This window comes from Anomaloglossus baeobatrachus, chromosome 9 (assembly GCF_048569485.1).
Source record: "Anomaloglossus baeobatrachus isolate aAnoBae1 chromosome 9, aAnoBae1.hap1, whole genome shotgun sequence".
NCBI lineage: Eukaryota > Metazoa > Chordata > Amphibia > Anura > Aromobatidae > Anomaloglossus > Anomaloglossus baeobatrachus.
In genome coordinates, this window is record NC_134361.1 from 168,262,063 (window position 1) to 168,334,151 (window position 72,089).

At 49.2% G+C, this 72,089-nt stretch overlaps 1 protein-coding gene across 1 annotated transcript; it reads right to left on the reverse strand.

Annotated features, from left to right (window-relative positions):
- Nucleotides 1–5,904: 5,904 nt before the first annotated feature.
- On the reverse strand, nt 5,905–59,903 carry LOC142250608 (adrenodoxin-like). The gene is made up of 4 exons (XM_075322792.1): nt 59,705–59,903; nt 12,048–12,175; nt 11,814–11,943; nt 5,905–6,369 (listed from the first exon to the last, which is right to left on the reverse strand). The coding sequence occupies exons 1-4, from the start codon at nt 59,860–59,862 to the stop codon at nt 6,252–6,254; spliced, it is 534 nt and encodes a 177-aa protein (XP_075178907.1). The 5' UTR covers nt 59,863–59,903; the 3' UTR covers nt 5,905–6,251.
- Nucleotides 59,904–72,089: the final 12,186 nt, after the last annotated feature.

Below are 72,089 nucleotides of genomic sequence, written 5' to 3' on the forward strand. Positions count from 1 at the left end.
GGAGTGTGCAACGCAGGCAGACGTGCTGCAAATGTCTTGGCACTAGTGGGACTATAGCAAAGTCCAATATCCACGTATAGGATGCCACTAGGTTCACTGAGTGTGTGCTAGTATAATGGCTTAGTTATAATTAGTTGGAGTGTGCAACGCAGGCAGATGCGCTCTGCAAATGTCTTGGCACTAGTAGGACTATAGCAAAGTCCAATAGCCACGTATAGGATGCCACTAAAAAACACTTAGTGTGTGCAAGTATAATGGCTTAGTTATAATTAGTTGGAGTGTGCAACGCAGGCAGATGCGCTCTGCAAATGTCTTGGCACTAGTGGGACTATAGCAAAGTCCAATAGCCACGTATAGGATGCCACTAGGTACACTGAGTGTTTGCTAGTAAAATTGCTTAGTTTAAAAAAGTTGTAGTGTGCAATGCAGGCAGACGTGCTCTGCAAATGTCTTTGCACTAGTGGGACTATAGCAAAGTCCAATAGCCACGTATAGGATGCCACTAGGTACACTGAGTGTTTGCTAGTAAAATTGCTTAGTTTAAAAAACTTGGAGTGTGCAATGCAGGCAGATGTGCTCTGCTAATGTCTTTGCACTAGTGGGACTATAGCAAAGTCCAATAGCCACGTATAGGATGCCACTAGGTACACTGAGTGTGTGCTAGTATAATGGCTTAGTTATAATTAGTTGGAGTATGCAACGCAGGCAGACGTGCTGCAAATGTCTTGGCACTAGTGGGACTATAGCAAAGTCCAATAGCCACGTATAGGATGCCACTAGGTACACTGAGTGTGTGCTAGTATAATGGCTTAGTTATAATTAGTTGGAGTGTGCAACGCAGGCAGACGTGCTGCAAATGTCTTGGCACTAGTGGGACTATAGCAAAGTCCAATAGCCACGTATAGGATGCCACTAGGTACACTGAGTGTGTGCTAGTATAATGGCTTAGTTATAATTAGTTGGAGTGTGCAACGCAGGCAGACGTGCTGCAAATGTCTTGGCACTAGTGGGACTATAGCAAAGTCCAATAGCCACGTATAGGATGCCACTAGGTACACTGAGTGTGTGCTAGTATAATGGCTTAGTTATAATTAGTTGGAGTGTGCAACGCAGGCAGACGTGCTGCAAATGTCTTGGCACTAGTGGGACTATAGCAAAGTCCAATATCCACGTATAGGATGCCACTAGGTTCACTGAGTGTGTGCTAGTATAATGGCTTAGTTATAATTAGTTGGAGTGTGCAACGCAGGCAGATGCGCTCTGCAAATGTCTTGGCACTAGTAGGACTATAGCAAAGTCCAATAGCCACGTATAGGATGCCACTAAAAAACACTTAGTGTGTGCAAGTATAATGGCTTAGTTATAATTAGTTGGAGTGTGCAACGCAGGCAGATGCGCTCTGCAAATGTCTTGGCACTAGTGGGACTATAGCAAAGTCCAATAGCCACGTATAGGATGCCACTAGGTACACTGAGTGTTTGCTAGTAAAATTGCTTAGTTTAAAAAAGTTGTAGTGTGCAATGCAGGCAGACGTGCTCTGCAAATGTCTTTGCACTAGTGGGACTATAGCAAAGTCCAATAGCCACGTATAGGATGCCACTAGGTACACTGAGTGTTTGCTAGTAAAATTGCTTAGTTTAAAAAACTTGGAGTGTGCAATGCAGGCAGATGTGCTCTGCTAATGTCTTTGCACTAGTGGGACTATAGCAAAGTCCAATAGCCACGTATAGGATGCCACTAGGTACACTGAGTGTGTGCTAGTATAATGGCTTAGTTATAATTAGTTGGAGTGTGCAACGCAGGCAGACGTGCTGCAAATGTCTTGGCACTAGTGGGACTATAGCAAAGTCCAATAGCCACGTCTAGGATGCCACTAGGTACACTGAGTGTGTGCTAGTATAATGGCTTAGTTATAATTAGTTGGAGTGTGCAACGCAGGCAGACGTGCTGCAAATGTCTTGGCACTAGTGGGACTATAGCAAAGTCCAATAGCCACGTATAGGATGCCACTAGGTACACTGAGTGTGTGCTAGTATAATGGCTTAGTTATAATTAGTTGGAGTGTGCAACGCAGGCAGACGTGCTGCAAATGTCTTGGCACTAGTGGGACTATAGCAAAGTCCAATATCCACGTATAGGATGCCACTAGGTTCACTGAGTGTGTGCTAGTATAATGGCTTAGTTATAATTAGTTGGAGTGTGCAACGCAGGCAGATGCGCTCTGCAAATGTCTTGGCACTAGTAGGACTATAGCAAAGTCCAATAGCCACGTATAGGATGCCACTAAAAAACACTTAGTGTGTGCAAGTATAATGGCTTAGTTATAATTAGTTGGAGTGTGCAACGCAGGCAGATGCGCTCTGCAAATGTCTTGGCACTAGTGGGACTATAGCAAAGTCCAATAGCCACGTATAGGATGCCACTAGGTACACTGAGTGTTTGCTAGTAAAATTGCTTAGTTTAAAAAAGTTGTAGTGTGCAATGCAGGCAGACGTGCTCTGCAAATGTCTTTGCACTAGTGGGACTATAGCAAAGTCCAATAGCCACGTATAGGATGCCACTAGGTACACTGAATGTTTGCTAGTATAATGGCTTACTTAGAATGAGTTGGAGTGTGCAGAGGACAAGAGGGTACAGTGGCAGGATTGTGGTGCTCTGGGTAGAGGAATGGAAGCCTGCCTTTCTATTCCCTCCTAATGGTGAAATGCAGGGAGGAAATCCCTGACCTGGGCTACACAGACGCTGTTGCTGTTTGCAGGACCTGTCACTTATGGCTCTCTGACCCTGCCGCTTTGAGCCCTTAAAAGGACTGCTAGAATGTGCTCTCCCTAAGCTGTCTAACGCTGTGTATGCAGCGCATACAGCTGTATCGGCTATAGGACTCAGGAGGACGGAGCTGCGACACTGATGTCTGACACCAAAGACGCAGAAGGCAGATAATGGCGTTCGTGAAGAAAATGTCCGGTTTTATAATGCAGGGACATGTGACATGCAGATCCTATCACACATGCCGTTGCTTCTCTGGCTCAAAGTCCACTTAGGTGTGTGTGTGTCTGTGATTGGCTGACATGCTGGCCCGCCCCACAAGACGCGCGCGCTTAGGGAAGGAAGACAAGAAAAAAAAAAAAAAAATGGCGATCGCCATTATAGAAACAGCAGTGATCTGAAGGCGCTGTTCACGCACACTATACACTGAAATGTGATAATAGTTTGATTCACAGAGTGACTTACACTATTACAGCAGAAACCAAGCTAGGATTTAGCTGTTTTTTGGCTGCTAGAACCGTTCTCGAACGTTTCTAGAACTATCGAGCTTTTGCAAAAAGCTCGAGTTCTAGTTCGATCTAGAACATGCCCCAAAATCACTCGAGCCGCGAACTGGAGAACCACGAACCACGAACCGCGCTCAACTCTACTGTTGACTTAGAGACAGATACACCTACTTCACTGAGAGTGTTCTGGACTTCAGTTGATGTTGTGAACGGGTTCTTCTTCATCAAAGAAAGTATGCGGCGATCATCCACCACTGTTGTCATCCGTGGACGCCCAGGCCTTTTTGAGTTCCCAAGCTCACCAGTCAATTCCTTTTTTCTCAGAATGTACCCGACTGTTGATTTTGCTACTCCAAGCATGTCTGCTATCTCTCTGATGGATTTTTTCTTTTTTTTCAGCCTCAGGATGTTCTGCTTCACCTCAATTGAGAGTTCCTTAGACCGCATGTTGTCTGGTCACAGCAACAGCTTCCAAATGCAAAACCACACACCTGTAATCAACCCCAGACCTTTTAACTACTTCATTGATTACAGGTTAACGAGGGAGACACCTTCAGAGTTAATTGCAGCCCTTAGAGTCCCTTGTCCAATTACTTTTGGTCCCTTGAAAAAGAGGAGGCTATGCATTACAGACCTATGATTCCTAAACCCTTTCTCCGATTTGGATGTGAAAACTCTCATATTGCAGCTGGGAGTGTGCACTTTCAGCCCATATTATATATATAATTGTATTTCTGAACGTGTTTTTGTAAACAGCTAAAATAACAAAACTTGTGTCACTGTCCAAATATTTCTGGACCTAACTGTATATGCTTGTATTGCATAAACCTCCAACTCTCAATATGTTCTTAACAATGGTAAAGTTATACAGTACATGGACTTGTTGCCAGACATCTCTTTGTACTTACTCCCACTTCTCCACTGTCCCCACAACCTCTCAAAACTGCACCCCTAAAACTGCTGCTACTTTATACTGTGCCCCCTTTCAAAATTTTCCTCATTGCTTCAAAAACTACCCTCACAGGAACACTATTCCTCCTCAAATCTAAAACCACATTCCGCACATTAAATCTTTCGATCCTCTGTAGAGCACTTACAGTTCCCTGCTGTGTCTTTGCCTCCTGCCTTGGCTGCATATTTGAGCGTGGAGCTGATGAGCGCACCTCTGCCCCTTTCCTGGCATTTTAGTGTTCAAATGTACTTGAGAGACGCGAATACAATTGAATACAGTGAGAACCAGCGTCTACAGCTTGTGGGCCACAAGAAATCTTTTTTCGAGCTGCATGTGGCCCACAGGCCATATTTTGTGTACGCCTGGTCTTTTGTTTATTGGGGACTTAAGCCTATATACTCTATGCATAGAGCATTTCTCAAGAAGTTTTTGGAGAAGAAACAGAGCTCGTAACTCTTTAAGAACTTTTCATTTACGCTCACTTTCTACTCAAAAACTCAAAAAAACCTCCATGTGCATATATCCTAAGTGTTGTGCATCAGAGTTATTTAAACACAGGAGAACTGATTTTTGAGGAATGTTTTGTGATATATTTTTGGTCGCTTCCTTTTTCTGCCATTTTGGGGCAACTGATGATTTTTTTGGGCAGGTTTTCTCATGCTTTTTGTGATGTCTTCTTTTTACTATTTTCCATTAATTCTTTTTTCATGCCATTGATTAATGAAGTAACCACTAGCTTTTTTTTTCTTTTTAAAGAAAAACTATGGCAAACTGAGAACAGCCAGTACAAAAAGTATGGCTTGTGCAATACAAACCGTGTACTTAAATGTAATTTAAACAATAAAGCCGATGCACGCAGTGACACTTGAACTAATCACTGGAAGTGACAAGAGCAAGACTACCACCAATCTAATATATAAAGCTGAGTGTATGTGTGTATGTATGTGTGTGTGTATGTCCACTAAAGGAATCCGCACTGTCACATTTACAATCACGAAATTTTGCACAGACACCTCATGTGACCCAGGGAACGTCATAGACTATGTTTTGACAGGAAAATTTAACCCCGTGCTTTACAGTTAGTTTCTAAAATCCTGCCGCCATTAACCTGAATGGAGGTGGGAGATACGGGCTATTAATTGCAACTGTCAGTGGTTGCTATAGGAACAAAATAAACTATTAGTTGAAGCTTATGTGTGAGGTAATAAGATGTCGGTGGAGAGATGGAGAGAGAGACAGAAAAAGACAGACAGAGAGAGACACAGGCAGAGAAAGAGACAGACCTGAAAAGGGACAGACCTGGAAAGAGACAGACAAAGACAGACAGGAAAGAGACAGACGGGGAAAGAGACAGACAGACACACACATAGAGACAGACACAAAAATAGAGACAGACACAGAGATGGAGACAGATATACTGATACAAATACAGACAGAGAGATAGAAACAGACAGACAAGGAAAGAGACAGACAGAGAGACAGACAGTGACACACAGACAGAGACTGGGAGAGAGACAGAGAGACAGTTACTATTCCGGGCAACGCACGGGTACTACAGCTAGTTTATAATAAATGTCCTATTCTAAGGATCACCATCCATTTTTAATACTTGATTAACCCATTTAATTACTCATTATTGCTATAAAAAAAAATAGGAAAACACAAGTTAAGAGTCTTTAGAGTAGTGGTAACATATATGATATTTTATGTAATGCATTCTAAGTCCACACATATAGATTTATCATACACACATAGAATAATATACCCAGCATAATACTGAACTTGTTCCCCAGTCCTTATTGAACATCTGTTACTAAGTTCATTTAATTTACAATTACATTATAATATAACATCTACATTTTTCAAATCTTCCATATAAACTGTATGGAATGGAGATGTAGACACTACGACGATACCACTGGAATCCTTGCCCAAATCAGTTCTAACCAAGTAGAGCATGATGACATCACACAACTGGCACTTTCTCATCACCTAGATGTATGCACTGACAAATATTTGTTTATTAGTTATTGTTTGCTTTGCTTCTCAATTTGGTCTCTTCTTGCATCAGATAAATCTTTTGGCACTCGAACTGTAATTCCATCAATCGCTTTTGTCATGCAAATCTGGCATCCAAGGCGGGACCTATAAAAGAAAAAAGATCTTTGTAGGGGTCTTATGATCAATCATTAACATTAATAAATCGCCTATACAAAGACATTGATAAAATGTTGACTGTGCCAAATTATAAGGCTATGTTCAGATGGAATTTTTTGAATTGTATCCACTCCTAAAAACATCACAAAAATTGTTTGAAAAACGCTAGAAAAACTCATTCGTTTTAATATTAATCCTCTTGGTTCTTCATATGCAGTTTTTCTTCTTCCACTTTAGGTTTTAAGTGCCTGATGCCTGAAAAAAAGAAAGTGTATCTCTGTTTTTTGAATAGGCTCCTGATGGAAAACACTCCAAATTATGTACTATTTAATCAAAAGGCTGCTAAAGCGCTTTGGAAAAAAAAAATAAAAAACAGAAGAAAAAAAGAAAAATGCATCCAAAAACACCCCTAAAAAGGAGTGATTTCTTAAACGGTTTCCGCTTGAATTACTCATAGTTTTTCAATATCTTAATGGTTTCTAAGTATATACGGTATCTGCAGAGATGTTCGAGTTTGGAGTATTTAGAGTGGCACAAGAAAACTTGTGTTACAGGTATGGTTAGGATAATTTACAATGATATATATGCTAAAATTAGTAAATAATTTTTGTTTAGCCTTGCTTATATGTTTAAGGCCAGATAGCATAGAAGCAATTTGAACTGCATGACCCAAATTTAAAGGGTTTGTGTCATGAGGGTGTGGCCCCCCGTGCCAGCAGCCGGGCTGCTCGGATCCGGATCCGCGGTGTCTCGAGGGGTCTCTGGACCCAGGGGTCGTGCGGCCACTCAAATGAAGGGGGTATTTACAGGGGATTGTGTTAGAGTTCGTGACGCCACCCGTGGTATGTGGTAATTTGGAGTACCACTGCTGCAGTTGGGAGTACCCGGGGGTGATGGAATGGGGCAGCCAGGTGTTGTGACCCTCCACGGGTAGGGGGGATGCCCCGGGACTCGGTGATGGTGGCTAGGGAGTGCCGTCAGGTGTGGAGGGGGTCACTTGCATACTCACTCAGTCCATTAAGCTGACACCGACAACTGGATAAACCAAAGTTCTGGACACCACTGCCGCCGAGGGGAGCTAGTTTGAGTCCCGTCCCCAATGGTGTTGCCTGGTGATCCGTGACCTGCCTCCTGGCAATAAGTTTACTTCTCTGTTGGTCCTGGTAGTATGAAACTTGCCGGGTCCCGCTCCCACTATGGCTAAGTGTGTGAGCTTGCTCTCAGGGTTCACGCTTGGGATTTTCTGGACCATTTGAGTGGAAAGTCCTATCCCCCTTATTGCGCTAGTACACAGATTTTGGAGCGGGTGGAGAGCAGATCTTGAAGGCTCCGTTCTCGTTGGGTAAATTGTCAGGTTGCCTGAAGCTACTCCCTGACCTAGGTCCAAGTACCCCGTCGTGCCCTGGTCCCAGCCCGGGGATGGTGCAAGGCCGCCGGCTGTCCTCCTCGACAGTTCCGTGCCCCTTGCCATGATCCCCTGCGACCGGGGGTCCAGCTCCTCTAGGCTCAGACCACCGTCTGCTACCTAGATAGCTTCCTAGGAGCCTGCTCCTGACCTCCTCTCTCCTTCGCTTTCAACACACTTCTCCCCACTCCTGACACTCCTGACCTCCCCTAACCAACCCCCCAAGTGGGCGACCCTATTCCATTTAGGCTGTCCACTCGTGTGCTTGGTGGGTGTGGTGCAGAGTGTACCTAGGATTTAATTAGCTGATGTAGGCAACACCATGTAGTTGGGGACCCATAACCAAGAAGGAGGTGGCTATTGCACGGGAGAGCAGATTATGCAATACCCTGTGACGACCTGATAGTCCAGGGGCGTCACAAATGTCTGATAGATGTGAGACCCAGTGGTTGGATATCTTGTTGATTCAATAAGGAAATGAATAGTGAATGTATGGGCCATGTACATTACTGAAGACCAAACATTGGAGCGTTCAATCAAAAGTATATTCTGGGAAATTCTCCCAACCTATAACTTCAACATAGGATTCGGACACTATGGACAGAGTAAAAAAATAGATGAGAAAGTGAGTGCACAATTTGGGACTTTTTCACAGTATGGCTGCATCCTAAAGGGAATATCAGGAGATTTTGTAGTACAACACTAATATCTTTAAATAGGGCTTAAGGAGACCTTTCAGGATCAATAAGTTTTCTAGCTCTACCTTATCCTGTTATCTTGCTGTAAACTCAGTAGAATCCTGTGTCTCATGCACACTAGTCAAGACAATTTACATATTCACCGCTCCCCCCTCCTATCTCTTTATGTATTCACTATCACTGCTGAGAGGTGGGAGGGAGTATGGGTGAAGGCAGCAGTGCAAATTCAATTCAGATTTACTATCGCTGATGCCAGCACTGAGAGGTGAGAGGGGGAGCAGGACTTATGCAGTTTGTATTTACATATGCCTGACTATTTACTATGTCACACTGAATTCTACCAAGTGTACAAGAAGATAACAGGAAGAGGAAGAGCTATACAAGTTACTGATCCTGAAAGGTCTCCTTAAGCCCTATTTAAAGATAATATTAATATTGTAATACAAATACACCTGACAGATTCCCCTTAACTTTCTGGCTGCAAATGTGGGTCAAAAGCATCAAAGAAATGTTGAGGAATATTTTACAATCTTTTGGTTAGGTTCAATATACAGGAAGGTTACAATTTAAAAGGGTTGGCTGAAATCAAGACTCACCCTATTCAACCAACAGGATTTCTGGACTTCAAGGCAATTATCATGGCAAAAACTTTTGTACAACCACAACCTATTAACTTGCATAACTAACAAGTAGTACATTTGTTTTTAAAGGGATGTTGCATGATGTAGATTAGGATCATTAGATTTTAAAATGTTTTGTGTTTGTTTAACTGTATTTTATTTTGTTAAAAATATAAACCATTTACTACTGAGATAACATTGTAATACTTATCTACATCTGAATGCAATATTAATTAAAGGGGTTGTCAATAACTTAGATAATAGGTCATAAATATGACATTGACGGGAGTTTGATATCCGGTCCCTCCACTGATCAGCTATTTTGTACTTCTGGCAGCAATCAGATATATACAGCAAATTTAAATAAAAAAAACTGACCAGCACCTCCAAACAGAATAAGACAAGTGTGAACTGGTGCAAGCCAACACAAATATTTGATATATAAACAAACAGCAGCACTTTGTATTATGATATCATATGCAAACATTGAATATAGGAATTTGTAACTGTATTACTGCTGTAGAAAATTAGTGAAAAATGAAGGAACTTAGAGCACAAATTGGCCATTTCATGAGAGCCCTCCGGCCACAAGAAGGCGTACCTTTTTAATATGACTCTAACTAAATATGTTTTTAACTAGAGCTGGATCCTGCCTGCCCTTAAATTGTAGGCTTTAAGCCCAGGAAATGCATATTTTGTTAGGGTCCCATCAAAAAGGTATGTCCGGGTACGTCTTGCTGTGGCTGGTGGGCTCTCATGAATTGGCCAAATTCTGCGCTAAATATGTTCGTAATTTACAATATTTTCTATAGCAGTAATGTCCATATATACAGTGATCAGACCCAGAACAGCAGAGTCATGGCAGAGTACACTGTGTAATGGCTGTTCTTGGTATTGCAGCACAACGTCCATTCACTTCAATGGAAGCTAAAGTACAGAACCCAAGAATGACCCCAGCAGGAGTGGCAAACAGCTGATCCTTGGTATATAAGGATAGGTAATCAATATCAAAATCCTTGACCATCTCCTTAAATTGTACCTTTATTAGAGTCCCTAATTTAATAGAAAATTTAACAGTAAAATGTTCTTTTTGAAAGAACATACAATAAATTTCTACAACTCACTGATTCTCCAAAGTTTTAAAATGTTTGGCTGGTCCATGTATGAGTGAAGGAACATTTTATTATGGTATGTTATTATAGTGTCAGCAGCTGGATGGAGAACATGCAGCTGTAGAGGCAGAGCGCCTGTCACGATTGTCTCACTGCATGTTGAAACCAGTGACAGCCTTTGGACTTGAGCCTCTCATCTAGCTCTTTTCATTTAAATGGGTTTCATTAAGTTTGGCACTGCAGTGGTTAAGTGCCGGTTTTTCTACTTCAGGTTTTCCTAAGCAGTTTCTTGCGGAGAGATCAGGTGCACTTACTCAGTAGTCACACCCTTCAGCTTCAATTAGCAGGGTATCCCAGAATTCCCTTCTGAAGATACAAACTCATTTGTGTCCTGGCCGCCGTTGAGGAAAGTTCTGCAAGTCAAGTTCCTTTCAGTTGTTTATGTTCCCCCCTGTTTCTTTGTTCACCTGGTGTGTTGTTAGTGCAGTTTTGAGGTCCAGTGTACCCCACCTGCCCCTCACTAGGCAGGGTTACTATAAGGCCTTTATTGGGTCTCAGGTTCCTGTTCAGTGACAGGTGCGGAGACTGTATAGGGACTGGTGAGAAGAGGAGGGACAGTTAAAGGTGAAGTTAGGAGGTGCCCACCTACCCCTCTCACTAGTTCCTGGGTCTGCCGTTGTTTTTGTGTCCCCTGTGCCACCCTTTTGTGTGTTTTTTGTTGTGCATCAGACAAACATAGGTTTGAATGGTGCTACACCCGGCAAGCATGACAGAGCCATCCGGAAGGCACTGCAGGCCTCCTTGCAATATGCAGGGATGGTTTATTAGAATCTCTACCTCCCTGATTGATGTCCTAAACTGTCCAAAATTTAGGAAGCAAAAACATTGTTTTCTCCCCCTGGAGTAACAATCATATGAACACCAGGTGCATGAGAAGGATCGGAGCTGTTGGGTCTTTGCAGGCACAGATCAACTATATATTAAGCAGAAGTTTCCACTGTAACTAGGAATAATATATTAGTCCCAGTTACAGTGATAATCATCATTAAAATAAATGTATTTATATTTAGAAATATGTAAGGAAAAAGGAGAGAGAAAGGGGAGGAAGGGTGGATCTGATGTAGAGAAGGGAGGGAGGAAGGAAGGAAGGGTCAAAAGAAAGGAAGGAGGGTGGGTGGGATGTGGGGAAGGAAGGAAAGAAGGGCCAATGCTAACCACAGCAAAAAATATCCATATGTACTAAAGAATATATAACAAATATAGTAAGCATAAGAGGAACAGAATTTAAATTGTAATTTTGTGCCACCTTGTCATTTTAAACTAAAATAGCAAAAATGTGAAAAACAAACACATATATTGTGTGTTCTTTTAAAATTGTCCTATGTCACTGAAATTAAAAAAAAAATGAATGTAAAAAAAAGTCATCAAAATATGGCCTCACATATCAGGAGAAATGGAGGCAAAAACTATTTGAGGGATCAAAATTCTAAAAAACAAATGACAACATGCCTGATCACGGCCAAAATGACAGTCTTGCACTGAGCAATAAACATCACAAACTAGTAAGCTTATAATCACTAAATGCATAAGAACTTACGTTTGAGTTAATCCAAAAGCCAAATCCAACATGTCCATCTCCTCATCGGTAACAGAACTGAGCTGGTCAAAGGCCTTCTGATCAAATATGAGGTGACAAGTTGAACAAGCTAAAGTTCCTTCACAAGCACCTAAGAGAACAAATGATGGAAACAGTTTTTGAGCAACTACATCATGGTGTTCTATTGTGAGAAGCCTCAATTATTTAGGTAGCAACGAAACCTCAATTACTTACCAAATCCGTCAATATTTAAATGATGCCGAATAACAACCTCCAGTAAACTCTCCCCTTCTTTAGCTGAGGCTGTCAGGATCTCGCCATCACGGTTGATGAAATTAACTTTTAAGTTTTCTTCTGACGTTCTGTAAAAAAAATTGTAAATTAATTCTTTGGAAGACAATTTGTATCTTATGGATTATGTATTATATATAGTTGAAACCAGGAGTTTACATACACTATCTAAAAACACATATCCATGTTTTTCTCACTATCTAACATGAAATCACAATAAAATAAAACAACAGGTGTGTCTCTAATTAACTCAGATGTTGCCAATAAACCTATCAGAAGCTTCCAAAGACATGACATCATCATATGGGCTGTCCCATATTTTTTATATGCATAGCACTTTTAGTGTATGTAAACTTTTGACTTTGCAGAAAGTAATAAAAATCACAAAAACTGCCATATACTAGAGGATATAGCTAGTGGCACCATATATGCGGATAGCTGGAAGTAATAAAGAAATAGGGAAATGAACAATACTTACAGTGGTCAGGTTATACTCCAGGTTATTCCCCAAACACTACAATCATCACCATTACATTAATTACTCTAGTGAGAGATTAAATGTGTAACAAATGTAATAAGAAGCAAACATCCATTTAGTTGATCGAACCAGCTGGATACATGGCCACCTTGAGGATATCCAGAAATGCTCCAGGGCATAACACTAGAAGTCCCTCAAGTCAGGCACTATCTAGACCCAAGGTCCCATTAACTCCCATCGTTACAAGGGCTGTCCACATCTGACCCTATAACCAATATAGCCCTATGGTTCCCTATGTGCCACTCATTATATCCTCTTGTATATGGCATTTTTTGCATTGATTGAGTGTATAATGTTTCACTTTTTGAGGCTCTTCAGGCAAAATGATGACACATAATGGAAATGTAACTTTTTTTAAAAGTAAAAAAACAAAAATAAAATCAAAACAAAATAGAGAAAACGTTGAAGAAGGGGAAAGAAATGTGGGAGAGACCGGATTTGAAACATTGAATGATTTACATAATGAAGAAAAAGAACATCAGCGCTGTGCTGGTGTGCCGCATGAAGGAAGGAGCATCACAGTTACATTGTATAACCTTAATATGCTGTAATAAGTGATGTAACACTAAACAGTGCAGAACTTGTTGATATACGTGTGACGCCCTGGCAAAACCAGGTGGTCACACACACTAGGCCCCCGAATAACACCGTCCCACACAAGTTTACACACAGCCGATAAAATCCTAGTCACCTCCCCCAGTGTAGGACAGGCACACCAGTGGGCCAGACCAGGTGGATGAGAAACGCCCACCTCGGGGTCTGGAGAACCCGGAGCGGGAAAAGAGTGGAGTCGAGTTAAGTCTGAAGTCAGTAGAGGGTAGTTGAAGTTGAGAGGAGTGGAAGTTCAAGTGCAAGCCAGAGTGGAAAGTCGTCGGGGTTGGAGCCCCGGCATGCTGGCTAGGTGGCAGATGGTGGTCTGTGTCAAACAGGAGACGGGAAGATGGCTGCCAGAGATCCAAGGTGGACCGGAACAGGGTTGGAGCCCGCCGGTGCCGACACCGGAGAACCGACCCGGAAACCGTGCACAGAGGGGGTACTTTGAACCCTGAAGCCAGGACCGGAACCAATGGCCTAGCTAATTAACCAATTGAGGGCAGGATTATAGGTCCTGTCCCAACCAAAGTCCTAAAAGCAGACAACAGCCCACCGCGGGGGATAGGGCATCCGCCAGGGCTCGCTAGATCCCAAGGGCCAGCGTCAGCGGGAACGGCTCCCACCCATAGTTCTGGGAGCTGGCTTCCATGTTCCATACCGGAGAGCCCAAAGAGAACTCACAGCAGTGCAGAGGAAAGTGACAAAGATCATCAGCCCGGGTGTGGGACCAGAATGCACCCGGCTGCGGCAGCCGGTCACCACCACCTTGGTTTACCACTGGACTCGTCTGATTCATTCAATTGTGAGTAAGCTAACATCCCCCCGGTCTAACCAGGTGCGCCGGCCCCTGCAATAACTACCGTCAACACAGAGACACTGGGCTCCGGGGCAACCATTCCTACCCACGGAGGGGTTAACAACCAGCTGCCATCCCATCGCCCCCGGGTGCCCCACAACAGCAGCGGTGGTGCCACACTTCACCACACACTGTGGGTGACGTCACAGACAGTTTACAGCAAATCCCGTACAAATACGTCCCCTTTTATGCGAAGTGCCCGCATGACCCCCGGGTCTGGAAGAATCCCTCGAGCCACACTGCGGATCCAGATCCGAGCAGCCTGGCTGCTGGCACGGGGGCAGCACATACGCAATATATAACTGGTAAAATACTGAAATGCGGGGATCTGTGGAGGAGAAAGAAAGGATTATGAGAACAAGTACTGGACTGTGGACTTGTCCAAATAGTGTATATAAAATCCTTATTTAAGGACTAGAGGTATATGGATAAGAAAAAAATAATGTAAACACCAGAAAAGAACATCACACATTAAATTGAGTCTGTCACCCACAAAATGCCATTTAAACTACCTAAACATTTATATAGGGCACCTAGCTCCAATTAAATTATACTAAACAAGTATATCTTTATAGTTCACTAAAAAACAACTTTTATTTAATATGCAAATTAGGTAACTTTGGTGCACCCTTGGTTACCTAACCTTGGTTACCTATTATGCAAATAGGAGGGTGTGATGGTGCACCAAGGCATAGGACAATGTCTTGGTGCACCATCACACCCTCCTATTTGCATAAAAAAAGCAGGTACCGCACATTGATTTTTTTTCTCTAAAGCCCAGAGTGAATGCTGTGTCTCCAGTCTGCACCTGCGCACTGACACGGGATGATCATGGTGGAGTGCTTATAGGGTCTGTCACGCAGTGACTACTGGGGTTCCACCAGGTACACAGAAACCCCCAGCAAGCACCGCAACACACAGGGTACATATTACAATGGTGGGCCCTTGTGCTAGGGTCATCTCCTAAACTCACCTGAGACTGATCCCTGCACTCCCGGACGTCCTTAGGCCTGTTTCACACGTCAGTGATTCTGGTACGTTTGTGCTTTTTTTTCTACATACCAGAATCACTGACATACGCAGACCCATTATAATGAATGGGTCTGCTCACACATCAGTGATTTTTCACTGACCTTGTCTCCGTGCGGCGTACACGCGTGTCCGTGATTGCCGCACGGAGACGTCCATTTTTTTCTGGCATCACTGATGTCCCACGGACCACGCAGTGGTGTAATCCGTGAAACACAAGCTAGAAAAAAACGTGCATATAAAATAAAAATCATTTTTACTCACCCGGCTCCAGCGACGCTCTCTGCAGCCTGTGCTGCCTGCTGCTTCTAAGCCGGCTCATTACTGTCGTGCATATTAATGAATGCACGACACAGCCAACCCGGAAGCAGCTGCTGCGGGGGTCAGCGCCGGCCGGATGTTGCACCGCGGGACCGTTCAGCACCATGGAGAGCGGGAGCGGGCACAGGTGAGTTAATCTCTATGTGCATTGTGCAATCACGGACCAACGAGAACGGAGCCCGGGTTGCACATAGACAACCCACGTGTGCCGTGAATCACGGCACACAGAGGGACGTGCGTGTTTTACACGTCAGTGAAGAACGTCTGTGTTTATCACAGACGTGTGAAACGGGCCTAATACAGGTTTTTTCACCCTGACGGCGATCATGTGCCTATTCCTGTCTTTCACTGGACTCAGCCCTATATAGTGTGTAGGGCAGCGAAAATGCTAGTAAGTGTAAGTTAAAGACAAAGAGAGGATTAGACAGACAGGGGTAAAATAAACAGCAATCATACAAAACACTCCAAACAACAAGAGGTATTAATAAGGAGCGGACAAGAGGGAAAAAAACAAAAGAACAACACAACTTTCATACAGAAAATGTTCTTTGAATGGGTTCCTGGTCCTCAGCTCACAGGTTCCCTCTAGAGGCAGAATTGCAGAAACTATCACCACTGGTTCCCTGAGCTAGAAGGGAAGTGTTTATAGCAGAGCTAATTAGCAATAGAGAACATTTGACTATTATTCACACTCAGAGTTCCAGGAGACCAGATGATCTGCTTAACACTAGCAGCACTGGGTAAAATAGAATCTGCACAGCCAGCAGTATTAACCTGAGCAAGTGTGTATGAAGCCCTGCACAGTGATCTTCTGCTACCTGAAATAGGAGGGACCACTCTCCATCATGGTACCCCTGTGACAGTGTAAGTACAAATGAACTTGCAGGGCTCTGGATTGTAGGGGAAGAAAAGGGGGCAGTGTTAGTGTTACAATTCTACAAGCTCAGCTCCTAGTAATGGTAAAACTACCAAACAACAAAAGTGTATGATGCCTATTCACTAAGACTGTCTTACTGAACAGGTTAACTGAAGTACAATGCGCTGACTTCATTAACAAGTGCACAACACTTAAAGAGAACCTGACATCTGATACATGGATGCATTGGGCAGCATTTATTGGACATTGGGCAGCATTTATTGGACATTGGGCAGCATTTATCGGGCATTGGCTGTATGAACCCAGCCAGGTATGTTTGATTCTGAAACACTGCAGCATATTAATCATACTTTTAATAGCTGCTGAGGACTGAGCTGCGCTGTACCTGACAGGAGGGTCCCCAGTGACTTCTCTGTGCACACTGCCCTTGACATGGATCTCCATACAGCACACATAGGAAGAGATATGTCAATCTAGGGCAGCAGACAGGAGGAAGCCGCAGGGCACCCACGGCTTCCCCACCTGTCTGACTAGTCTACAGCACGGCTCAGTCCATGGAGGCTATTAAAAGTATGTTTTTCAAAATGGTATGGGCAGTTTGTGTCAGCCGGCAGGTTCCCTATAAAGGGAATATGTCACCAGATTTATGCTACCATGTCTGAGAGCAGCATAATTTAGGCAAAGAGACCCTAATTCCAATGATGTATCACTTAGTTTGATGGGTGCAGTAATTGTGACACAATCACAGGTCTTAGATGTAGCAAGGCTGAGAAAGCTAACCCTGCCCACATGACAACTCTTTCTGTTCCTTTTCTATTAACAACGAGCTGCTTATCCTATAGAGAGTGTGATCTATCTGGCAGGCACGTGCTCTGTTGTCTGGGCAGTGATGATCTCCTTGTGATTAAACAAGCATTGTATGGAAATGTCGCGGGCGGCGGGGCGCTGCGCTCGCTAACGCTCGCGTCCGGCGCTGCTGCTCGGTGGCTCGAGCGGTGGGCCGGACCCGGGGACCTGAGCGGCGCTCCTCTCCCGTGAGTGAAAAGGGGGTGGTTTGTTTGGGGATTTAGTCCGTGACGCCACCCACGGGTTGTGGTGAAGATGGGCACCACCGCTGCTGGTGACGGGGATCCCGGGAGTGATGGTAGGGAGCAGCTGGGATGTTGTTTTCCACCTCCGTGGGTAGGGGTTGGCGGTCCCGGGGCCCGGTGGTGTGACGGGGAGGCAGGGTTGGTGAGGTGCAGGGTTGCAGGGACAGCGCAGCGCGGTGCCGGGTGGCACGTGTGTACTCACTCAGCAACAGATGCACAAAGTCTCCGGTAAACCAATCGGCTGGATGGACGGGTCCCGCAGCCGGCTGCAGTGTCTCTCCCCGGACAGGTGATGGTGGCTGTCTTTCCCTGCACCTTTGTGTACTGTCTTGACTACGATGGGTTCCCAACGGTAGTCCGCTCCCCGGTGTATGAATGCCGGAGGAGCCCGTTTTGCCCGCAGGTGCTGGCCCTTGGGTCTCTAGCCTGTGGCGGTGGGCTGTAAACCCTCACGGTGTGGACGGTTGCCTTCTGACGGGACTTGGGTAGTTAGGAAACCCCTGGGGTTCCTGTCACACTCGGATTTGACCATTGTCGGCGGCTCCAAGCCTGGTCGGGGTCCGATGGCCCTGCCTGTGTGCTTAACTTCACTCCGCTCCCCGGTTCGGTACCGGTGGGCCACCGCCCAACCCCGGTCCTACGGTTCTGCAGAGATCCGTCACTCCTGCAGATGGCCACCACCGTCTGCCAACCTTGCTGTCAGTGCCTGGGCTCCAACCCAGACGCCTGCAGTTTGTGACCTCTCACTTTCACCTCCAAACACTAACTATCTCCACTCCTAAACTGAATTGTCACTTTTCCCGCCTCCAGGCCTGTGAACTCCTCGGTGGGTGGGGCCAACCGCCTGGCTCCGCCCCACCTGGTGTGGACATCAGACCCTGGAGGGAGGCAACAAGGATTTTGTGTCTGACTAATGTAACTGTCTGGGGGTGGGGGGGGTGTGTGTGTTCTGTTTGTGGCTGCCTGGCTAGTCCAGGGCACCACATTTCCCCTTGGTAAAATGCAGACCGTCCGTGGGCTGCCCGTCCATCACCGGTTTTATTTTTCAAACTGTAAAGATATAAATAACATGGTAAAACGATAAAATATAAGCATACTTTAGGTCCTCTTCAACGTTACACACACATAAACATTTTTAATAACAGACGGACGGATGTCTTCCGCTCTCCCACCCAAGCAACCTAGCCCTGATGCTGCCCCTAAGAAGTGGGCAGCACCCCTTTACCCCAGTCCAGGTTCAGGCTGCCCGAGCGGGAACGGGTACGGTAACTCGCACCCGACTTTCACTTGAAGGGACCCCACGTCCAAGGGGGACCCCTGACCCCCGGAGGATCGCCACCGGTTTCGGTAGTGGCGGGCCTGGGCCATCACTTTCCTCCAGGCCCATCCTCCAAATCAGCCTCTCCGGAGGCGGCAACGGTATCCATCCCACAACATTATTTACAGACCCACAAGTTCGTGGGTAGCAAGCTAGTTCTCGGCCATGTTCATGAGGAGTTTGTCATGTGGGTATGGGTAGTTAACTGACAACAGGGACAACTCCCGTCCCAACGGGGACGGTTCTTTTCTCGGACGGTAATCTGGTGATTTTTTCGGATTGATTAATTTTCATTCACTCACTTATTTACACAATCAACAGGTTGCACCCCTAAATGTCGCTTTCCCTATACCTAAGCGGGGGCCTACCTAGGTTGGAGCGTGTGGACCTTCGGGGCCCAATGTCAGTAGTAACAGGCGAGGGGACAGAGGAGACAACCGGTTCCTCCTCCCGTATATCGTGTGGGGCAGGCGGCAACCTAGGGGGACTAGGTACAGGTGCAGCCCTGGGCACTGGTTCACTGGCGGTTACTTCCGTCTCCTTTTCCTCCACGGGTTGTGGGAACATTATCACCGGAATAATCACCGCGCCGTTCTGCGCAGGCCAGTTCGCTGGGAAATCACCCATCACTGTGTGGATCATCTCTTTTTCTTTCTCCCCGGTTGGTCTGGGGGCCGAGACTTTAGCTGCCACCCTCAATGGAGGTGGGCACCTCTTCAGGTGGCCCCTGGAAATTGTGGCCGAAGTCTTCTCCTGGTCACGACTAATCTGGTAGGCCTTCTCATTCTCCCATTCAGTGGGTTGTACGACATACGGGGTTTTCTCCCACTGGTCATCAAGCTTATGGGTCCTTCTTTTCCGTTTTAGCACTACATCCCCAGGCCTAAAATGACCAGCTGGAGCCCGCCTGTTGAAGCACTGTTCTTGCTGTTCCCGGCTCCGACACAGGTTCCTTTCTACGTACTCCTGGACCTGTCGGTACTGCGCTCTCCGCCGGGTGTCCCAGTCAGCAGTCGAAGGAAGGTCCTCTGGAGCTTCCAAGTCCATTTCCAGGTCCACCGGAACCGGTCGGGCTCTCATCAGATACGCTGGTGTGCATTTGGTAGAGCTACAGGGAATGTTATTGTACATGTCTACCAGGTCAGGCAGCTTTTCTGGCCACAGGTTCCGCTCTTCTAACAGTAGCATCTTAAGGAGATCCAGGACCAGATGGTTCATCTTCTCACACATGCCATTAGTCTGGGCATGGTATGGCGTGGTCCGAATCTTCTTGCAGCCGTATAACTGGCAGAATTCTTGAAACACTTCCGCTTCGAAAGCCGGGCCCTGATCGGTAAGCACCCTCTCTGGGTACCCGTGCGGTCGGCAAAAGTAGGCCTGGAATGCTCTAGCTGCGGTACGGCTTGTCAGATCTTTGACTGGGACAACCACCATGAATCTTGAATAGTGATCTACGATGGTCAGGGCGTAGGTGTACCCAGTTCGGCTAGGGGTGAGCTTGACGTGGTCCAGGGCGACCAACTCCAGTGGTTGATGGGTAATGATTGGTCGTAGAGGGGCCTTCTGGCTGGCTTCGTCCCTTCTCAGTGCACAGGGACCACACTCTCGGCACCAAGCCTCTACAGACTCCCGCATCCCACTCCAATAGAACCGCTCTCTCAACAGCATCTCCAGTTTCTTCCAGCCAAAGTGCCCGGCACCGTCATGGTAAGGTTGTAGAACTGCGGGCACGTTAGCCTGAGGAACCACCAGCTGTCGAACCTTCTCATGAGTCTTTGGGTTGATCAGTTCCCGATACAGTTTCCCCTGGCACAGGTGCAGCCGGGCTCGTTCCTTCCACAGCCGTTGGGCCTCAGGAGGAGCGGCAGGGTCCATTCCAGCAGAGCCTCATTCAATCAGGGTCTTGACCAATTGGACGGCAGGCGCTTGGTCTTCAGCTTCTCGCCATCCCTGACTGGGTAGTGGGTCCAAGCTCACCTGTTGCTGCTTGACATGCAACTTCTCGACTGGTGGCTGGTGGAACGCGGGTAACTCGATTTCTTCGAGGTTATCATCTTCTGACCCCTCATCCGGCAGGTGGGGCATCCGGGATAGCGCGTCCGCGTTGGTGTTCTTGTGGCCGGCTCGGTACTTGATAGTGAAGTCATAGTTAGACAGCCTGGCCACCCACCGCTGCTCCAACGCACCCAGCTTGGCCGTGTCCAGATGGGTTAACGGATTATTGTCCGTATAGGCGGTGAACTTTGCTGCTGCGAGGTAATGGCGGAACCGCTCGGTAATGGCCCACATCAGCGCCAGGAACTCAAGCTTGAAGGAGCTGTAATTCTCAGGGTTCCGTTCTGTGGGCCGGAGTTTTCTGCTGGCGTAGGCGATCACCTTTTCTCTTACGTTCTGCACCTGGGACAGGACCGCTCCCAAGCCTACATTACTGGCATCGGTGTAGAGGATGAATGGGAGGCTATAGTCGGGGTACGCCAGGATTTCTTCCTCGGTCAAGGCCGTCTTCAGTTGGCGGAAGGATTCTTCATGCTTCTCTTCCCACACCAATGGGGATCCTAGGGCTCTGCCGCCTTTGGTCCGTCCCACGAGGAGTTCTTGCATAGCTGCAGCCATCTTCGTGTATCCCTTAATTAAGCAGCGATAGTAGCCCACCAGGCCCAGGAACTGTCTCACCTCTCTCACCGTGGTCGGCCTCGGCCAGTCCTGAATAACCGTGATCTTCTCGGGATCTGGGGCAACACCTTCGGCGCTCACCACATGTCCGAGGTACTGTACTCTAGGCTTCAGTAGATGGCACTTGGAGGGCTTTAGCTTCATCCCGTATTTGGCAAGGGACGCGAACACTTCGGCCAGGTGCTCCAGGTTGGCCTCGTACATCTGGGAGTATACGATCACGTCATCCAGATCTAGCAAGACGGTTTCGAAATTGAGATGTGCCAGGCAACACTCCATGAGCCGTTGGAAGGTTCCAGGGGCATTGCACAGCCCAAACGGCATGCTGTTGAACTCGCAGAGTCCCATGGGCGTAGCGAATGCAGTCTTCTCACGGTCCTCTGGTGCGACCGCCACCTGCCAGTATCCGCTGGTAAGGTCAAGGGTAGAGAAGAAGTTAGCAGTTCTCAGTGCAGCTAGCGACTCTTCGATACGGGGGAGAGGATAGGCATCCTTATGCGTTATCTGGTTGATCTTCCGGTAATCCACACACATCCTCATGGTGCCGTCCTTCTTCTTCACCAGCACCAGTGGGGCTGCCCAGGGACTACAACTATCCCGAATGACCCCTGTCTCCTTCATGTTCCTCAACATGTCTTTGGCACATTGATAGTGTGCTTGCGGGATGGGCCTATACCTTTCTTTGATAGGTGGATGTAGGCCTGTAGGGATATGATGCTGAACCCCTTTAATTCTTCCAAAATCTAATGGGTGCTTGCTGAAAACCTGTCCATACTCCTGTACTACCCTGTGTACCCCCTCTTTGTGATGCATGGGTGTGGCTTCAGTGCCTATATGTAGTTCCTGGCACCACTCCTCTAACTGTTCGGGGGGTATGTGGTTACTGTCAGGGGGTGCTGAGGTAGGCGGGGCGGCTTCGTGAATGATGTGAGGGTCTAGGGTAAGCAACTTGGCAAGTGTGGCATAACGGGGAAGCCTAACTTCTTCCTCCCCACAATTCAGCACTCTCACAGGCACTCTCCCCTTTTTGACGTCAACCACCCCTCTGGCCGCTATCACTGTGGGCCAGTGTTCAGAAGGCATGGGTTCCACCATTGCCGGGTAGTCGCGCCCCTGGGGGCCTACTGCTGCCCTGCACCAGATCATCATCTCGCTTCTGGGGGGCACTACCAAGGGGGCCACATCCATCACCCTTACGCCACCAATCTCTTCACCCGTTGAATTCACTTGCTGCCGATATAGGAGGGCCCGGATCTCGCGCTGCACCGCTCTCTGTCGGCCTCCTCCTGCTGTGGCGGCCAACTGCTGCAACAAACTCAGGACCTCACTCATACAATGCTCCATCACATTGGTCCCTAGGACTACTTTTGGGTTATGGTCACTGGGTTCATTCATCACCATGATCATTCCTTGGTGTTTTAGCTCCATACGTCCCATGGTCAGGGTCACTTATTTGTAACCCACTTGGGTTAGAGGGAGTCCATTGGCCGCGACAAGGGTCAGGCTATCATCAGAGGGGGCAAGTTCATCAGTACCCCAATACTGCTGGTACAGTGTATATGGTATGGTGGTTATCTGTGATCCTGTGTCCAATAGGGCCATAAGCGGGATGCCGTCCACTGCCAGAGGGATGATGGGGCGAGCTCCAACGTACCGGTCTCGCCAGTCGGGGGGGCCGTTGGTGTCTACTCCTGAGGATTGGCCCTTGGCCCCAGTGCTTGCTCGTTTAACGGGCATCGCCTAGAGTAGTGGCCAGGCTTGCTGCACCTGTAACAAATAGGAGGCCCATACCATGAGTCATTGGTCCTTCTCCACTGCATCCAGGGGACGTCCTCCGGGCTGTCGGCAAGCGGATACCCCCTGGGGGCTTGACTCTCGTCGGAAGCTGGAGTGCGGCGAGCATCTTGGCTAGGTCTCCATCCATGCGGCGGACCTGGGCCGCTAGTTCCTCCATCATCCGGACGGGCGCTGCAGGGGCCGGTAGAGCCGGGGGCGGAGGTGCCACCGTGATGGGGGCAGTTTCAGCCGACCATGGGGCCGCCTCAGGGGCATCTGGTGTTGGGGCTTGCAGGGCCTTGATGGCCTGTTCTTTCAATACTGCAAAGTCCAGATTAGGATGTTCCAGGGCCCACAGCCGTAGCTGCTTGCGGTCTTCCGTGGAGCCCAGCCCTTGCAGGAATTGTTCCACTAGCATCTTATTGCTGTCCACATCGTTAATGGTATCCACTCACTTCAGCGCACGGAGGGCTGTTTGTAGATGCAAGGCATAGTCTCTTATATTATCCTTAGGCCGCTGTCGACACTGATAAAACTGCATCCGCAGCTCCGCTTCCGTGCGAGTCTCAAAAGCGGTTTGGAGTTTCTCAAAAATGGTAGTCACCGAGGCCCGGTCCGCGTCGGTCCAGGTCTCCGTCTCCTGCTCAGCCGCGCCGGTTAGCTGCCCTAGCACTACCGCTGCCCGTTGCCTGTCGGTCAAGGGATATAAATCAAGGACCGGGCTAATCTTCTTCCGGAACACCTGCAAAGCATCAGAATTCCCATCGTACTGCGGCAGCCAGGTAGCACCAGGCACGTAGGGCAGGGAGAACGGCATCACCTGGGCGACCGCTGGACCCGCGGCCTCCCCCGCTCTTGCGGCCGGAGCACGGGCTACCCCGTTTTCATCTACGGGCACCGCTGCGGCTGCGACCGCCACTCCTCCAATGGCTCCGTCGGGCGCAGACATCTTCTTCCCGTCCCCCCTTGGTTCTCTTTAGCATTTCCGCTTGTTGGGGGCGGGGCTTCGCTTTCGCGCCTTCCCTGCTCAGGGAAGACGCTCGAGCGGGAAATCTTCGTGCCAAAGATAGCGGCACTTCAAATTTTTCGGCCGGACGCCGCCGGCGGGGACTGCAAGGCGCACTTCTACTGGTAAGTAGATGGGTAGGATCCTGTTCGTGACGCCAAGTTGTCGCGGGCGGCGGTGCGCTGCGCTCGCTAATGCTCGGGTCCGGCGCTGCTGCTGCTGCTCGGTGGCTCGAGCGGTGGGCCGGACCCGGGGACCCGAGCGGCGCTCCTCGCCCGTGAGTGAAAAGGGGGTGGTTTGTTTGGGGATTTAGTTTGTGACGCCACCCACGGGTTGTGGTGAAGATGGGCACCACCGCTGCTTGTGACGGGGATGTTGTTTTCCACCTCCGTGGGTAGGGGTTGGTGGTCCCGGGGCCCGGTGGTGTAACAGGGAGGCAGGGGTTAGTGAGGTGCAGGGTTGCAGGGACAGCTCGGTGCGGTGCCGGATGGCACAGGTGTACTCACTCAGCAACAGATGCACAAAGTCTCCGGTAAACCAAACGGCTGGATGAACGGGTCCCGCAGCCGGCTGCAGTGTCTCTCCCCGGACAGGTGATGGTGGCTGTCTTTCCCTGCACCTTTGTGTACTGTCTTGACTACGATGGGTTCCCATCGGTAGTCCACTCCCTGGTGTATGGATGCCGGAGGAGCCCGTTTTGCCCGCAGGCGCTGGCCCTTGGGTCTCTAGCCTGTGGTGGTGGCTGTATACCCTCACGGTGCGGACGGTTGCCTTCTGACGGGACTTGGGTAGTTAAGAAACCCCTGGGGTTCCTGTCACACTCGGATTTGACCGTTGTCGGCGGCTCCAAGCCTGGTCGGGGTCCGATGGCCCTGCCTGTGTGCTTAACTTCACTCCGCTCCCCGGTTCGGTACCGGTGGGCCACCGCCCAACCTCGGTCCTACGGTTCCGCAGAGATCCATCATTCCTGCAGACGGCCACCACCGTCTGCCAACCTTGCTGTCATTGCCTGGGCTCCAACCCAGACACCTGCAGTTTGTGACTAGAGATGAGCGAACCGGCCGCGGTTCGGTTCGCCGAACGGAGGTCTGGCTCGAACCCCATAGGAAACAATGGGAGGCAATCACAAACACATAAAAACGCATTATAAATGTACACATACAGTTAATAAACATTGCCATAACACTTACCTGTCCCTGGGATGCATCCTGCACTCTGTCTCCTGCCGCTATTCCTCCCGATAATCACTGCGTCCTCCTGTTAACCAGAAGTGATGCAGGACCTACGTGACGTCATCAAAATAGCATGTGACCAGTCACGTGTCTGTTATCTCATTGGCTACAGACTGATCACATGACTATGACGCCTCATGCTAGGACCTGTCTTTGCATCTCTCTGTTACACGGTGCACGTTTGTGTATCGCCGTGTACCGGCGACATGCTCTAGCACACGGTTGACTCCCCGCTTTGCTTCCCCGTTCCCTTAAGGTACCGTCACACTAAGCGACGCTCCAGCGATCCCACCAGCAACCTGACCTGGCAGGGATCACTGGAGCGTCGCTACACGGGTTGCTGGTGAGCTGTCAAACAGGCAGATCTCACCAGCAACCAGTGACCAGCCCCCAGCCAGCAGCACAGGTGGAAGCAATGCTGCGCATGGTAACTAAGGTAAATATCGGGTAACCAACCCGATATTTACCTTTGTTACCAGCGCACACCACTTAGCGCTGGCTCCCTGCACTCCTAGCCACAGTACACATCGGGTTAATTTAACCCGATGTGTAGTCTGACTATGTGTGCAGGGAGCAGGGAGCTGGCACTGGCAGCGTGAGAGTGGCGGACGCTGGTAACTACGGTAAACATCGGGTAACCAAGGAAAGGGCTTCTTGCTTACCCGATGTTTACCGTAGTTACCAGCGTCCGCAGAAGCCGGCTCCTGACCGGCTGACACAGCCAGTCAATAACGGAGATCACCGTTGCCATAGCAACGCGCTTGGTAGCGGTGACGGGGACGTCCCACTACCAGCACGCAGCGGCACCGGAATCACGTAATCGGAGCAGCGTTGCTATGGCAACCCGTGCCACCGTTTACAGCCGGGAGCCTGTGGTCACTCTCACAGAGTGATTTCTGCACGGAGAACAGCGTCCTTTCTCCCATGCACTGCTGTCTGATGGAGCAGACAGAGCTGCATGTGTTGAAGGGGAAAGAAGACAGAAGAGCAGGATCGTGGAGGGGTGACAGGGGGTAATAAAGATGGAGTCTCTAATGTGTCTGTTTATTTATTTCTATTAAAGTATTTTTTTCTGTGTGGTGTTTTTTTTTAACCCTTTATTGGAGATTCTTAATGGCCGGGTCAAACGTGCCTGACATTAAGAATCTCTGACTTAATACTAGCTAGTAAAACAAAGCCAGTATTAACTCATGATTACCCAACAAGCCACCCGGCTCCAGGGCTGTTGGAAGAGTTGGATACAGCGCCAGATGATGGCGCTTCTATGAGAGCGCCATTTTCTGGGGTGGCTGCGGACTGCAATTCGCAGCAGAGGGGCCCAGAAACCTCGGCCTAACCTGTGCTGTGGATTCCAATCCCCCAGCTGCCTAGTTGTACCCAGCTGGACACAAAAATGGGGCGAAGCCCACGTCGTTTTGGTTTTTTTTTTAATTCATAAAATTCATGAATTAAGTAAAAAAAGGGCTTCCCTATATTTGTAGTTCCCAGCCGGGTACAAATAGGCAGCTGGGGGTTGGGGGCAGCCCGTAGCTGCCTGCTGTACCTGGCTAGCATACAAAAATATGGCGAAGCGCACGTCATTTTTTTTTTGTAGTTTTTTGGCAAAAAAAAATTAAAAAAAAATGCTTCCGTGGATTTTCCATTGCCAGTGAAGGTAACACCAAGCAGTGGGGGGTTAGCAGCCAGTAGCTGCTTGAATTCCCCTTAGCTAGCAATACAAAAAATGCAGCGGGAGCCCATATATATATTTTTTTAATTATTTATTTAAATAACTAAAACCAAAATGGGCTTCCCTGTATTTTGATTGCTGGACATGACAGTGCTGTAAAAATAAATCTTTAAAAAAAATGACGTAGCGCTCCGCGGTATTTTTGATTCTCAGTGCAGATAAAGCAGACAGCTATGGGTTGCCACCCCCATCTGCCTGGCGTTACCTTGGCTGGCAATCAAAATACAGGGAAGCCCATTATTTTTTTCTATTTAAAAAATAGTTAAAAAAAATGACGTTGGGTCCCCGCATTTTTGATAGCCAGCTAGGGTAAAGCAGACGGCTGTAGCCTGAAAACCACAGCTGGCAGCTTTACCGTGGTTGGGTATCCAATGTGGAGGTCACCCCAGGCTCTTTTTTTATAATTATTTTATAAATATTAATAATTACAAAAAAAAAAGTAGGGTCCCCCCCAAATTGGATCACCAGCCAAGGTAAAGCGGACAGCTGTGGTCTGGTATTCTCAGGGTGGGAAGGTCCATAGTTATTTGGCCTTCACAGCCTAAAAATAGCAGGCCGCAGGCACCCCAGACGTGGCGCATCCACTAGATGCGCCAATTCTGGCGCTTCACCCTAGCTCATCCCGTGCCCTGGTGCAGTGGCAAACAGGGTAATAAATGGGGTTGATACTAGCTATAAAGTCACCTGACATCAAGCCCAGCAGTTTGTGATGTCATGGCGTCTATCAGATACCCGACATCATAAACTGTCAGTACTAACAAAAAAAAAAATCGACAAAAAAAATGTATTTGAAAAAACACTCCCCAAAACATTCCCTCTTTCACCAATTTACTGTAAGAAAAAAAATAAGGGGGTCCCACGACGACTGGACCGTCTAGAATATGGGGGGAGACACTCAGGGAACATATCCCCCATTTTCTAGGAGTGCAGGCCCTCCATGTGAGGAGTGTGGGTGCAATGAATCTGCACTCACTCTCCCCGGGTCCACAGCAGCAGAGTCCATGTCGTAACGGTTGCTACCAAAGCTGCAATGCCCTGCTAATGAGGTAAGGCCTAATCAGGAGAACTATTCTATAGTGATGAGCGAGTATGCTTGTTACTACTCGGTACTCGCACGAGTATCACTGTACTCGGGCTACTCGGCGGGGACCGAGTAATCTCGCAATACTCGTGCTGTACTCGTGGTCTTCATGTTGGCGCTCTTTTTAGAGCCAGCCCTTATGCAGGGATTGGCTGGCAGACCACTGCAATGCCACAGCCCTGTTGTGGAATTGCAGTGATTGGCCGGCCCTCACAGCATGACCGTGCCTTTAGCCCGACACTTCCCCGCTCGGCTACGGCCCCTCCCGCACTCCACTCCGCGTGTATATATATATATGCACGCTTACACACACACGCACGTTTTTTTTTTTAATTTACAGTTTTATGGTTTCTACATGCTGCCGGTGGTCATTTCAGAATAATACTCGGGTCTCCCATAGGATAACATTGGGCTCGGTGCTCGGGCCGAGTACACGAGTATCTTGGGATGCTCGGCCCGAGCCTCGAGCACCCGAGCTTTTTAGTACTCGCTCATCACTACTATTCTACATTTCCAAATATTGGTATTTGCTGATATTATTGCTATTCCACCTACTATATATTGGGGATAGGATCTTGGAGATGGAATACCCCTTTAAGTCCAGTTATCCAGCTGAATGAATACTAAACAACAGAGCTTGCTATTTAATGTGTTTTCTTGTGGCGTATAACGGACTCTCATGTTTGGTAGTCGTTCAGCAGGGAAACTATAAAATCAAATACCTCCATTTGGAAATGTATTATATAGCTCTCCTGATCAACTATGTTCCTTACCTCATGAGCAGGGCATTGCAGTAATAATAATAATAATTTATTCATTTATATAGCGCTATTAATTCCATAGCACTTTGCATACATTGGCAACACTGTCCCCATTGGGGCTCACAATCTAAATTCCCTATCTGTATGTCTTTGGAGTGTGGGAGGAAACCAGAGTACCCGGAGGAAACCCACGCAAACACGGGGAGAACATACAAACTCCTTGCAGATGGTGTCCTTGGTGGGAATTGAACCCATGACCTCAGCGCTGCAAGACTGCAGTGCTAACCACTGAGCCACCGTGCCGCCCATTTAGCTTACAGATGCATAACCACCACTCAGTGTGTCTGAGCAAAGGAAGCTGAGCTGATAGCCGCTCTGTGCATGCGACAGCGTCTATTGTTAAACAGAGGGCCGCGGGGGATCAACGCTGCACAGGTACCGTGGGACACCGGGGAACACCGGTGGGGTTATAGGGGGTAACCTGGCAGGGCCTGGGGAGGAGTTTTCTGTCGCATGTGTCATGGCACATGCGACAGAAATCAGAGGAGTAGGGTGAATGCGGCCGGCGCACTGCTGTGCATGCGGCCATTTTGGATTTCCAGGAGTGGGTCAGGGGGGACACTTTGGCGACACCGTGGGACCGGGGAGGAGATTTATCATGTTTGTTCATGCCAGATGGGAGATAAATAATTTTTTACCAGCGCTGTAATTTACTGTAACGTGATCATCGGTATACGGTGTATACCGGTAATCACGTGAGCGGGGACCGGAAAAACCGGCCTAAATCATGATCTCCAGGGTCTCAACTACCCCCTGAAACCCCGGAGATTTTCTGACGCTGGGGGGCGCTATTCACTTATTTCTGCCTGCTGTTTATAAACGGCAGATCAGAATAAGGCTACATTCACACGACCGATCCGTTTTTGTGGTCCGTAAAAAACGGTTAGTTTTTTTATGGGTGCATCCGTGTGGCATCCGTTTCTGTTCCATATACGGTCCGTATGTCATCCGTGTGCCTTCCGTTTGTTTGTGTACTGCAAAAAAACTGAAGGAGGGAAAATACATAAATTTACCCAGGATCTGTGATGCCCTGGACCCCCAGGGGTCACAGGTAACAACACACAACACCACACACACCCCCACCCCAGTGAGGCACCAGCAGCCAACAAGTCCTGACCGCCTCCCTCAGGTCTAGCAAGGCACACCAGGTGGGCGGAGCCAGGTGGATAGGCACGACCTCCGAGGAGTCTGCTGGCCTGAGGCAGGGAAAGGACAAGTGAGTCAAGTGGGGAGAGGAGTAGTGAGAGGAGTAAAAGTGGCGAGCTGAGAGTCAGGGGCCTAGGTCGGAGCCTAGGACCCCTTGGAACGGTCAGGCAGGCAGACGGTGGTGGCCGTCTGCAGGAGTCCGGTCAGGGACTGAACTGCGGAACCGTAGGGATCGAGAAGAGGGTGGTGACCCTTCGGACCCGAACCAGGGAGCTAACAAGTCAACCGGAGCACCAGGCAGGGTACTCAGACCCCGTTCTAGCCCAGAAGCAACCGGGCTCAGACAAATCTACTGATTGCGGTCTGGACCTCAGGGGTTCATTCCCACCCAAAGTCCCGATAGACGGCATCAGCCCACCGATTCCGGATAAGAGCCACCGCCAAGGGCCAGAGCCTGCGGGCAAAAGGGCTCCTCCGGTACCCAAAAGCCGGGGAGCGGACTACTGTTGCTGAAGTATAGGAGTCACAATAGCAGGAGAAAGGCGACATCACCAACCTCACTGGGGACACACGCAGCCGACTGCGGGCACCGATCTACACCGAACTTGGTTTACCATTGACTCTGTGTGGTTTAATCGTGAGTACACCAGTGCCATCAGGCACCGCGCTGCAAGCAAGCCCCTGCGTCCTGCAACCCCTCGCTCCTGCCACCTGGCCCTGGGACCAACAAACCCCCTACCCACGGAGGGGCCAACACCTAGCTGCAACCCACCACCGATCCCGGACGAGCCCCCGCACCCTCACCGCAGTGGTGGTGCCCATCACCTCACCACGGCCCGTGGGTGGCGTCAAGAACTGTTACCGGTCACCGCGGCTCCGGCCGTGAAACCGGTCCACCCCAAACCAAACCACCAATCCCTCCCCCCTATCCAGAGCGACGTGGCCCCCGGTCCGGAGGCGCTCGAGCCACCGACAACCCGAGCCCGGATCCAAGCGGCTCGGCGGAGAGCAGCCAAGCCCCCAGGGCGGTACAGATTCATAGCTTCAACCTACATGAGGCGGTCACATGTTCACTCCAGTGCCATTTTCTACTGCTTTTCACAGCGTAGAGCGCTCTGGTGATTTTCTTGTGCTTGTACACTTCATATCAGTCTTTTCTGTCATTGTAATGGCAGAAAGACACATAATGTCCCACTCTCCTGCATTTTGTAATTGTGCACCCTTTGGTGCCTTTCATGTGGCACTAAGGGGTGCTTTGCCTTTTATATAGCCAAAAAAAAAAAAAAAATGACGTGGGGTTCCCCCTATTTTTGTAGCCAGCTAGGGTAAAGCAGACGGCTGCAGCCTGCAGACCATAGCTGGCAGCTTCACCTTGGCTGGTAATCCAAAACTGAGGGCACCTCACGCTGTTATTTTAAATTAAATAAATAATTTAAAAAAAAACACGTGGGCGGTGTACTCCGGTGGGACCTTCTTACCTTGGTGGGTATGACCCAAGCTTTGTGCTCCCTGCAGCAATGACTGGATCCTCATCTATTTGAATGTGGCACACAAGTAATGGCAATGTTTTATTGGCTGGTGGACTATTCAGTCTTTCTTTGCATGTATCACTTGACAGCAAGTATGCATTTCTGATTGATGGAATATATTTTTGGTTCACAATAGGTGATTGCTCCCATTTATAACTGTTTATGATCTACTATATGCATGCATTGCTAATCTTTATGTATATATCTGGTTGCAATTAACTATATATATACCACATCAGCTTTAATCAATCCCTGATTTAGTCTTCTTCTGACACTTGTACCTGGCCACATAAGATTTTTTGTGCCACTATTTCATTGCCATTTATTTGATTTCCCAATTCCCTATATGGGTTTATACATATGGTTCCCTATACCCTTGATCCCTGTCATACATGTTTTTTACCTTCCTGCAAGGTTGAGCTTCTTTCTTACCATAGTCTAAATTGTATGGGATTATATCCTTTTACAGGGTCCCACCCTTTGCAACACCGCCCTCTGTTTTGCTGTCTTGATTTTAACCCACCATCCTTCTGTGTATGTCCTTTATGTGTCACAATGATTAATACATACTTTTGTATTTTTTCAAACACTTGTTTGTATTATTGATTATTACATTAGACTTTTTGGACTGAATCAACTTTAGTCATATACTGTCAATATGGTGATTCTGGTCAAATCTTTGACACTTACATGATGTATACCTGTATTTCATATTTGCTAATACAAGATAAAGCAGACAGCTGGGGTCTGATATTCTCAGACTAGGGAGGTCCATGGTTATTGGACTCTCCCCAGCCTAAAAATAGCAAAGCCGCAGCCGCCCCAGAAGTGGCGCATCCATTAGATGCGCCAATCCTGGTGCTTCGCCCCAGCTCATCCCGTGCCCTGGTGCAATGGCAAACGGGGTAATATATGGGGTTAATACCAGATGTGTAATGTCACCTGGCATCAAGCCCTGGGGTTAGTGATGTCACGCGTCTATCAGATACCCGACATCACCAACCCAGTCAGTAATAAAAATAAAATAGACGACAAACACATTTTTATTTGAAAAAACACTGCCCAACACATTCCCTCTTTCATCAATTTATTAGAAAGAAAAACAAATCCAGGTCTGCTGTAATCCAAGCGGTTACTACGACGATCCACACTGTCCAAGTCAATGAAGAGCAGGATGTTCCCCATTGGCTGGGCAATGCAGTGACCTGAGCTAACATCAATGGGTCAGCCCAGGTCACTGCAGGGGCTGACAAGTGCTGCTGTCAGGGAGGTACATTACCTGCGCTGATCTCCTGCACTGCTGACAGCACCTGTCACTGAGTTCAATGACCTTCACAGCCAAGTATCGCGAGCGGCCCGTGACGTCTAGTGACAGTCTCGGGTCGGAAGCGAGAGAAGGTGATGTGACAAGCGGCGGTCATGGAGGACAGTGACAGCGCTGAGGTCGGGAGGGCGGGACTTCATCACCGTAGGTAAGCCGAGCGGGGCCATGTGTGCGGAGTGCGAGGTGGGCGGAGCCTAGCGGGGTAATGTGTGCAGAGTGCCAGGTGGGCGGAGCCTAGCGGGGCCATGTGTGCAGAGTGTCAGGTGGGCGGAGCCGAGTGGGGCCATGTGTGCAGAGTGCCAGGTGGACGGAGCCTAGCGGGACCATGTGTGCAAAGTGCCAGGTACGCGGAGCCTAGCGGGGTAATGTGTGCATAGTGCCAGGTGGGCGGAGCCTAGCGGGACCATATGTGCAGAGTGACAGGTGGGCGGAGCCTAGCGGGACCATGTGTGCAGAGTGCAAGGTGGGCAGAGCCTAGGGGGTAATGTGTGCCGAGTGCGAGGTGGGCGGAGCCTAGCGGGGCCATGTGTGCCGAGTGCGAGGTGGGCGGAACCTAGCGGGGTAATGTGTGCAGAGTGCCAGGTGGGCGGAGCCTAGCGGGACCATGTGTGCAGAGTGACAGGTGGGCGGAGCCTAGAGGGACCATGTGTGCAGAGTGACAGATGGGCGGAGCCTAACGGGGTAATGTGTGCAGAGCCTAGCGGGACCATGTGTGCAGTGACAGGTGGGCGGAGCCTAGCGGGACCATGTGTGCAGAGTGCCAGGTGGGCGGAGCCTAGCGGGGTAATGTGGGCAGAATTCCAGGTGGGCGGAGCCTAGCAGGGTAATGTGTGCAGAGTGCCAGGTGGGCGGAGCCTAGCGGGACCATGTGTGCAGAGTGACAGGTGGGCGGAGCCTAGCGGGGTAATGTGTGCAGAGTGCTAGGTGGGCGGAGCCTAGTTGGACCATATGTGCAGAGTGACAGGTGGGCGCAGCCTAGCGGGGCCATGTGTGCTGGTGGCGGAGTGCGAAGTGGGTGGAGCCTAGCGGGGTCATGTGGCGCTGAGGACGTCAGTGTCGTGGATTGCATGGCTGGGGACAGGTGAGTGTGTGTGTGTGTGAGTGTGTGTGTGTGTGTGTACATGCCGCGTGCAGGAGGGGGCGGAGCGAGCTGTGCGGGGAAGTGTCGGCTTCCTGCACACGTAACCAGGATAAATATCGGGTAACCAAGGAAAGCGCTTTGCTTGTATAACCGATGTTTATCTTGGTTACCAGCTTCTGGCAGGCTGCCAGCGATGGCTCCCTGCACACTGTAGCTGTAAAAGGACCTGCTTTTGCTGCTAGAACTGTTCTCGAACATAACTCGAACTGTCGAGCTTTTAGCAAAAAGCTCGAGTTCTAGTTCGATCTCGAACACCCCCCAAAATCACTCGAACCGCGAACTGGAGAACCGCGAACCGCGCTCAACTATATTTGTGGCCTCTCACTTTCACCTCCAAACACTAAAGGGGGCTTTACACGCCACGATATCGTTAATGTTTTGTCGTCGGGGTCAAGTTGTTAGTGACGCACATCTGGCGTCATTAACGATATCGCAGCATGTGACACTGACCAGCGACCTTAAGCGACCTCAAAAATGGTGAAAATCGTTCACCATGGAGAGGTCGTCCCAAACTCAAAAATCGGTAAGGGTTGTTTATCCAGGTGGTTCGTTGCTCCTGCGGCAGCACACATCGCTATGTGTGACACCGCAGGAGCGAGGAACGTCTCCTTACCTGCCGCCGGCCACAATGCGGAAGGAAGGAGGTGGGCGGGATGTTACATCCTGCTCATCTCCGCCCCTCCGCTTTGATTGGCCGGCCGCTTAGTGACGTTGCGGTGACGTCGCTGTGATGCCGAACGTCCCTCCCCCTTGAAGGAGGGATTGTTCGGCAGTCACAGTGACGCCGCCGACCAGGTAAGTATGTGTGACGCTGCCGTAGCGATAATGTTCGCTATGGCAGCAATCACAAACAATCGCATGCGCGACGGGGGCGGGTACTTACATGCTCACTATCGCTACAAATTGCTAGCGATATCTCTACCGTGTAAAGCCCCCTTAACTCTCTCCACTCCTAAACTGAACTGTCACTTTTCCCGCCTCCAGGCCTGTGAACTCCTTGGTGGGTGGGGCCATCCGCCTTGCTCCGCCCCACCTGGTGTGGACATCAGATCCTGGAGGGAGGCATCAAGGATTTTCTGTCTGACTAATGTAACTGTCTGGGGGTGGGGGTGTGTTCTGTTTGTGGCTGCCTGGCTAGTCCAGGGCGCCACAGAAACAGCAACACACAGCACACAGCCTAATAAGTGACACATCTCTGAAATGAGTGTCTCAGACTCTGTTTCTTGCTGTCCTCATATTACAAAACAAAAACCTTCTGACAGATACACTTTTAGCAGAACCTAGTAGGCAAATAAAAATGGCAGGCACAGGGGCTTCTCCTAAAGGGAATCTGCAGTAATATCAACTCCACCAAACAGCATCTTGTCAAGGTCTGATCTGTCATTTGCGATATTTGTTTAAACAGCAGAACTTCTCATTGCATGGACTAGAATGTCTTTCCACAGTAGTCCATGTCTCCTCCTCTGATTGACCACTCACTGTCAATGTACAATCTCTTTTGAGAGCCTGCTGTGGGTGGGGATAGCTGTCTCTATTCTGCTACATGGCTAAGTCTAAAAATTCTGATTGTGTCAGAACAGCTGCAGCCAGTAATCTAAGTGATACATCGTTGGATTCAGGATTTCTTTGCCTACATCATGCTACTCTCAGATGAAGTAGCAAAAACTTGCTGACAGATTCCCTTTAACAGCTGATACCTCCTGCAGAGGACACTAGCACACTTTCTCAGCTTGCGTTATGTCCCCTTAGTAAGTACATCGAGTTTTCTAAAGTCAATCCTACTCTTGATGTAGAATTATGTTGTGCTGCAGGAAGGGAATTTAAACTTTGAATTACATAAAGTCAGTGATTGCGGTTATTTCTGTAGAGCCTTGAATCTCCTGTCATCTGAGAAGTTTTATTGCAGTCCGACCTTGGTGTATTATTGCAACCCTGAATTCTTTATCTGTAATATGCTTGCTAATTGATAAGCATACATTACTGAGGCTTCAATATATGTACAAATATTAGGTTTTGATATAGAAAAATGCAATATAAAAACTATAAATGTAGTATTTAATCTGATTCTTTACCTGTATTTTTGTATACTAGCTCTATACCCATTGAGTTCAAATTTCTCATTTACAGCCCAATCATAGAATGTGGAGAATGCAGTTAACATATAAGAAAAAATAAGCCATTTTCTTCTTATACCAAGGCTTCAATTGTTACAGAAATGGACTAAGGGCTGCCAATGGACTAGAAGTCTCTGGACAGTCTGATTTATGGGGATTTTTTCCCGCTTCTGTAAGAAAATATTTATGTGTGTGATTTTTTTTTTTTGGAAGCCGGAGAAGCTTATATAGAACTAGAAGGTGGCCCGATTATAACGCATCGGGTATTCTAGAATTTACGTATTGTGTAGTTAATGTATGATTTTTGTTATAAGATGTTGTTGTGTGTAGTTACCAAGTGTTTGTGTAGGGCGCTGTAAATGTTCTGGGTGTTGTCTGGGTGTGGGGGTGTGTGAGAGCGGTGTTGTATGTGTGTTGCGTTGTGTGTGTTGCGTTGTTTGTGGAGCGCTGTGTGTCTGCAGCGTTCTGTGTGTGTGGTGCTGTGTGTGTTGCGCAGTTTGTGTGGGTGTGGAGTGCGTGCGTTTGTTTTGGGGGGAGGTATGTTTTGTGCAGTGTGTGTGTTACGCGGTATGTGCGTATATTTATGTATGCCGCGGTGTTTGTGTGTTGGGTGTTGTGTGTGTGCGGCGTTGTCTGTGTGTGTGTGGGTGTCTGTGTAGGGCGGTGTTTGTGGTTCCCAGTGTGTGTGTGGTGTGTTGTGCGGTGCGCGTGTGGCGGTGTGTGTGTTTTGGGGGGAGGTGTGCACCCCCATCGTGCTCCATCCCCCATGCTGAGCACCCCCCATCGTGCTCCTTCCCCAATGCTGCGCATTCCCATCGTGCTCCATCCCCCATGCTGCGCACCCCCATCGTGCTCCATCCCCCATGCTGCGCACCCCCATCATGCTCCATCCCCCATGCTGCGCACCCCCCATCATGCTCCATCCCCCATGCTGCGCACCCCCCATCGTGCTCCATCCCCCATGCTGTGCACCCCTCATCGTGCTCCATCCCCCATGCTGCGCACCCCTCATCGTGCTCCATCCTCCATGCTGCGCACCTCCCATCGTGTTCCATCCCCCATGCTGCGCACCCATCGTGCTCCATCCCCCATGCTGCGCACCCCCCATCGTGCTTTATCCCCCATGCTGCTAACCCCCCATCGTGCTCCATTCCGCATGCTGCGCACCCCCTATTGTACTCCATCCCCCATGCTGCGCACCCTTCCATCGTGCTTCATCCCCCATGCTGCGCACCCCCCATCGTGCTCCATCTGACATGCTGAGCACCCCCATCGTGCTCCATCTGACATGCTGCGCACCCCCCATTGTGCTCCATCCCCCATGCTGTGCACCCCCCATTGTGCTCCATCCCCCATGCTGCACACCCCCCATCGTGCTCCATCCTCCATGCTGCACACCCCCCATTGTGCTCTATCCTCCATGCTGCGCACCCCCCATCGTGCTCCATCCCCCATGCTGCGCACCCCCCATCGTGCTCCATCTCCCATGCTGCACATCCCCCATCGTGCTCCATCTCCCATGCTGCACACCCATCGTGCTCCATCCCCCATGCTGCGCACCCCCCATTGTGCTACATCTCCCATGCTGCGCACCCCCCATCGTGCTCCATCCTCCATGCTGCACACCCCCCATCGTGCTCCATCTTCCATGATGCACACCCCCCATCGTGCTCCATCCCCCATGCTGCGCACCCCCCCATCGTGCTCCATCCCCCATGCTGCGCACCCCCTATTGTACTCCAACCCCCATGCTGCGCACCCCCTATTGTGCTCCATCCCCCATGCTGCGCACCCCCCATCGTGCTACATCTCCCATGCTGCGCACCTCCCATCGTGCTCCATCCTCCATGCTGCACACCCCCATCGTGCTCCATCCTCCATGATGCACACCCCCCATCGTGCTCCATCCCCCATGCTGCGCACCCCCCATCGTGCTCCATCCCCCATGCTGCGCACCCCCTATTGTACTCCAACCCCCATGCTGCGCACCCCCTATCGTGCTCCATCCCCCATGCTGCGCACCCCCCATCGTGCTCCATCCTCCATGCTGCGCACCCCCCATCGTGCTCCATCCTCCATGCTGCGCACCCCCCATCGTGCTCCATCCCCCATGCTGCGCACCCCCCATCGTGCTCCATCTCCCATGCTGCACACCCCCCATCGTGCTCCATCTCCCATGCTGCACACCCCCCATCGTGCTCCATCCCCTATGCTGCGCACCCCCCATCGTGCTACATCTCCCATGCTGCGCACCCCCCATCGTGCTCCATCCTCCATGCTGCACACTTCCCATCATGCTCCATCCTCCATGCTGCACACCCCTCATCGTGCTCCATCCCCCATGCTGGGGCCGCCGGGGGCGGGTCCGAGCGTGGCAACGTGTGCCGGGGGCGGGGCTGAGCGGGCGAGGCATCAGCGTATGCCGGCTCCCTGCACATGTGTACCGGGAGCCGGTGTATGCTGGTAACCATGATACACATCGGGTAACTAAGGGAAGCGCTTCCTATAGTTACGCGATGTGTATCATGGTTACCAGCGTACACCGGGTCCGTCACGATCCCAGCATCGCAAGGTTATGTCCGCCGGGGGCGGGGCCGAGTGTGCCAACGTGTGGTGGGGGCGAGCGGGCGAGGCGTCAGCGTATGCCGGCTCCCTGCACATGTGTACCGGGAGCCGGTGTACGCTGGAGAGGGCGATGCGTGCGGAGGGCTGGGGAGAGCGGCTAATCCATGCGGGGGGCGGGGTCAGGCCGAGGCGAGCGGCCAATCCGGGGGGGGCGGAGCCAGGTCGAGCCCAGCGGCCAATCCGACAGTTGTCACTCTAACGACACTGTCACGGTGACACAATGTCACGGTGACACAATTTTGGAGCAAGACAGACAGACAGAATAAGGCAATTATAGATATACAGCACATTGCAATTATCATCATTTTACAGTAACTGCAGCTAATGTCTTCAAATCGGTATTTAAGGGCCGCTTTACACGCTGCGATATCGTTACTGATATCGCTAGCGTGTGTACCCACCCCCATCGGTTGTGCGACATGGGCAAATCGCTGGCCGTGGCGCACAACATCGCTAGGAACAGTCACACTTCTTACCTGCCTAGCGACGTCACTGTGACCGGTGAACCGTCTCCTTTCTAAGGGGGAGGTTCGTTCGGCGTCACAGCGACATCACTAAGCAGGTGCCCAATCAAAGCGGAGGGGCGGAGATGAGGAGGACGAACATCCCACCCACCTCATTCCTTCCTCATTGCTGGCGGGACACAGGTATGGAGATGTTCATCGTTCCTGCGGTGTCACACATAGTGATGTGTGCTGCCGCAGGAATGACGAACAACATCGTTACTGCAGCAGCAACGATAATTGAGATTAGAGGGGATGTCACCGATTAGCGATTTTGAATGTTTTTGCAACAATTCAAAATCGCTAATAGGTGTCACACGCAACGACATCGCTAACGCGGCCGGATGTGCGGCACGAATTCTGTGACCCCAACGAGATCGCTTTAGCGATCTCGTAGCGTGTAAAGCCACCTTTAGACAAAAGGCATATATCACTTCTAATCCAAATGATTCATTATGGTTTTTCAACTTTTCTGTAAAAATGTTGGCTGATTTTTGCATACATTTTCAAGAAAATAATAAAAAATTAAGTTGGAAAGTATGAATTAACCATGTAAGTGTCAGCAAATATTTACCTTGAGGTATATGACAAAAATATAATAAAAAAAAACATATATAATTTTGTATTCATGAATTTGTTCTTTGATCTTCACTATTGGCATTGGGTGTCTGCTAGGCTCTATTATATACCCAGTGCTATGTCCTCCAAATTGTCAGCAGGGCAAACTGGAAAAACTCTGATAGACGCAAATGTTTTTATTGTCCTTATAAATAGGGAAAGGTGTGTATGCAGGGAGGTATTATTTGAGTCACTCTAACACAGCAAAGAATATATGTGCTGTGCCACCGGGCACATTCCACATCCAGCAGCGATATAGATGCATGCTAAAGCAGACATCCGGTCCTCCTGGTGGCACAGCACATATATTCTTTGCTACATTTGTGTTGCCCAGGGATAAGGGGTACTCAGATCCGGGCCAAGGGGTCACTTTTGTAGGTGTACGGTGGCGTGACCCGGTCTGTGATCCCAGGCTTCACAGCAAAAAGGAGATTATGTACAGGGGAATTGTCTGTGACGCCACCCGTGGGTCGCGGTGATGAGATGGTGGCACCGCCGCTGCCTCTGGGGACTTTGCCCGGGGCTGGTGGCGTGGGGCAGCAAGGTGGAATCCCCTCCACGGGTAGGGGAGGTGTAGTCTCGGGGCCCATTTGGGAGTTGTGGTGGTGGCAGGGATTGCAGGGAATAGTACACTCACAGTTCGGTTATCGTGGTGCTGGATGAAGCTGGATTGATGTGGAGGGTCAGGAACGCAGATGGAAGAAATACACAGTCTTTTGTAAACCAAATTGCTGGTAACTGGTGCCCACGGCCGGCTGCTGTGAGGACAGGTCCCACACCCGTGTGTGTAATTCAGGTGTCATTCTCCTGCCTGCGGTCTGTATCTGTGTCTGCTCCGTGCACAGGTCCGGACAGGGTCCCGATAGCTGGCACCGGGGGGCCACTACCCTCTCCCGGTCCACTTCGGGGCCCACAAGCGGCGGGCCTATTCCTGAGGCCCTTACTGCCACTCTCCCTAGCTCCCCACTGGAGCTGTGTCCAGACTTCTCTCCTCCTGCAGACTGACTTCAGCTCACACTCTGCTCTGCTCTTTCTAAGGTCCTCTTTCCCCCCTCCCGTTTTCCTGGGGAGGGGGTGAGTGGGGCCCGATTGGATGGTGTGTTTGTGTGGGAAACTCCCCAAGGGAGAGTGAGATCTGCACCAAAAACATGGATGCAGACCTCTGTGACACCCTGGTTTTGCCAGGGCGGCACACATTAGAGTGACTCAAATAATACCTCCCTGCATATGCACCTTTCCCTATTTACAAGGACAATAAAAACATTTGCGTCTATCAGAGTTTTTCCAGTTTGCCCTACTGACAATTTGGAGGACATAGCACTGGGTATATAATAGAGCCTAGCAGACACCCAATGCCAATAGTCAGGATCAAAGAACAAATTCATGAATACAAAATTATACCGTCTTTACAGCCATAACAGGGACACGCTTGGTGACAAATCGATCATTACATAAGTAGCAACCCACACATGATTGATCATAAGATAATTACACTAGATTTGATATAGTCCAGTCTGACGAAATCCCGTGGGCTGAAACGTCGACTTGCAGTGGACAACTTCATGTATACTCATCATCAAAATCATCTACTTGATCAATAGAGCAGATCTTTGCATGATTTTTTGAATTGTCTCTTTTTGTGGGGGTGAATAGTGTGCCGGAGTTCCTTCTACTTTATTAAAAAAAAAATTCTCCTGAGCACCTATCGATCAGTGATGCAGGGCCTTTTCTTTCTATAGTAACATGACAAAAATAAAGCTGGGTGGACCCTGACTGTAAAAGTCCGCGCGGTTTCAATGTTTCCCGGGTGTCAGGATTCCGGCTGTTTGATCCACATCCAGCACTCGAGAAGTTAAAAAAAATAAAGAAAATAAGAATGAAGTTAACACTTAACGAGGCTCCGTCGCCTCTGTACGCTGCTCCCACGTGACTGTAAGCTGCTCCTGCACGGCTGTATGCTGCTTCTGCTGCCTCTTCTCATCATTGCTCATCCATATGCACTTAGCACTTCTTTCCCCGCCCACCAGCTGGCCTGGCCTCTGTGATTGGTTGCAGTCAGACATGCCCCCAGCCTGTGTGACCGCGTCTGACTGCAATGAATCATCACAGCTCACTCATTCTCTGGAGTGCACAGCGAGCGGTCATGTTATGTGGTCGCTTGCTGTGACAGAGATGTAATAGAGCTGGAATCGCTGTGGGAGCTCATGTCGATTGCGTCGGAACTGCGGTGGTGTGTTGGGGTTAATAAAGTAGTGAACTAGGGTGTTTTTTGTATTTTATTCCAAATAAAGGATTTTTTTCGGTGTCTGTGTTTATCTACTGTCACTTACTGATTAGTAAGGCTTGTTCACACACGGCATCTTTTGCTGTGTTTTTGGTGTGTTTTTGACGTCATAAAGATGCACCTAAATGTGTGCGTTTAAGCCAAGTCTGAGATTTCTATTTTGCTGTCCGCACAGTGCATCTTTTTTTGGCTGCATCTTGGCTGCATTTTTGAAGATGCAGCCAAGATACAGCATGTCAATTCTTTATACTTCTTGTCCCTGCGTTTCGGAGGACTGGCAGATCAATCCCCTGCTGACTTGGTGTCGGTGGGGGTTTGTTCCCTGGTATCTGGCTAGATGCCGGTTCCCATAAAGTCAATGATGACCAGAATCTGGCACAAAGGGGTAGGAGCAAGTGCTTCATACTTACTGAATCCCCGGGGGGGCTGTCACACTACTCCTGTGGCCGGTCATTCACTTCCTGGGCCGCTTATTACCTTCATTGAATGTGCAATGCTTCCTCCACCCACCAGTGGCTGTGATTGGTTGCCGTCAGACAAGCCCCCATCCTGATTGACAGCGTGTCTGACTGCAGCCAATCAAAGATGCCGGTGGGCGGGTCTATATCATACAGTAAAATAAATTAAAAAAATTGGTGTGGTATCCCTCCATATTTTGATACCAGCACAGATAAAGCCCAACAGCTGGGGGCTGGTATTCTCAGGCTGGGGTTACCCATGTTTATTGGGCACCCCCAGTCTAAAAATGTCTGCTAGCAGCTAACTGGAATTTTGGCATCCATTAGATGGGACAGTCCCGACACTTTACCCAGCTCTTCTCTTATTGCCCTGGTGTGGTGGCAATCAGGGTAATAAGAAGTTAATAACAGCCTACAGCTGCCACTACATCCTAGATTAGTAATAGTAGGCACCAGAGACACCCCCATCACTAATCTGTACAAAAAAGACAAAAAGTGCCCTCTTTAACCACTTTATTAACCCCAACACAACCCTCCAGGTCCGACGTAATCCACACGAGGTCCCTCGATGCTTTGAGCCCTGCTTCATATCTGAAACTCACAATGAGCGCCATAGAAGAGGACTGGCCGCTGTGAAGTTCAGGCCGCAACTGAAGTGAGCCACATGCTCAGCAATGACCTCCACCTGTGAAAGCAAATGGCAACGGCCTCCACCTGTGAAAGCAAATCACCTGAGTGACTTCCTGCTTATCGCACGGCTCACTTCAGTTACGGCTTGTTTTGAGCATCACAAGTGGAGGACTCCAGCTGTGGCCGTGGGTAACCTGAGTGACATCACCGCTTATTGCACAGCTCACTTTACTTGCTGCGTGGAGCTCACAGCGGGCAGTCTTGTTCTATGGCACTCGCTGTGAGCTTCAGATAAGTAGTAGTGCTGGAAGCATCGTGGAACCACGTGTAGATTACATCGGACCTAGAGAGGTAACGCTCTAATAGATGTAACAATTCCGGACAGCTGGAGGCTGATCTTTTTAGGCTGGACATCCCCCAGCCTGAGAATACAGACCCAGCTGTATCTTGGCTGGAGCAGAACCAGCAGGGGAGCTAAATAATGATAAAGTAGACCTAAAACATAACTTTTAATATAATGCAAATAAAAAGTGAACAATGGTAACTGGTGAGAATTAACACTAGAACTACTGGACTCGTGACACCTATATAGAAATACATAGTGCAAAGTAGTCAAAATGACTACCTCAGTAGTTCTAGTGTTAAAACCAAAGGTACCAATGGTCCACCAAAATGGAGACCGAATGGTTAGTAAGGCACATAAATACAGCCCTAAGTCAAAAAATCCTCGGCTGGCTAAAGGTGGGATATAAAATATCACATAAATCCTCCACCAAGAAGCCAGCTGAGGTATACAGGTTAAATACACAAGAAGAAAAAATATACCTTCCTTATTCAAAAGTCCCAATAGGGGGGAGGTGTATACGTGTGTGATATGGGCGAGGAGCCCCAGTACTCTGGTCCAAACAGCCGTAGAAATAGATCCCTTAATCAACGGGAACGGTCTTACCAGATCCAGACGTTAATAGTGGGCAGCATACCAGGATAGTGGCTCTGAGGGAGGCTGTCAGTCAGCACGTCAAATCCCATAAAGAAGCCAAGACCTGTATCAGGCAGTAAAACAAATATTCCCACTCCCAACGTTTCATGTATGGATCATCAGGGGAGTCCAGGTGGGATAACAATAGGGGCTAGGTATCTCCCATAGCAAATCAGTCCATTAATGCACGGATCACGCGCTCTAGCGTATACCAGGACTCAAATTCAAAGTTGCCGCCCGAGGAAGCAACGCCAGCGAAACGCGTTGGGGCTTCTCCCACCATCACTGGACTTCTGCCCTGCCACTGACCAAGCATTTTCTGCACTTTATTAAGATGGGTAAGCAGCAATGTTGCACTCACTTGTAATATGAGGAAATTTTGTTTCCTCTTATGATGGTATCAGGGTGCTGCTTGCCTATATTCTTATACTACTACTAGAAGGTGGCCCGATTCTAACGCATCGGGTATTCTAGAATTTATTGTGTACTTAATGTATGTTTTTTGTTATATATATCGATGTTGTTGTGTGTAGTTGCCAGTGTTTGTGTAGGGCGCTGTAAATGTTCTGGGTGTTGTCTGGGTGGGGGTGTGTGTGAGAGCGGTGTTGTTTCGGTGTTGCGTTGTGTGTGTTGCGTTGTTTGTGGAGCGCTGTGTGACTGCAGTGCTGTCTGTGTGTGGTGCTGTGTAGGGCGGTGTTTGTGGTTCCCAGTGTGTGTGTGGTGTGTTGTGCGGTGCGTGTTTGGCGGTGTGTGTGTGTTTTGGGGGGAGGTGTGCACCCCCATCGTGCTCCATCCCCCATGCTGCGCACCCCCCATCGTGCTCCATCCCCCATGCTGCGCACCCCCCATCGTGCTCCATCCCCCATGCTGCGCACCCCTCATCGTGCTCCATCCCCCATGCTGCGCAACCCCCATCGTGCTCCATCCCCCATGCTGCGCACCCCCCATCGTGCTCCATCCCCCATGCTGCGCACCCCCCATCATGCTCCATCCCCCATGCTGCGCACTCCCAATCGTGCTCCATCCCCCATGCTGCGCACCCCCCATCGTGCTCCATCCCCCATGCTGCGCACCCCCCATCGTGCTCCATCCCCCATGCTGCGCACCCCCCATCGTGCTCCATCCCCCATGCTGCGCTCCTCCATCGTGCTCCATCCCCCATGCTGCGCACTCCCCATCGTGCTCCATCCTCCATGCTGCGCACCCCCCATCGTGCTCCATCCCCCATGCTGCGCACCCCCCATCGTGCTCCATTCCCCATGCTGCGCACCCCCCATCGTGCTCCATCCCCCATGCTGCGCACTCCCCATCGTGCTCCATCCCCCATGCTGCGCACCCCCATCGTGCTCCATCCTCCATGCTGCGCACTCCCCATCGTGCTCCATCCCCCATGCTGCGCACTCCCCATCGTGCTCCATCCCCCATGCTGCGCACCCCCCATCGTGCTCCATCCCCCATGCTGCGCACTCCCCATCGTGCTCCATCCCCCATGCTGCGCACCCCCCATCGTGCTCCATCCCCCAAGCTGCGCACCCCCCATCGTGCTCCATCCCCCATGCTGCGCACTCCCCATCGTGCTCCACAGTCACACATCAGACAGTATACACGCACACATCTGATCGCATACACTCACACCCCACTTCTCCCTGTGCCCTCCGGTGGGCGGTCCCAGCAGCTGTGCTGCACGCCGTGCTCCTCTGCCTTCTGCCGACACGCACACATCCGATCGCATACACTCACACATCCGATCACATACATGCACACATCCGATCGCATACACGCACACATCCGATCGCATACACACACACATCCGATCGCATACACGCGCGCGCGCGCACACACACACACACACACACACACACTGACGATATCGCACACACACGCTCACACAATCACAACATCCGGAGATACCACATGCTTCCGGCCATGTGATCCTCCGGCAGGTCCTGGAAGGTCACTGCACGCACAGTATCGCCGCCGAGAAGTAAGCAATATCACTGGATGTTGTGAGTGTGTGGATGCGATCTGATGTGTGTGTGAGGTGTGTGTGAGAGTGAGTGAGTGTGATCTGATGTGTGTGTGTCTGTTCCTATGTGTGTGCGTGTGTGTTCCGCCGCTGCAGGACGTTGATGCGCTCACCTGCTCCCGGTCGGCGTCTGGTGAGTATGACTGCGGGGTCTTCTTTCTTCTGTCTTCTCTCTTCTGGGGGTGCCCGCTGCCTATAATGAAGTGTCTTGCAGTGTCTTTAACTCTTTCACCGCTGCATGACACTTCATTATTGACCGCAGCGTATGCCGGCTCCCTGCACATGTGTACCGGGAGCCGGTGTTCGCTGGTAACCATGATATAGATCGGGTAACTAAGGGAAGCGCTTCCTATAGTTACCCGATGTTTATCATGGTTACCAGTGTACACCGGCTCCGTCTCGATCCCAGCATCGCAAGGTTATGTCTGGGCTGGGGGAGTCGGGGCTTCGTTTGAATTCGGGGGAAGGGGCGTGGCCGAGCGGTTGATGCGTGCGGAGGGTTGGGGCGAGCGGCCAATCCATTCAGGGGGCGGGGCCAGGCCGAGGCGAGCGGCCAATCCGTGGGGGGGGGGGGCCAGGCCAAGCCCAGCGGCCAATTCGACAGTTGTCACTCTAACGACACTGTCACGGTGACACTGTCACGGTGACACAATTTTGGAGCAAGACAGACAGACAGAATAAGGCAATTATATATATAGATATTGGGCAGATGTCCCTTTGTTTGGGAATGTTGTTCTGGGACTGACTTTCCTGCACTCTATATGTCTTTTTTCTACTGTTCCATGTGATTTTAGCCTTGTCTGATTTTGTGTTTAATAAATATATTTACACTTTGATACTACAAGGTATTTGATTACATTTTTTGATATTATGGTTGGCCCTTTAGCACTCCTTTTCCTCTTGCTCTTATTCATGTATTTTTGGAGTAACCACAGATTACTATTTCTTATTCCATTTGTTACCCAGAAATCTTTGATAATATTCAATGAGGGTTAATTCTCGGCTCTGGAAGGGAAAGCATGACCTGGAAGCAGCTTTCCACCATGACAGAAGTTTGGTGAGTACACCGCGCGTGCTCCTACCCCCCTATCCCTTTACCAACATTTTTAATCTCCAGATTTTGGTTCCCATACAATGATATGGGTGCCAGATCCGGGTTTTTTAAAAAATTTAGCATTGACCCGCTGGTTCCGATTTTCAGCGAATTCAACCAGTTCGACAAAAAAGATTGCTATGAGTTGATTCGCGGATGATTGAGTTTGAGACAAATTTCCTGAAATGTATGTTTTCAAGCAAATTTGGACAGTTTGAGATTCAATTCGAGGATAGCAAAAAACAATAAAAAATACTTGCCCAGTACCATTTCTCACACTGTTGAAACATCAGAGGCTAATGTAATTTTGCTTTGCCGTGCGGTCTCCACATAATGTCCTGCAGCTATGACATTTAGCAGATTATCATACCTTGTACAGTACCTGGCTTCTGAAGACTTTCAGTTATGCGCCGTCTACCTCTCTGATGCCACGACACATACACCCAACTTCAGAAGCTCAATGATATTAGGGAACACAGCTGTCCACATGTGTGAGCTATGTACAGTATGGTGCTGGAAATGATGTTAGCTCCTGTAAGTCATGTTATCACACCCAATGGGGCATGATACCATGTTGGGTGGGCTGACTAGATTGGAGAACTAATGCCCCATCAACAAGTCAAAGGGGTAATTTGCATATCATAAGCGGACTTTAGAAATACTTTTCTAAAGCTCTGTTTATGTGTCAATCTAATAAAGGGACTGTTAGACAAGGAATTTCGATAGGTAAACAGCTGCTAGTGGTTCTGGGGACATAGAGGACCTGGCAGGTTCCCTTTAAAGAATTTATTTCCAGGTTTGGGATCCTTTTTGAACCAAAAAGGGCTTGGCAGAATTTTAAAACATTCAGCCATGAATTAAAAAAAAATTAAATTTTTTCCCAGTAAAATGATACTTTAAGACCAAATTTTCAATATACTCAATGTGTAGTAGGAGAAAATAAAGCCTGATAATTGTTACAAAATTGGTTTCAAATTCGGCAATAACCCATTGGGTCAGAAACTACTGTTTGAGCACATGGCAGGCCTCAGAAGGTAAGGAGCACTATGCCATCTTTGTAATGCAAATTTGGCTGGAATAGATTAGAGATGCCTTGTTGCGTTTTTAGAGCATCCCAAGGTGCCAAATAGCATAAATACCTCACAAGTGTCCCCATTTTGAAAACTACATTCTATAGGGCAGGCGAAATACTGTATAGGCAAGAAATGTTTGTGAAATGCACTGTTATTTGATGAGAGGAGCAACGGAATATCTAATAGGTGGGTCGGGTTTTGCTAGTTATTCCCACCCCTGTCTGCCTGCCTGATGCAACTCTCATCAAGTAATAGTGCATTTCACCAAATTTACTTGCTTATATTTCAGAAAGTATACATCCAATCTCACAACTAAAAGCATGTTTAGAATCAGCATGATCGGGCCAGTATAGCACTTGGTTATATAGGAAAATCCTTGTAGTTGGTCCTGTTTAAGGAATTCATCTAGGGGTGCAGTAAGTATTTTGAACCCACAGGTTCCTCACAGAATTTTATTACATTGGGACATAGAAATATAACATTTAACAGGTAAAATTTATTTTTTATTAACTGCAAATTTGTCAAAGGTGAAACTGGACCTCGAAATTTACTGTGTAATTAATTCTGAACGTGGATTGCCCTATATGTCATCAGAGACTACTGTTTTGCCACACAGTAGGGTCGAGAAGGAAGGATCACTATTTGACTTTTTGGGCACAGATTTTGCTAGAATCAGTGGCAGACACACCGCCGGTGCAACCAGCACAGTTGCAACAGGGCCCGGAGGTTCAGTGGGCCCTTGCTGGTTGGTTAGTAATGAGGGTAATCTGACATGTTGTCCGGAGCTGGAGGCTCCGGGGGGCCCCCTGGCAAGATTTCCCTTATCACACGCAGCGTGTCGAGCAAGAAGCGATCTTGCAGCTCCACAAAGTGTAGACAGCGGAACTCAGGGTTCTCTCCTCTGCTCCCTGCCCAACACTTTGTGACACAGATGCGCACGTGCCCTGATGACGTCAGTATGGTGCACACGCGTCTGTCATTTCAAAAGTACCAGGAAAATAAGCAGTCAGTGCAGCGAGGGCCCGTACGTTGAGGTGAGTGGTGACTTTTTTTTTAATAGCCTGAGGAGGTGACAATGAGGAGGAGGAGGTGAGTGGTGACTAAAACCTGAGGAAGGGACAATAAGGGATAGGTGAGTGATGACTAATAGCCTGAGGAGGGGGAGGTGAGTAGTGACTAATAGCATGAGAAGCGGACAATGAGGAGGGGGAGATGAGTGGTAACTAATAGCCTGAGGAAGGGACAATGAGGAGGAGGTGAGTGGTAACTAACAGCCTGAGAAGGGGACAATAAGGAGGAGGTGAGTGGTGACTAACAGCCTAAGGAGGGGATAATGAGAAGTTGGTTAGTGAGCCTGGGGAGTGGACAATGAGGAACATAGGACAATGAGGAAGAGGTGAGTGGTGACAAATAGTCTGAGGAGGGGACAATGAGGAGGGGGAGGTGAGTGGTGACTAGTTGTTTGAAGAGGGGACACTGAGGAGGAGGTAAGTGGGCCTGGGGAGTGGACAATGAGGAAAAGGGGACAATGAGGAAGAGGTGAGTGGTAGAGATGAGCGAACCGGTCGCGGTTCGGCTCGAGTTCGGTTCGCCAAACGGAGGTCTCGTTCGAGTTCGGTTCGGCGAACCACTCGAACCGCATAGGAAACAATGGAAGGCAATCACAAACACATAAAAACACCTAGAAAACACCCTCAAAGGTGTCCAAAAGGTGACAAACAACTCACAACACAACACAAACACATGGGAAAGTGACAAGGACATATACTCATGCGAAAACAAAAGAGCTGGACAAGGAAAAAGAGGAGGAGACACAGATATAGGCATGGCACGCCCTTCTAAAATCATGTAAACCACTGCAAGGTGACTCCAAGCGGAGTCTCCCTTTTTTCCAAAAATTGGGCCACACACACACCCCATCAGTGGCAGCACTTGTGCCCTAGTTGTACACTTCACAGGTAGATTTGCATCAAGCACATTCAAAAATACGCCATCCTTCACCGTCCCCAGGATGGCACCGGGGTAGGTGGCAAAGTCTTTGCTGATCCCAGATATGTTCATCTTGGATCATTTTAAAAAACACAGCAAGCAAGGGTTACTCCAAGCGGAGTCTCCCTTTTTTCCAAAAATTGGGCCACACACACACCCACCCCTTCATTGGCAGCACTTGTGCCCTAGTTGTACACTTCACAGGTAGATTTGCATCAAGCACATTCAAAAATACGCCATCCTTCACCGTCCCCAGGATGACACCGGGGTAGGTAGCTAAGTCTTTCCTGATCCCAGCTCTGTTCATCTTGGCTCCTTTTAAAAAACACAGCAAGCAAGGGTTACTCCAAGTGGAGTCTCCCTTTTTTCCAAAAATTAGGCCACACACACACCCCATCAGTGGCAGCACTTGTGCCCTAGTTGTACACTTCACAGGTAGATTTGCATCAAGCACATTCAAAAATACACCATCCTTCACCGTCCCCAGGATGACACCGGGGTAGGTAGCTAAGTCTTTCCTGATCCCAGCTCTGTTCATCTTGGCTCCTTTTAAAAAACACAGCAAGCAAGGGTTACTCCAAGCGGAGTCTCCCTTTTTTCCAAAAATTGGGCCACACAGACACCCACCCCTTCAGTAGCAGCAGTTGTGCCCCAGTTGTACACTTCACAGGTACATTTGCATCAACCACATTCCAAATCCACAAGCATTTACTCTCCCCAAGATGACACAGGGGTAGTAAATTCCTTGTGGATCCATGACTTGTTCATTTTGATGAACGTTAGTCTGTCCACATTGTCACTGGACAGACGGGTGCGCTTATCTGTCAGCACACACCCAGCAGCACTGAAGACACGTTTAGAGACAACGCTGGCAGCTGGACACGACAAAATCTCCAAGGCGTAAGTGGAAAGCTCTGGCCATTTTTCAAGATTTGAAGCCCAAAATGAGCAAGGCTCCATTTGCAAAGTCATGGCATCGATGTTCATTTGGAGATACTCCTGTATCATCCTCTCCAGCCGTTGACTATGTGTCAGACTTGTTGTCTCTGGTGGCCTTGCAAAGGAGGGTCTAAAAAAATTATGAAAAGATTCAATAAAATTGCTGTTACCAGCACCAGATACGGTGCTACTGGTACGGGTAGACTGTGGAAGATGACGAGACCGTCCCATGTTTGTCAAGTTACAGCTGGGAGATTCACTCCCTGCACCTGCACGGTTGTTTGGTGGAAAAGCCGAGCTAAGATCGAGTAACAGCTTCTGCTGATACTCCTGCATACGTGCGTCCCTTTCTATGGCTGGAATTATGTCACAAAATTTGGACTTGTACCGGGTATCTAATAGTGTTGCAAGCCAGTAGTCATCATCACTTCTAATTTTGACAATACGAGGGTCATGTTGGAGGTAGTGCAGCAAGAAGGCGCTCATGTGTCTTGCGCAGCCATGCGAACCAAGTTCACGCTGTGTTTGTGGCATAGAGGTGCTAACCGTTCTTTCTTCCTCTGACATCTCCGCCCAACCTCTTTCAACTGAAATTTGACCAAGGTCTCCCTCATCCGCTGAGTCTTCCATGTCCATGGACAGTTCGTCCTCCATTTCTTCATGTTCTCCTGCACCTTCCTCAACATTTCGCCTGCTACCATGCGCCCTTGTTGATCCCTGTCCCCCATGGTCCCATGCCTGCCGCGTTGGTGATGATGAACGCCTGGACCTTGGTGATGTTGTTGTGTCTTGCGAAAATGAATCCTCCTGTAGTTCCTCCCCTTCCTGTTGTCCCACCCCCTGACTCCGAATAGTGTTTAGCGTGTGCTCCAGCATGTAAATGACTGGAATTGTCATGCTGATAATGGCATTGTCAGCGCTAAACATATTCGTCGCCATGTCGAAACTGTGCAGAAGGGTGCATAGGTCCTTGATCTGAGATCACTCCATCAGGGTGATCTGCCTCACCTCTGCATCACATTGGCCCAGGCTATACGTCATGACGTATTGCACCAGGGCTCGACGGTGCTGCCACAGTCGCTGTAACATGTGGAGAGTCGAATTCCAGCGTGTCGGCACATCGCATTTCAGGCGATGAACCGGGAGGCCGAAAGACTTCTGGAGCGATGCAAGTCGCTCAGCAGCGGTGGTTGAATGGCGGAAGTGAGCAGACAGTTTTCGCGCCCTGTTCAGAAGGCCATCTAGGCCGGGATAGTGTGTTAAAAATTGCTGGACAACAAAGTTAAACACGTGAGCCATACAAGGCACGTGTGTCACCTTGCCCAGGCGAAGGGCCGCACCCAGGTTTGCAGCATTGTCGCACACGGCCTTACCAGGCTGCAGGTTCAGTGGAGACAACCATTTATTAAACTCAGTCTCCAGAGCTGCCCACAAATCAGCCGCTGTGTGACTCTTATTTCCAAGACATTTCAAGCTAAAGACCGCCTGATGCCGTTGCGCTCTGCTGCCAGCATAGTAATGAGGGGTGCGTGATTCCTTCTGCGCAGTTAGAACGCTGGTGGCCTGACCAGGCAGGTTTGGGGCGGAGGTGGAGGACCCAGACGAGGTGGAGGAGGCAGAAGCAGTGGCGGAACTTGGACAGACAGAGGATTGACACACAAGTCGTGGGGACGGCAAGACTTGTGCAGCAGACCCTTCACCATCTATCACCATAGTTACCCAGTGCCCAGTCAGCGACATGTAACGTCCCTGTCCATGCTTACTGGTCCAAGTATCGGTGCTGAAATGTACCCGTTGACACACAGAGTTTCTCAATGAAGCGGTGATGTTGTGTGCGACATGGTGGTGTAGCGCAGGCACACCTTTCTTAGAGAAGTAGCGGTGACTGGGCATCTGGTACTGGGGCACAGCGACAGACATAAGGTCTCTAAAATCCTGTGTGTCCACCAGGCGGAAAGGCAGCATTTCGGTAGCCAAGAGCTTACAGAGGGATAAAGTCAACCTCTTAGCTTTGTCATGGGTCGCAGGAAATGGCCTTTTATTTGTCCACATCTGAGGGACAGAGATCTGGCTGCTGTGTGTAGATGGTGTTGAGTAGGGTGTCCCTGGAAAAATGCAGGTTTGTGAGGAAAGTGCAGGCGTAGACATGATGTTGCCTACGTTGGTGCTATCGATGTCTGAGAGAGCTGTACACACGCACCCCCCCTTCCAAACCAACTGACGACCTAACAAGCAAACTGTCTGTTGCGGTTACAGTGGTGGAAGTTGTGCGTGGAAAACCAGGTGTGACAGCTGTCCCCACAGTCCTAGAAGATGAAGAGCGCGCGGATGCACTAGAAGGGGCAGGCGGTGGATGGTTTGCGCCGCTAGGCCGCATTGCAGCACGGTGAGCTTCCCACTGGGACATATGATATTTATTCATGTGACGATTCATGGAAGAAGTTGTCAAACTGCTGAGGTTTTGCCCTCTACTAACAGAATCACGACAAATTTTACAGATCACATAATTTGGGCTATCTTTTGCTATGTCAAAAAAGGACCAGGCTAGGCAAGGCTTAGAGGGCATGCGACCTGCTGATCCACCCCAACTAGTGCTCAGAGGCAGAGTGGTGGCTGAGGATGCAGTTGTAGACGTGCTACCAGTGCTCCGACTCTGTCCAGGAAGGCGCAAGGTAACTTCGTCGTCGGTTGCATCCTCCTCCACCGCCTCTGTTGACTTCCTCGAGGGCCTGACTGTGGGATGACAGTAGGTGGGATCTAGAACTTCCTCATCAATTGTTGTGTTTGCACTCCCCTCACCCTCAGACCGAGCCTCTTCTTGCCCTGACAGAATATTTAAGTTGCCATCCCAATCTGGTATCTGCGTCTCATCATCATCAGTATGTTCCTCATTGTCTATAACAACAGGTGTTACAGTTTGTGAAAAAGGGTCAACATTATGCTCAGAAACTTGGTCCTCACGGCCTGAATCAGAGTCACAAAGGTTCTGGGCATCACTGCAGACCATTTCCTGGTCTGTACTCACTGTAGCTTGGGAGCAGACCTCTGATTCCCAGGCTATAGTGTGACTGAACAGCTCTGCAGACTCAGCCATCTCAGTTCCACCATACTGTGCAGGGCGGATGGAGACTTCAGAGCTGGGAGAAAGCAAGTGTGATTGGGATGACAACTCAGAGGACTGGTGTTTTTTGGATGCGGTAGTTGAGGTGGCAGAGAGGGCACTTGTTGGACCACTTGAGATCCATTCAAGCATTTTCCTTTTTTGGCCATCATCTACCTTTGTTCCAGTTGTTCGTGTCCCTAAAAAAGGGAGCACATCGGATTGTCCACAGTAAGTAGTAGACATCTTACTTTTGCTGGAAGATGGTCTATCTTCAGCAGATGTTAATGGAGCTTTGCCACCTTCCCCACGGACAAACCCTTTTTTTCCTTTTCCAACACGCCTCTTCCCCTTTCCAACAGCATCTGTCATTTTGCCACTCATTTTGATTGCGACAAGATTGTGCACTTAAAATGTGGTAGTAAAAATTGAGGTGGTGTAGATTGCAGCGGTGGTCTAGCTTTATTAACAGCAGAATAAACAACAATAATTATCCCTGACAATGCAACTATGGCCCTTAAACTGGCAGCATAGTTTGCTAGTATAATGGCTTAGTAACAATGAGTTTGAGTGTGCAATGCAGAGGTGCTGCAAATAGGTTTGCACTAGTGGGACACTAATGGAAGTCCAACAGCCACTTTTAGGATGCCACTAAGTTTATTCAGTGTTTGCTAGTATAATGGCTTAGTAACAATGAGTTTGAGTGTGCAATGCAGAGGTGCTGCAAATTGATTTGCACTAGTGGGACACAAATGGAAGTCCAACAGCCACTTTTAGGATGCCACTAAGTTTACTCAGTGTTTGCTAGTATAATGGCTTAGTAACAATGAGCTTGAGTGTGCAAAGGGCAGGAGGGTACAGTGGCAGGGTTGTTGGTCTGTGTAGAGGAAAGGAAGCCTCACTTTCTATCCCTCCTAATGGGGAAATGCAGCGAGGAAATCCCTGAGCTTAGCTACACAGACGCTGTTATCTTGTGTAGCTGTTAAAATCTGTTTCCACGGACCTGACTGTCACCTATGGCTCTGAGCCTGCTGTAATTAGCCCTTACAAGAGCTGAAAGAAACTGCTATCCCTATTCTGTATAGCGCTGTGTATAGAGCGTACACAGCAGTATCGGAGACAGGAGCTACGCCAGCGGTGTCTGACACCCAGACGCAGAAGGCAGATAATGGCGTCCAGACGGGCAGATGCCCGTATTTATAATGCAGGGACATGTGACATGGACATCCTATCACACATGCCGTTGCTTCTCTGGCTAAAAGTCCACTTAGCTGTGTGTGTGTCTGGGATTGGCTGACATGCTGGCCCGCCCCACTACACGCGCGCGCTTAGGGAAGGAAGACAAGGAAAAAAAAAAAAAATGGCGATCGCCATTATCCCAGCAGCAGTGATCTGAATGCGCTGTTCCCGCACACTATGGGCTGAAATTTCATAATAGTGTGAGTCACAGAGTGACTTACACTATTACAGCGGAAGCCAGCTAGTAATTAGCTTGGCTTTTTGCTGCTAGAACCGTTCTCGAACGTAACTAGAACTATCGAGCTTTAGCAAAAAGCTCGAGTTCTAGTTCGATCTAGAACAGCCCCCAAAATCACTCGAACCGTGAACTGGAGAACCACGAACCGCGAACCGCGCTCAACTCTAGTGAGTGGTGACAAATAGTCTGAGGAGGGGACAATGAGGATGGGGAGGTGAGTGATGACATAGTGGTGAGAACCTCAAAACCTCCTCCTCACCCCACAATTCATTACATGGCCCACATAGTGTCCTCCCCCACCCCACAAATTATATGGCCCTCATAGCATCCTCTCCCACCCCACAATTCATTTTATAGCCCTGATAACCTCCTTCTCACCCCACAATTCATTATATGACCCTTATAGTGTCCTCCCCACCCCACAATTCATGATATTGCCCTAATAACCTCCTTTCCACTCCATAATTCATTATATGACCCTCATAGTGTCCTCCCTTCCACACCACAATTCATGAGATGGCCAGGATAACCTCACAATCTGGGAGATTGTGTATATACAGTGCCTCCTGAATAAAAAAAAATCTATGTGACCTTGTTATTTTCAGGGCTGTGATCATCAGTGTGACATGACAAGTTGTGGCTGGAAGATGGGACATGAAGGTCTGACCAGAAGAAACAACAGAAAACTAATCAGATAAGACATCAGCGGTAAGTAACTTTATGAAAATCTTTATTCTGTACTTTATGACTTGGAGTAATGCAGTTATATGTTAAACCCTTAGGCCACATCATCACATTCGTGTAACGTTTCCGTATGTTGCCAGACTTTTTTTTTTACCAGACAGGACACGGACTCCTAGCGTTTCATAGATCCATTCACATATGCGTGAAAATCACAGAGCTCAAAATGACATCTGTGAGATACAGAGCATGTGCTTTTCTGATCCGATTATGAGGAATAGCACGAAAAGCAATATTAATTTAAAATGTTATTTGTATTCAAAATTAAGACATTAAAATATTTAGGTAAAAGTACCACTGTACAATAACGAGGGACATGGGAAAAATAGCAGCCAGGTAATAAAGTGATCATATAAACTGTAATATTATTACAAGGTACAATTCATAATATAGTAAAATAAAATACATCAATATATCATAAAAAGTGTATCATTGAGAGTACAATAAATATTTCTAATAGTGCTCCAGATTTACTTCCATATGCAATCGATCACCCAGGATCATACTGATAAAGGAGTCACATAAACAATAATAGTACCTGCTTATTGTGGCTGGCAGCTTGACCCATGTACTTCTACCCCGACGTACATGTCGCCCTGCTTCTTCGGGGGGCAGGGTTATAATGATACACTTTTTTATGATATGTTGATGCATTTAATTATACTATATTGTGAATTGTACCCTGCAATAATACTACAGTTTATTTGATTACCTTATTACCTGGCTGCCATTTTTCCCATGTCCCTGGTTATTGTACAGTGGAACGTTTACCTACATATACATTAATTTTCAATAAAAATACAATTTTAAACTAATATTGCTTTCTTAAAGCTTTAGTTTTGTCTGAATAGCTATACTCAGACTATGTTGAGACTGAAACATGTTTTTGGTTGTACAATTTGTCTGAGAAAACAAAGCTAAATAATACAGCTTAGATCCAACTTTTACATTCAAAAGTTTGCTTCAACATCGCCTATTCAGGAGCCCATTGATACTTAGCCATCCGTTTTCCAAATTGCTTGGGAGTAGGCACTCCTGCTTGATTGACAGTTCGGACCAGTGGTAGAGTTTGCCCCTGTGTGCTCCTGAAGCTGCTGTATGGGGTCGCTTTGCCTTTCGATTAACAGCAGTGGTGCTAAAGCTGGCCAGAGTCAGGAGCTGGCAGTTCACACCATTGATCCTTACCAGCTTCACTGCAGTGGTTACAAGCTCTATCGGGAAGAGTTTGTAAGTATTACTGGTGCACTGTTTGTCGAAACCTGGCAGCTATTAATACAGCTTCCACGGACAGTATTAGCTCAAATAACTCTGCTTACTAAATACCAGGGGTTGCCATGAATTTCACTCTTTTACCCATGTATAGGAATTCTGACTTACACAGGGATCCCTGGGCAAGGGTCACACACTCAGCTGCTGACCGGTAGAGCAAGCTGGAGGCAAGAGGGGTCATCACGCGGGGTCAATAACAAGAAGTCACACAATCAGAAACTAAATATGTGGCCAAAATACGAGCCGAGGTCTTGACCCTGAGGTGCTGTCACTACGTGAGTGGGGGGGGAGCAGCACGGTTACAGCTGCGGTTCTCGATACACAGACTGAACCCACTGTTAATCTGCAGGTCAATAAAGTTTTTCACATGACAGGGAAACATGACAGGTTCCCTGTAAAGTAAATTACATTTAGTAGTATATATTGAAAAGGGCACGGGTATAGGGTTCTATGCACGGAGATATTTATCCTTACTTACCTGGATCCATTTTTTTTTTAAAGTCAGTAACATTAAAGGGAACCTGTCAGGTCCCATATGCGTTCTAACCTACAAGCAGGGTGATGTGTGGCCTAATAACCCTTTCCTACTCATCCCTGTGTTGTAATATTGAGGAATATGAATGTATAAAAAAATGTTTAATTACTTACGTGTTCCCTATGTAAATGATCAGAGGGTCTAGTCCCCAGGGCATCGCTTCGCCCCGTGGATGTTTGCATGCGTATCGTAGTATCACGCTCCTGTGGGCGTGATACCATGGATTTACATGAGCAACGTCACCGTCGGCTCCTGGAGATCCCATGCGTGCGCGCTTGCCATTCGTGCAGGCTTCTTATCTGGGTGTTTGCTTGTTGGTTTGACAAGCGCACTGTGCATGATCAGAAGACTCCTGCAGTTTTGACCATGCGCAAAGCGCGTCCAGCAAGTAAACATCCGGATAAGAAGGTTGTGCAAATGAGAAGTGCGCATGTGCGGGATCTCCAGGAGCTGACGGTGACGTCACCTGTAAATCCATGGTATCATGCCCACAGAGACGTGATGCCACGGAAAGCATACAAACGCCCACAGGGCGAAGCGACGCCCAGGGGACTAGACCCTCTGCTTATTTACATAGGGAACATGTAAGTTATAAAACTTTTTTATAAATTCATATTACACAATATTATAACACAGGTATGGGTAGGAAGGGGTTACTAGGCCACACATCACCCGGCTTGTAGGTCAGAACGCATATGGGACCTGACAGGTTCCCTTTAAAAACCCCTTGTGCCGTGCAGTGTGTAAAGACATAATCTTCTATACTGTATTAGTTAATCTAACCTTAGGAGAAATATACAGCAATGATTGTCTTAATGTACATAACTAAAGAAAACACAAAAACCAAAGTTATAATGAGCATAAAAAGGGAAAAACATCAGGAGGAGTGATACAAATTCTTTGCAGTTTTCCAAGTCATTACAGTATTGGCTCTTCCCCAGGACTGGACTTTGCATCTCGGCATTCAGCAGAAGTAGTAAATCTTAATGAGCATAAAAAGATAATGCAAAAGAAAATGCCACAAATACATCTGCAAAAGTTTTCCATTATAGAACGGAATCTTACCCAGGGTTGGACTTTGCATCCTGAAGTTTGGCAGAAGTAGTGAAGCTCCTTGTGTAGATTTTGGATAGAGCCTGTGTTGATATATAACTCTTACAGCACATAGGACCATGAAGTCGGCTATATAAAGTCCTCAAGAAGGTTGAGGCTGAGTGAGCCATGTTCAGAGGGCAGAAATCCTGACTGCACTTGTCCCTGTAACTGAATGAAAGCCAAGATATAAAGAGAAGCTGATATTCGCCAGACGGAGCCATCCCACTGTGGGTGTGACTTCATGGAGGATACAGAAATATACACATCAGCAGCAGCATGTGCATCATCTATTCGTACATCACTTTCCAGTCCAAATATTGCAATAAAAAAAATATATATACAGCACCTTGAAAAAGTATTCATACCCTGTGAACTTCTCCACATTTTGTTTTTACACTCCACCTACAAACATAAATGTATTTTATTGGAATTTTATGTGATATACAAACACTTAAGTTGCAAGTATTTGTGAAGTGTAAAGAAATGATACCTGGTTTTCCAAATATTTAAAAAATCTAAATTTAAACATTGTGATATGCATTTGTGTTCAGCCCCCGAGTCAATACTTTTTAGGACCAACTTTTGTTGCAATTACTGCTGCAAGTCTTTTGGGGTACATCTCCACCAGCTTTGTACAACTAGAGGCTGAAATTTTTGCCCATTCTTCTTTGCAAAATAGCTGCAGCTCAGTGAGATTGGATGGAGACATCTGTGAACAGCAAATCTTGTCACAGATGGGATTTAGCAGGGGCGTACATAGAAATCATAGGGTCCCATAGCAAAATTTCTAATTGCCCCCCCGCCCCACCCCCCAAAAAAAATAATAATATTCGGCTGGGTCACAGAAGAGCATATTTCACAAATAAACAGCTCTTACGTACTAATTTTCCACCAATTGAAGCCCTAAATTCGCCTTTCATTGCAGTCTTAAAGTATGATGCCAACAAAAGTGTCTCACAAGCACTGTATGATCCCCCCACATTGAATTCCTCCACTTTACCCTCTACACACCCAGTATGATGACCCTACTGTACCCCCTTCAAATACCCAAGCAATGGTAACCACAACACAGTAAGATCCCCAACTGTGACCCCCACACAGCCCTCCATGCAGAATAATGGCCCTTCCTATCCCTCCAAATAGTATAATGACCCCCACACAGCCCTTCGCACAGTATGACGGACCCCACACAAACCTTCACACTGTATAATTGCTTGCATAAGTATAATGGCCCTGTCACAGTCCTCCAAGTATTATAATGGCCCCACAAATCCTTCTGTAGTGGCCCGGTCCAGATTGTGTCTATTTCTTTAAGTACATTTACTTATATGTAATATTATGCTATATGTTATAAGTAAAGCATTTTTCATTTGTTGTGTTCTAGCACCATCTACTGGTGAAAACTGTAAGAATCTGAAGTGTTCATTGGGTGTTATCCTATTGGCTAGTTCTTGGTCACATGGCTCAATAGGTGGAGCTATTCTCCAGCCTCTGTCTAGAAACAACTGGAATGAGCTGGTTCTGGCTGAGTCTCCTCTGAGGGAAGACATTATGTGGAGAATCTCTTCACCACAAGACTCCTCCTAGGCCCGAGGCCTAGAATTTCATCATATCCTGATTTTTACAGCCAATATGCTGAAGGCTTCCTATCCTGACATTGTGCATCTCTTCAGACAGTAGGGCATACTGACTGAACCTAAAGCATACCAGTATTAATTCTGAAACAAATCATGCACTTAAAGCTCCAGTACCCTAATTGCACTTCAGCGTTCAACTCCAAGCTGTATTTGCCGTGGCCTACCCACGAGAGACTGTGAAACATATATTCCGTATTGATTTGCTTTGTTCCTCCTATATTAAAGCAACTGTTATCCCCAAGACCGTGTCTGTGGACTGTCCATCAGCTGTGGATACTGTGTGGGGGTGGATAGCAGGGAACATCTGGGCCCTTACACTTCCACATAGTATAATGGGCCTCACATAGGGGTACTTTGCACACTACGACATCGCAAGCCGAATCTTGCGATGCCGAGTGTGATAGTCCCCGCCCCCGTCGCAGCAGCGATATCTTGTGATTGCTGCCGTAGCGAACATTATCGCTACGGCAGCTTCACACGCACTCACCTGCCCTGCGACGTTGCTCTTGCCGGCGAACTGCCTACTTACTAAGGGGGCGGGTCCATTATCATCCCCTGTAAATATACCCCCCTTTTTACCCTGAGGGGCCGCGCGACCCCCGGGTCCGGAGACCCCTCGAGCCACCGCGGATCCGAGCAGCCGCCCGGCTGCTGGCACGGGGGCGGCACAGCTCTGACAGTATGTTTAGTGTTGTCCTGCTGGAAGGTGAACGTACCTCCCAGTCACAAGACATTTGCAGCGTACTAACTGGTTTTCCTCCAGGATTGTCCTGTATTTAGCTCAATCCATCTTCCAATCAACACTTACCAGCTTACCTGTTCCTGCTGAAGAAAATTCTCCCCATAGCATGTTGCTTTCACCATTGTGAAATGGTGGGGATAATGAGTTCAGTAAGATTTGCAGTCTTCATTTTATGCCACACATAGAGTTTGGCATTTAGCCCAAAAAGTTCTACTTTGCTCTCATCTGACCAGAGCACCTTCATCCACATGCTTGCTATATCTCCTACATGGATTTCCGCAAACTGCAAATGGGACTTCTTATGGCTTACCTTCAAAAATGGCTTTCTTCTTTCCCCTCTTCCATAAAGACCACATTGGTGTAGTATACAACTAATTGTTGTCCTGTGGACAGATTCTGCCACCTGAGCTGTGCATCTATGTGAGTTTCCCTACAGGGACCATGGGCCTCTTGGCTGCTTGCCTTAGGGGTACTTTGCACGCTGCGACATCGCTACTGCGATATCGTCGGGGTCAAATCGAAAGTGACGCACATCCGGCGCCGGTAACGACGTCGCAACTTGTAAAGCCTAGAATAAACGATAAATAACGATAGATAAACGATCGCAAAAGCGTCGAAAATCGGTGATCTGTGTAGCGTCGGTCATTTTCATAATGTCGCACCAATAGGAGATACGATGTTCCTCGTTTCTGCGGCAGCACACATCGCTGTGTGTGAAGCCGCAGGAGCGAGAAACATCTCCTTAACTGCTTCCACCGACTATGCGGAAGGAAGGAGGTGGGCGGAATGTTTACGTCCCTCTCATCTCCGCCCCTCCCCTTCTTTTGGCCGCCTGCCATGTGACCTCGCTGTGATGTCGCACGACCCGCCCCCTTAAGAAGGAGGCGGGTCGCCGGCCAGAGCGACGTTGCAGGGCAGGTAAGTGCGTGTGAAGCTGCCGTAGCGATAATGTTCGCTACAGCAGCTATCACAAGATATCGCATGTGCGTCGGGAGCGGGTACTATCGCGCTCGGCATTGCTAGCCGATGCGAGCGATGTTGCAACGTGCAAAGTACCCCTTAGTGCTCATTTTAGGTGGACGGCCATGTCTTGGAAGGTTTTCAATTCTGCTTTACTCTTTCCATTTTTGGATGATAGATTGAACAGTGCTTTGTGAGATGTTGAGAGCTTGGGCTATTTTTTTTTATAACCTAATCCTGCTTTACTCTTCTTCACAACTTTATCCCTGACCTGTTATAGCACCAGCGTCCCAGCATTGTTCTCACCGCCACGGCCTGCCCGTGCTGTGCTGCCTTCCTTCCGCTCAGTCCCCAATGTGTGTATCCTCTGCTTCCTCCTCCCGGGAGGCACAGGTCTACTGGGAATGCGCCTAAGGTGCTTGCGTGTGTGGCGCCCTGGACAAGCCAGGACGTCACAGGTACTGCAACAACACACCCCACACCCCGATTAGGAACATCAAAGTCAGACACAAATCCTTGTTGCCTCCCTCCACGGGCTGATGTCCACACCAGGTGGGGTAGAGCCAGGTGGTTGGCTCCTCCCACCGAGGAGTTCACAGTCCTGGAGGCGGGAAAAGGAGTTCAGTTAGTTTGGAGTTAGGCAAGTGGTAGTTGAGGAGCAGACTGAGTGTGTCCGGGTACGTGGCCCGGGCACCTGAGAGCAAGGTTGGCAGATGGTGGTGACTGTCTGCAGGAGAGGCCGATTGACGCACAACCGTAAGGACGGGGGACGGGCGGTGGCCCGCCGGTACCAGATCAGGGAGCGAAGAGAAGCCACCACCATCCGGCAGGGCCTACGGACCCCGACCAGGCTAGGAGTCGCCGTTAAACCGGTCAAATCCGTCAGCGACGGGAACCTTTGTGGTTTCCCAACAATAAAGACCCGACTGAAGGCAACCGCTCAACCGTGAAGGGAAATACAGCTACCGCCACAGCTAGAGTTCCCAGGGCCAGCGCCTGCGGGCAAAAGGGACTCTTCCGGCAAACATACCGCTGGGGAGCGGGTTACCGGTGGGAAGCCATCGGGGCCGAGAACATAACACCGGTGCAGGGAGAGACAGTTACCGCCAACCTACCGGGAGTGACCGTCGCAGCCGTCTGTGGGACTCGTCCATCCAGCCGTTTGTTTTACCAGAGACTCCGTGTGCGTTACTGGCTGAGTAAGTACCACCGTGCCGTCTGGCACTGCGCTGCCCCGCGACCCTGCACCTGGCCAAGCCCCGCAATCCATCAAACAGACAACAACTCCGGGCCCCGGGACTACCAAAATCCCCCTACCCACGGAGGGGAGGAAAACATCCCAGCTGCTCCCTGTCACCGCTCCCGGGATCCCCGTACAGAGCAGTGGTGGTGCCCCAACCTCACCCCACACCGTGGGTGGTGTCACAAACCGACATCCCGAACACCAACAAAACACCCCTTTCACTCACGGGCGAGGAGCGCTGCTCGAGTCCCCGGATCCGGCCCACCGCTCGAGCCACCGAGCAGCCGTAGCAGCCACGCCGGACCCGAGCGTGGTGAGCGCAGCGCCCTCCCCGCCCGCGTCAACTTGGCGTCACGAACAGGATCTTACCGTTCTACCGCCTGGTAGAAGTGCGCCTTGTGTTCCGCCGGAGGGTCCGGCCGAAAATTTTCAGAAGCCGCCATCTTGGGCGCAAAAGCCGAAGCTCCGCCCCTGAAGAGGAGGTGCCGGAAAGAAACCAAGGGGGCACGGATGGCGTCTGGCCGCATGTAGACCGCGGCTATAAAAGCAGGGACGCCAGGACCCTGCGGCCATCTGTTGGTTCCTGGAGGAGGCCGCAGCAGCGATGCACCGTCCGACGAGCAACACCGTAACCCCCGCGCCCGGCACCGCGGCGTGGGTGGAGGTCCGGACCGCTCAGCTGCATAGCCGACTGCAGATCCGAGTGCAGCTCCTCTTGGAGGAGTGGGAGGCCGACATGGTGGATGTGGTGGCGGCCATACGGAGACGCGAGGTGGAGGAAGTTGCGGAAGAGCGGGTAAGCGACCCACACCCCTGTAGCCCTATAGGGTCGGCCATCGTGGCTGAGGAGCCTGATCTGTGCCCGCTCGCCCTGCTGCCTCCCCCGCTGCCCGTGTTGGCTTCTGCTGCCCCGCCACTAGGCCCGCTACCACCGCAACCGGTAGCGGTACCCTGCCAATCCACCCAGGCGGACCGACCTGCAGCCGAGGCCCGTGACCATCCGGCACCGCTCCCCTGGAAGATACCAAAAGCCGAGCCCGTTAGCGGAGATGCCCCAGAGGCACACCCAGTTACCGTGCCTAGGCCCGAACCGACTCCGGCAGCTTGCCCCGTGCAGGAGGAGATGGAGGTCAAGCGGGAGAAGCTCCCTGTACCCATCCCCCATGCCTCGGCTGAGGCTGCGCCGGGTCGTTGCTGCGAGGCAGCACCCCAGGCTATGACACCGCGGGACCTCCCACCCCGAACGCCAGTCATGGGCAGCGTAAAAGAGGTCTCGTGGGGCCCGACCCGTTCGCAGGGGCCCGCAATAGCCCCTTACTGGGACAGAGAGCTGACACCACTGGGCCAAGAAATCGCGGAGAGGGAGAAGAGGAAGGCGGAGCTGGTGGCCCGCACAATATGGGAGAAGGAGAACCTCCGCAGGGCCACTTTCCGAGTGCGGGGCCCGAGGTATGAGGGGCAAGTGAGGAGGTTCGACGTCTGTAGGGGATACGGCTTCATTTTCGAACCGGGCCTGGAGGCCGAAGTTTTTATAGCCCGGAGGGACGTAAATGACCACCTCCCGGAGGATCACCCAAGCCGCAACTTGCTTCCTGGTGACCTTGTCACCGAAACCCGGCACTGCGGGGAGAGGGGCTGGTTTGCCCTGGACGCTAGGCTGAGAGGAGGCCAGGAGCCTAAAGCAAAGACCCAGCCCCCTCCCCCGCCAGGTGGAGTGGATCTAGAGTAATGACAGCGGTTCCCCACCGCAAGTGTCCCCATTGGGACCACCAGCACCGTGTGATGTTCTTGATGTTGTTGAAGGTAACCGAATGATAAGAAGTAATCAACCGAACTGTGACTAGATTAGCACCGAGATTGAACCGGCCGTTGCCGGCAACTAGTCCCTATTGGGACCTTCTGCAACCGTTGCGTAAGGAACTTCTTACGGACAAGCCCGAGAACTTGCAGGGCAACCACAAACTGGTGGCATGTAAAAAAAAAAGGTTGGCTTGTTACCGTGACTGCCTCCAGAGAGGCTGATTTGGGAGGATGGGCCTGGAGGAAATGGATGGCCCAGGCCCGCCACTACCGTAACCGGTGGCAATCCTCTGGGGGTCAGGGGTCCCCCATGGACGTGGGTCCGCTGAAAGAGACCGTACCCGCTCGGGCAATTTGGTTCTGGACTGAGGCAAGGGGTGCTGCCTACTTCTTAGGGGCAGCATCAGGGCCAGGTTGTTTGGGCAGGTGGAGAGCGGAAGCCGTACCGTTGATAAAATGTTGGTAACGTTAAAGCACTGCGCCTCCCGTTATGGGAAGTTTATAAAATGTTTGTGATTGTACATGTTTTACCGTTTTTCTACCTTTTTCAGTTGTGAAAATAAAACCGGTGATGAACGAGCAGCCCGCGGACGGTTTGCGTTTAACCAAGGGGAAATGTGACGCCCTGGACAAGCCAGGACGTCACAGGTACTGCAACAACACACCCCACACCCCGGTTAGGAACATCAAAGTCAGACACAAATCCTTGTTGCCTCCCTCCAGGGGCTGATGTCCACACCAGGTGGGGCGGAGCCAGGCGGTTGGCTCCTCCCACCGAGGAGTTCACAGTCCTGAAGGCGGGAAAAGGAGTTCAGTTAGTTTGGAGTTAGGCAAGTAGTGTTGAGGAGAAGACTGACCGTGTCCGGGTACGTGGACCGGGCACCTGAGAGCAAGGTTGGCAGACGGTGGTGACCGTCTGCAGGAGAGGCCGATTGACGCACAACCGTAAGGACTGGGGACGGGCGGTGGCCCGCCGGTACCGGATCGGGGAGCGAAGAGAAGCCAGCACCATCCAGCAGGGCCTACGGACCCCGACCAGGCTAGGAGTCGCCGTTAAACCGGTCAAATTCATCAGCGACGGGAACCTCCGGGGTTTCCCAGCAATAAAGACCCGACTGAAGGCAACCGCTCAACCGTGAAGGGAAATATAGCTACCGCCACAGCTAGAGTTCCCAGGGCCAACCTACCGGGAGTGACCGTCGCAGCCGTCTGTGGGACTCGTCCATCCAGCCGTTTGTTTTACCAGAGACTCCGTGTGCGTTACTGGCTGAGTAAGTACCACCGTGCCGTCTGGCACTGCGCTGCCCCGCGACCCTGCACCTGGCCAAGCCCCGCAATCCATCAAACAGACAACAACTCCGGGACTACCAAAATCCCCCTACCCACGGAGGGGAGGAAAACATCCCATCTGCTCCCTGTCACCACTCCCGGGATCCCCGTACAGAGCAGCGGTGGTGCCCCAACCTCACCCCACACCGTGGGTGGCGTCACAAACCGACATCCCGAACACCAACAAAACACCCCTTTCACTCACGGGCAAGGAGCGCGCTTGAGTCCCCGGATCCAGCCCACCGCTCGAGCAGCCATAGCAGCCGCGCTGGACCCAAGCGTTGTGAGCGCAGCGCCCTCCCCGCCCGCGACACGTGCACAGCTACCTTTCTCTTAAAGGGGCACGCCATTTCCTCGAAATACCTCTCAGCCTATCCATGCACAGAGATACTCACAAGAGTCACCATATGATAGACTTTCTCTTCATAGCTATTTACTAATTCTGGTGCTACCACACCAAATTGACAGGCCACCATGAGCCACAAGACATGTGCCCCTGAGCCACATTTTGCTCTCGAGCCACAGGTTGGGATCCCCTGGTCTATGCCATACACAATCAAGACTGTTCATCTTTTGCCTTATTGATAATTTGTTTTGATTACTTGTCACTTTGCTTATTGTCACTTTCTAAGTTGTGAGGTTGTGCAAAATGTGAGTGTACAAAATATCTAATAGACAGCATACTTCATATTCATATAAGGATGATTACAACAGCAAAATCTGCTGCGTACAATGATACAAGCAAAGAGCCTTGAGTGTGACAAGGAAGATATGGATTGAGCAGCTATTCGAGGACAGACTGTTTACTGATTCCAATCTCTCAACCAAGAGGGTAAACCACGGTCAGTGTCACATCTCAGTGACCTCCAACTGCACAATGGAAGGCTTGGGGGTAATATATCACTTAAATTTAAGGCAGGGATGGGCAGAAAACTGGGGTTTAAAGGGACCGCAATAAAATCTATCCATTACATGTAAAATCTTCCTACAAAAAGGCTTCTTCAACATATACTACACAGATATTTATGGCACATTTATTGACATGCATCGCTGTCTTAATTGTGCACAGCAGGGGTGAACATATCATTGGTGCAACAGGGGCCCAATAGGTAAAGGGGTCCATTTCTACCACCAAAGCAGGTGAAATTGTGTATTTTGATGAGCTCTTTGATTCCAAAGGGTCCATATATTGTTTTTGCACAGGCGCCATTGGTGCAAAGAACCACTATCCTAGAAAATAAAACCTGGATGTACTTTAACATGATTTCTTAGAGACATTTCCTTTACCCTAAGGCTATGTGCGCACGTTGCGTACTTCACTGCAGAAATTTCTGCAGCGATCTGAAGAGAACACGTGCGCTTCAAATCGCTGCCGAAAATGTCCGTAGTGAAAAAAAAAAGCCGAATCCATCCGCTCTGCCTGCAGCTCCTGCCATAGACAGAGCAGGGGCTGCCGGCAAAGCGCATGGAAGAAGTGACATGTCACTTCTTAGAACACGCGCTTCGGGCAGCAGCCGAAGCGCTGCGCTCTAAGACGTCACGTGCGCATGGCCCCTGCACAATCTCCATAGATTACATAGATTATGCAGGGGACGCAGGACGCATGCAGTAACGCTGCGCTACAAAGCGCAGCGTAACTGCATGTAATTACGCAACTTGCGCACATAGCCTAAATGTTTTGTCAGTTAACCGTGAGGCATCATGACCTTCAGCGCCTGTCACTGAAAAGATATAAGGTCTATGGGGTAATGTTTCTCCTTGTGGAGAGTAACATACCTCACATGTCAGGATTATAAACCATGCAATGCTCCTCTGGGAAATTAAATATGGAAATTGTCTCCTTATGCCTGCTTTACACGCTTCAATAAATCTTTCAATCCGTCGTCGGGGTCAAGTTGTAAGTGACGCACATCCTGCATCGTTCGTGTCGTATTTGCGTGTGACACCTACGTGCGATCAAGATTGAACTAAAATACGGTGATCGCATACACATCGTTTATTCCTCATACATTGGACGTTTTGTTGTATGAACCTAGTGAATTGTAACGTGTGACATCCCTCATACGATTTTGATGTCTGAGGCTATGTGCGCAGGTATGCGCTCTGCACCGCAGCTTAAAAAAGGTCCGCTTCAGAGCGCAGCTGAAAAGCTGCGTTCTGAAGCGCCTCACAATGTCTGTCATTCACTAATCTCTGTCAGTCGGTCACTATCTCTGTCCCTCACTCTCTGTCCATGTCAGTCTATCCCCCTCTCTCATATACTCACCGATCCCCGATCCCCGGCTCTGCACGGCGTTCACACTGCTCCGGCGGCTTTTACTGTTTTGAAAAAGCCGGCCGCCCATTAAACAATCTCGTATTCCCTGCTTTACCCGCCCACCGGCGCCTATGATTGGTTACAGTGAGACACGCCCCCACGCTGAGTGACAGGTGTCACACTGCACCCAATCACAGCAGCCGGTGGGCGTGTCTATTCTGTGCAGTGAAATAAATAATTAAATAATTAAAAAAAACGGCGTGCGGTCCCCCCCAATTTTAAATCCAGCCAGATAAAGCCATACGGCTGAAGGCTGGTATTCTCAGGATGGGGAGCTCCACGTTATGGGGAGCCCCCCAGCCTAACAATATCAGCCAACAGCCGCCCAGAATTGCCGCATACATTATATGCGGCAGTTCTGGGACTGTACCCGGCTCTTCCCGATTTGCCCTGGTGCGTTGGCAAATCGGGGTAATAAGGAGTTATTGGCAGCCCATAGCTGCCAATAAGTCCTAGATTAATCATGTCAGGCGTCTATGAGACACCCTCCATGATTAATCTGTAAATTACAGTAAATAAACACACACACCCGAAAAATCCTTTATTAGAAATAAAAAACACAAACATATACCCTGGTTCACCACTTTAATCAGCCCCAAAAAGCCCTCCTTGTCCGGCGTAATCCAGGATGGTCCAGCGTCGCATCCAGTGCTGCTGCATGGAGGTGACCGGAGCTGCAGCAGACACAGCTGCTCCGGTCACCTCCACACAGCAAATGAAGACAGCCGGCGATCAGCTGAGCTGTCACTGAGGTTACCCGCTGTCACTGGATCCAGCGGTGGATGCAGCGGTGGCCGCGGGTAACCTCAGTGACAGCTCAGCTGATCGCGCTACTCACCTCAGTTGCTGCGTGGAGGTGAGAGGAGCAGCGGTGAGTAGCGCGATCAGCTGAGCGGTCAGTGAGCTTACCCGCGGCCACCGCTGCATCCACCTCTGGATCCAGTGACAGCGGGTAACCTCAGTGACAGCTCAGCTGATCGCGCGGCTGTCTTCATTTGCTGTGTGGAGGTGACCGGAGCGGCGGTGTATTCTGCAGCTCCTGTCACCTTCATGCAGCACAGCTGGACGCGACGCTGGACCATCCTGGAGTACGCCGGACAAGGAGGGCTTTTTGGGGCTGATTAAAGTGGTGAACCAGGGTATATGTTTGTGTTTTTTATTTCTAATAAAGGATTTTTCGGGTGTGTGTGTGTTTATTTACTGTAATTTACAGATTATTCATGGAGGGTGTCTCATAGACGCCTGACATGATTAATCTAGGACTTATTGGCAGCTATGGGCTGCCAATAACTCCTTATTACCCCGATTTGCCAACGCACCAGGGCAAATCGGGAAGAGCCGGGTACAGTCCCAGAACTGTCGCATATAATGTATACGGCAATTCTGGGCGGCTGTTGGCTGATATTGTTAGGCTGGGGGGCTCCCCATAACGTGGAGCTCCCCATCCTGAGAATACCAGCCTTCAGCTGTATGGCTTTATCTGGCTGGTTTTAAAATTGGGGGGAACCGCACGCCGTTTTTTTTAATTATTTAATTATTTATTTCACTACACAGTATAGACACGCCCACCGGCTGCTGTGATTGGGTGCAGTGTGACACCTGTCACTCAGCGTGGGGGTGTATCTCACTGTAACCAATCATAGGCGCCGGTGGGCGGGTAAAGCAGGGAATACGAGATTGTTTAATGGGCGGCCGGCTTTTTCAAAACAGTAAAAGCCGCCGGAGCAGTGTGAATGCCGTGCAGAGCCGGGGATCGGGGATCGGTGAGTATGAGAGAGGGCTGCTCAATTCACTTACTCAGGAGTTTAGCGGTCACCGGTGAGTCCTTCACAGGTGACCGCTAATCAGGACGCGACACAGACAGAGCCGCAGCATGACAATGAAGTCGGGTGAGGTTCACCCGAGTTCATTCTGACAGTGCGGCTCTGTCTGTGTCTGCTGTCATCTGCCATTCAGCTCTGCTACATGGCTGTCTGTGTCTGCTGTCAGCGGCCATGTAGCAGAGCTGAATGGCAGATGACATAGTAAAAACGCATCCCTACACATTACACACGCTTGGCAAGTCAATAAATAAAAAAAAAAAAAGGGTGCCCAATGCATACGTCACAGAACACATGATCTAAAGGATCACACACAAAATTGATCAATTTAACATAGGCTACTAACGCTCGTGTGACAGCAAATGAACGACCTACGTGCAATCTCATTCAATCGCATATGCGACCTGGGCGTGTCACATTGCATACGAGATCGCATACCTAATTGTAAGGTGTAAAGCTGGCTTTAGAGAGAAAGAGAACTTTAACTCTATTATGACAAGGCTCGTT

Coding starts and splice junctions, on each gene's coding strand:
- LOC142250608 (XM_075322792.1), bottom strand. CDS start 59,862: ATGGCTCACTCAGCCTCAACCTTCTTGAGGACTTTATATAGCCGACTT. Junction 12,176..59,704: donor GATGCAAAGTCCAACCCTGG/GTAAGATTCCGT, acceptor TTTTTTTTACAG/AACGTCAGAAGAAAACTTAA. Junction 6,370..11,813: donor GCTTTTGGATTAACTCAAAC/GTAAGTTCTTAT, acceptor TTTCTTTTATAG/GTCCCGCCTTGGATGCCAGA.